Source organism: Corvus hawaiiensis, chromosome 8 (assembly GCF_020740725.1).
Source record: "Corvus hawaiiensis isolate bCorHaw1 chromosome 8, bCorHaw1.pri.cur, whole genome shotgun sequence".
Classification (NCBI taxonomy): Eukaryota; Metazoa; Chordata; class Aves; order Passeriformes; family Corvidae; genus Corvus; species Corvus hawaiiensis.
The window spans coordinates 33,281,009-33,341,956 of NC_063220.1; the positions used below are offsets into that span (position 1 = coordinate 33,281,009).

Consider the following 60,948-nt stretch of genomic DNA (forward strand, 5'->3'; position numbering starts at 1 on the left):
GCATCTTTTCTGAATTCCTTCTGAATGTTGCTGAGTTTCATAAAAAATCTAAAATATTTTTGCTGCCTTTTTCATCGCTCCACTCTAGTGGAGCTTTTTATATAAAAAAATTAAAATGCCTGTCAGCAGTGTTTGTTAAAGCTGAGTAGCATACTTTTGGGTGGGGGAGCACAGGCAAACCTAAGTGGTTTATGTGTAGTTATAAGTTTGGGTATAAACACATAATGTATCACTCCTTAGGCTGCTAAATTTGAATTTAGCTTGTGTTTAATCTGAAATGTCAACAGTTTAAATAACATAAGGTTTTCTCATGTTGATCTCAATTTGTGAAGGATGTTGATTCCTACATCCACCGTTCTGGACGCACGGGCCGAGCTGGCCGAACTGGTATCTGCATTTGTTTGTTTCAGAGAAGAGAAGAAGATCTTCTGAAACAAGTTGAGCACAAAGCGGTGAGTTGTACCTCAGGTCTCCGCTTAAGGAAATTATTCAGCTCTAAAAGCACCCTGCTACTCTTAGACTTTGTAATCATGGGCTGCTTGTAAGTCCAGAATGGGACTCTCCTGTCCCATAGACTAGTAGGCCTGAAGTGCTGATATTTGGTGTTTGTAGATGCTTTTGTATTGGCTTGTTCTTGTATTGCCTTAGTTTTCCCATGCTGGCAGTCCTCTGTGGATGTCAGCAGGCAGGCTGGGACAGGAATGCATGAGGCAGACCATGCCTTGCATCACAGTCTGCATGTACATTGGAGTCAAGTAGGTCCAAATTAACAAAGCTGGGAACTTAAAGGCTTTATTTTAGCTTTAGAAATAACTTAGTAAAGAGTATGTTGGTCTTGTAAACAGTAAGTAGAGGTCTCAGTAATGTGATGTAGGTACCATTGAATTGTATAGTGCCGAAAATGCCTTTAATGTGTTTTCTTGATTTCAGGGTATTACCTTTAAGCGTGTAGGCGTTCCTTCTGCTACAGATGTAATTAAAGCTTCAAGTAGTGATGCCAAAAAGTAAGTTTATTTGCCTATTTGCCTGTTCTTAAAAAAGGTTTAGAGATGATGTTGTTCTAGATGCTTAGAGCTTAATGCAAAGCTTTAAGGGATCACACCTCTATGTGAGCATGGCTTTGCCTATGTGGTATAAGTCACTGCTTTCTGTATGGACAACATAAGGTGGTATCAGTAAATCTCTGTGGGCTGAACATAGACCTTTTCAAAGAATATAATGTTCTCTAATCTTTTGCAAAAATTACCCTTTGTTTATAAAATCAGAAATCAGTGACAGATGAGGGAATTACTGTTGTGAGGGGAAACTGATTTTGTCTGTTCAGATGACATGGTGGAAGCAGTGTGCAAAAAGCAATACTTGGTATAATGAGGAGTTACTCTGCAGTAGTGAGGGTGTTTTAGCCCTGGCTTGTGTTTCTTTGTATTATTTCCAAGGGTTATGGCTTTTATTCCATGCAGCTCTGTTTACATTTGCTTCCCCAGTGGCGGAAATTGCCTTGAAGCAGATTATTATAATTAGCAAGGATTTGACCAGTGTAAAACAGATGATGGGCATGGTTTTGGGTTCACTGTATACTAAAAAATGATGGGGGGAGCTGTTGTACCAGAAATAGCATTACAGAAGTAGCTGTTCTTAGTTTCCTATCTCTTTTTTTTCCCCCTGCCTTTTTCAGAAATAACCAATTTGGGCTATGTCTTAAACATGGCTGCGCTTCACAGTGGCCTTTTCTTACCTGTTTAAACCTGTGTTGTAACTGTGTAGGTTGCTGGAGGCTGTTCCTCCGTCTGCGGTAGACTACTTCAGAAAATCAGCTGAAGAGCTGATAGATGAAAAGGGGGCGGTGGCTGCCCTGGCTGCAGCCCTGGCGCACATTTCCGGGGCAGCTCACATCCAGCAGCGCTCCCTGCTCAACTCAACAGCTGTAAGTAATGATGCACCTGTGATAACAAGGATGGATGCATGAATTGCTTGTGTCCAGGCCACATGTGGCATCTCCTTCCCAGCCTTTTTCAGCTGGGTTTCTGAATAGCTGTTACCCCCCAGGCTCCTGCTGTGTTGCTTGTTCCTTAGCTGAAATCAGCTCTTCCTGGGTGACACTTGAAATCAGTAAATTTTCTTGTGATGAGAGTTAAAAGAATTTCTCCAGAGACTGAAGTAACAGAAGACTTTGATGCTCTAAGAGAGTTTAGTGACATTTTACAAGCAAATAGATTGATTCATGCTATTGTAGTTTCCCCCTTATCAGAAATCTTTTACATTTCTGTCATATTGCAAGTACAGCATGGGATTACCTGATCTCAAAGAGATCCTAACTGAAGAAAAGTACAGCACTTCCTTTTTCTGATGGATTTAGGGAGAACGTGGCCCAGCTCATTGTGTGGTAACACAATTTTGGACATACTGTGTGATTGGACTGTGGTTCTTGTATCAGTTTGGGGGTTTTTTTATCTTTTCTAGCAGTAGGTTTGACCAAGTTTAGCCTTGTTATACATTTTTCTCTGTTTCTTGCAGGGTTTTGTGACCATGGTGTTGAAATGTTCGATAGAGATGCATACCATGGGCTATGCCTGGCGGGGGCTGAAGGAACAGCTTGGGGAGGAAGTCGACAACAAGGTGTCTGCAATGCGTTTCCTCAAGGGGAAGATGGTAAGATGGCCAGCCTTGGGAATGAAGGGATTTGGGGCTTTGTGTGTGTTCACATATAACCAGTTTGTGCAGTGATTGAGGCTGGAGTTCTGAAGTATTGGTACAAAATGTTGGTACCGCACTATCCCTACTCAATCTCTTTTCTCAGGAAATGGTAACCTATCACGAGTGTGCTGTTCATGCATACACTAATGAAAAAAAAAAAGCATTGATGTTACTTGAGTGCTTTAAAACTTTGAGAATTATTAGAGACATTACTCCTAAATGATAATGCAGGAATTGCCTCCTAAAAAAAAAAGCATCAGAAATACATATGTAGTGGGATTGGTTGTCGAGGCCTTTATTCTTTCGTTGTAAATTTGTGCCTCTTTTGTTTTGTTTGGTAGGGTGTGTGCTTTGATATCCCTGTTGATGAACTGAGTAACATACAGGTATGTTTGTGTAGCCAGAGCTGGCTTTAAAACCTGGTGATTTGAAAATTGGCAGCTGCCATAAAGGATTGAGTTATAGGGTGGTTTTGGAGGTTAAGGTTTGTGGTTTTAATAAGGATGTTGTGTTGGCAACAGAGTGACTAGAAGGAACACAGGAGAGTCATTAGAAAATACCCTGCCATGTCTCTTCTCATTTCTGTTCCCATATTACCCTATTTCATTAACGAAAATTCTGTGGTCTTTGGCTAGTCTGTTTTGGCCTCTCCAGTGTATTTGAGAGTTCACCAGTTTTCTGTCAACTTCGTTCCCTTTGTCCCTTGTGATTGTTTATCCTTTGTCACAGGACTGTGTTTCCCATGGGGGGATCTAATGGCCTATTTTGGCAGGGGTGGGATTTGTCTGGAAATGCCTTCGCATTCAGTGTTGCTTCTGATGCTACCTTGGACACCCCTGCAGGGACATAAAGTCTGGTTACATTGGTGTTGTTTCAGGAGCAGTGGAAGGACACACGGCGCTGGCAGTTGTCGGTGGCAAGTGAGTTGCCTGAGCTGGAAGAATATCCCCAGGAGGCGGGACGAGGGTTCTCCAAGTTCGGAAACAGCAGGCAAGGAGACTTCAAGAGAAAAAGCTGGTTCAAGAGTGGAAATCGGGGACTTTAACAGGACACTCAATTAACCTCTGCTACAGATACGGGACTGAGCTGAATTTTATCAGACAGTAAAAGCCTGTTAGATACTCCTCTTTGTCTTTATTCCTTGATAAACCAACCTGTCTTGGAGGATGGCTAAAAATCATGTTTGCTGAAGTGACCAGGTGTTTTGGGAGCTTTTTCTTTCTGCTCAGCAAAGTAGCTGCTGCCTGTTAGGGCATCTGTGACCCTGTGAGCGTGCTGGAAACTCGGCACTGTGAGGGAACAAAATTCATCCAAACACGGACAGTAACCATGCCTCGCTTCTTCAGCAGCGTTAAAAAATCGGGTTCTAAAATAAATTTTTTACAGAAAAACTGGACATTAAGTCCTCAGCACCCTTCCTCGAACGCTGCCCGCGGGTGCCAGCGCTGTGGTGTCCTTTGGGGCGCTCCCGTTTGCCGGCTCCCTCAGGGTACCGCCTGAGGGGGCGCGGCCATGGCGGCGGGGGCGGGGGCGGGGGCGGGGCCGGGCGCGGGCGCGTCAGGCGGCGCGGGGCGGGGCGGGCGCGCGGGAAGATGGCGGCGGCGGCGGGCGGAGGGTGGCCCGCGGTGTGCGGGAAGTTCCGCGCCGCCCGCACGCTCTCAGCCGTGGAGTCCCTCAAGGACCCCGAGACGGAGCCGTACCGCTCCAAGTACAGCGCCCGGGCGCTGCTGCAGGAGGTGAAGCAGCTGCTGAGCGCCGCCGAGGAGGGCGGCGAGGCGGTGCTGGCCGTGCGGCGGGCCGTGCTGGAGTACGAGCTGGGCGTCAACCACACCGACACCGAGGAGCTGTCGGCCGGTGAGGAGCACCTGCAGCGCTGCACGCAGCTCCTGGAGCCGCACCGCCTCTCCCCGGACTGCGTGTCCCTCTACATACAGGCCCAGGTGGGCAGGGGAGGCCGCAAGGGGTGTCCGTGGAGCGGGAGGCTCAGGCGGAGCAGGGCCTTGTGTCTGCGGGCTGTGCCGGGTGGTCTCTGCAGTGGGCTGCGAAGAGATCCAGGGCAATCCCGTGTCCTGACAGGTGCTGCTCGTTTAACCATAATCAACACAGCAGCCCTGGCGTTCAGTTCTTGTTGGAAGGAATCATTCACAGGTGGTGGCTGTTGGAGGGGTGTTCTTCTGTTTTAAGCCTCTTGCTGATGCCTCTGGGCGTGCAGAGCATCTAAAATGTGTTCTCCTAATTGAAACTGGGTGTTGACGGAACAGCGTGCTCTTCTGGACACACTGAGACAGAACTTGTAAGAACCGTGAAAGAATAAATTAGTAAAAGACCTCACTGCATCCAGAATTTATTTGTGATTCCTTAACTCAGTGGTTGTTAAAGTGAAGTTGGGAGGTGCTTTTATTGATGTGTTATCCTGAAATGATAATTCGTTTGCTTTTCAGCATTGTCTGTTATATTTTAAACTATTATATTTTGTCCCAGATGGGTAAATACAGTTTTGTTGGTGCTTGAAGTAATACTATTTTCTCTTTATTCAGAAGAATAGAATACTGTTATCAGTATTAGTTTTTGCTACACGAAGATTCACACAAGGGCCTTTACTTGATCACTCTGTCATGGTAGCTGGTGTATAGTTAGGTATCTTAGGTATCTGACGCTAGACTGTAAATGAAATTGAGCAGTTATTTAGATGTCTCTGTCAAAAATGGTTGCTCTAATTAGAAAAGGTTCCATAGTGCTTCCTCATCAAACTGTCAAGGAATTGTGGGCTGGTGTGGAAAGGTGCAAGTGAAAGGATGACTTGTCTTGCACTGGTTAAATTAGCTGAGTTGTCTGGAACAGTGAGGTTACATCTGCTCCTTGTCCTTCAGTGCGAGGGTATGGGTACACTGCTACAAATCTGTTACCCTTTGTAAGATAAGGAGGCTGCTCCAGCCGAAATAAGATAACATCTTTCCACATGTTCCTGGGGAGATGTGGCTCTTGTGGCTCAGCACCAGAGATTGCACTGCACTTCTGAATTGGTGTGCTGCAAAGCAGCTCTTCTCTCTATTAGACCAAAGTTTGCATGGACTTCACTGTTTCAGGGCCTTCAGGAAGCAGCAGGATAAAGTTTGTTATGCATATGAAGTGCTGTGGCCCAACACTGATGGGCCTGCTGTTGCCTGGCACTGTCCTAAGGTGTGCACAGTGCTGGGAAACGAGCCCTCAGCTCCCGGTCCCAAGGGCTGTAACAGGCTTCAGTACTTAATTTAAACAATTCCTGATTTTAAAGCAATGATTATCATCAGTGGCCATACTTCTCCACCTTCTGGGATGCCTGGGGTGTGTTGCCATGGCACTAACTGCTATTTTGAAGGAAGAGGCATTCTTTTTTCCTGCTGGGCCTCTTTCTTTAGCCCCACTTCTGATTTCTGAGCTTTTGCATAAGATTGTGTATCCCAGTCTGTCTGATGGAATCTGGTCTGTTCCACTGCTTGGCCTTGGGCAAAGTGTTTCAGTTCATAAACAACATGTGATGTGCTTTCTTAGAAAAACAGTAGAATGGAATTGAAAGGGACACAGGGCTGGCATACAGCTACACATTCTAATTATTTTGAAGGTTTTGGGGGGTTTTTTTTAGCCCTCTTGAATTTTGTAACAGCACTGCCTAGGATTTAAATTAGCACATCAGACATAGATTATTATTAACACCTTCATCTTATTAATAAAATTAGTGTCATTATTGTAAGAGTTGGGTTCGCAGATGCAGTGAGTTACTATGTACATTGCTTTAACTTAAATTTGAAGGCAATAATCTATAACTTTTGCATCTCAGAGGTGCTTTTCATCTCTTTCCATTGCTGAAAATATGCAAGCATTCATTCCTAGCATATTTTTTTCCTGTTAATTTTTTCTGTGGAGTCATGTTAACAAATTTCTGGTTTCTTGTCTCTTTTTATGATATTTGTATGTGATGTAAAAGCTGCATGAATTGGATGCAGAACATACTCTGTGGAAAAAGCTCATTATTTCAGCACACCGGTCCTTATCTAGCAGAGTAAACAGAGAAAGTTAGACTGTGAGGTGAATTTTTAATGTGAAATTTGCTGTGTGAGAACCCCCTCCTTTTGAGCAACCCACAATGAACTTTGTGGGCACAATTTCTGGTTTTTGAAATACTTTGTATTAGAAGACACACACATATATATATATGAATGAAGACTGATCAATTGTTTGGAAAAAAATGTGTGATGTGAATGGAACATGACTATTTTTTTTACCTTTTACCTTTAGAACAATCTGGGTATCCTGTGGTCTCAAAGGGATGAAATCGAAACTGCACAAACTTACTTGGAATCTGCAGAAGCCTTGTATAATCAATACATGAAAGAGGTACTGTGTTAATATCATGGCAGGTTTTACTTTCACATGCCACTTGCAGGTTAAGTAATCTTTGAAATAAACATGCAATGGAATTTGAGCTTCTGTGCTTTATACTGGCTGCTGTGATACTTTTGGCAAGTGATACGAGTTGCACTGCAGTATAGGACAAGGCAAACTAGAGTATTACTTGAGAATTTCAAAATAGAAAATGATTTTGCTCAAAAATAATGGTCCCTTTTGAAAGCTTTTTAATAATCCAGAGTTGATGCCAGGTAGAATTTGGGTTTTAATGATGACAGTTATTAAATCTTATCTTGGAAATGCAGTAAAAATGTCCTTTGCTTGCAGTAGGAAAAGGAAACAAAACTAATATTTGTTTGGTTTTCTCTGACTGTGCAGTGTTTTGCAGGGGCAAGTAGTTTAGTTCCACATCCAAGAGGACAGTCTCACAGACAGCTAACCCTCTTATGCATATTAAACAACCGTTTGAGCTGTGGATTCTGCTGTGTATCCTACAAAGACTCCCTTGTGCTATTTTTAAGCTCTTTGCAAAGCTATTTCTACACTGACTTGCTTCAGGGACTGTTCTGGAGTGAGCTAAAAACATTTGTGGTCTTCAAGAAGCAGTAGCTGTGTCTCAGGACAGCTGAATAGGTTGGACAGACCTTAGTTTCATGAAATTACAGGTTCGGTTCAGGTTTTACATGAAATTGGTTTAGAGTACCAATTATTCTTGCAGAGATTTTTAGAATAGGCAAGTATTTATTGGTTGGTTACTGCTGTCGTTCCACCCTTGCAGCCATGCTGGCCTACAGTGATAGAAGAGGTAATGGATCCAGAAGAAAGCCCCACTTGTGCTGAAGAGCTTGTCAGCTTATTTCCTGCTCTCTGGATCAGTTGGACTAACTAGAGATACTACACCTCTCTACAGATTCTCTCTCTAATTCCTGATGTTCAACTTTGATATTTATACCCAGCCCCACCTATCACATGACCTCCAAAAGCTTCTGGTACTTGCTCCAGTGATTATGAAATTAAACTGGTACTATGGTATAGTGGATTAAAGTGCTGCCAAGTACTTCACATTTTCACTGTAGACTTTTCTGAAGCTGTTAATTTTTGTTAGTAGTGGTTACTGAATATTTCTTCTGGGGCTTTGCTGCCTGACTGGGGTTATACATACGTGACGAGCCCATGTGAGATTGCTTACCACACCTTTTCCCCTAACAATATTTGCCACTTACAGTTCAAGGCATTATGCAGTCAAACATAACAATGCTTTAAGTCTTTTTTTTTAGAAGAAACTACAGATTTATACAGCATTTGTCTTTCAGAAATTATAAATATGTGAATATGCTTTTCTTAAAATTCCCCATTTTTAGGGTATCAGGAAGCCTTCTTATTAGGGAGTCTTTGGTAAACTGCTGATGATGGAGACATTTTGCTGAGCAGGTGGATTTAGTTGTTTACTGACTGGGTCTAATTAACTTACAAATTGGATAGGGTGGTTTCCCTCGCCTAAAGCCAAAACCAACGCAAGGAGCTTGGGCTAATGAAGTCTGCTTAGAAAGGAGAGTTGGAGAGCTCTTTCTGAGGATAAGTAAAGACATAAGGATTGATATCAGAGAGAGATCTGTAGATACAGGAAGGAGGCGAGAGTTTTGCGTACTATGTCATTTCAGTTGCTTTCTTTGCAGGAATAGCTCTAGTCTTGCCAGAATATGCTCCAAATCTTGTTAGAAGGTTTATATCTAAATAAAACAAGAGGAAGGGTTATAAATTCACATCTAAAAATGAATGAGGTGTAAACAAAACCGTACAGATTAAAAGATCATGTACAAAAATCTACATGCCTCTGGTAGGTTAAACACGCTTTAATTTATTTGTCACTATCTGTTTCAGGTACATTTGTTCATTTTTTAAGATGAGTAAAACACTTCTATTAAAAGCAAGTAAACAAGTCCATTCAGGGATTTTTAATGAGAAGCAGTACAAACATAGTGTGTTTTCTTCCCTGTAAAGTGAGTGTATTCTCTGCCCTTGTTCCTGTTCCTGCCTAAGTCTGTATTAACTTATGAAAAGTATTTATTGAAACTGATTTTTATTTGTTGCCTTACCTTCTCTTGGGCTAAGAAATAAATGGGGTTAGGAAAGGGCTAGACAAGCTGCCTACTAACCTGGGCTTTGTTGCTGGCAGACACATTGGACGCCCTCCATGATGCACTGTGTAGTGGGAGAAAAGTTGTCTTAAAAAGATGGTTTCATATGAAATGTTTTAGAATTGACATCTGAAGTTATTCACAATTGCAAAGGAAATGGGATAAGCACATAATAAAGCTCTGTCATGAGCGATGTTCATCTGTTGGGGTTGCTTGTGAGCTGTCTGATAACGTTATTGACAGTTGTCTTAAGGCAGACTTGGATACAGCAATGCCAAAAGGTGTATAGTTGTCCATGTAAGGATTCTGACAGAACTCATGGTTTAAAGAACAAAAAAGTGCTTCTAATGATGTGAGCTACCACATTTAATAACTTGCATGTAGGCTATGCCTGATAGGAAGATTTAGCAGCTTCATCCTCCAAAGACATTGCATGTTGTCTCATTTGTCTGTCTGAGTAAAAGATCTCGCCAGCTCGCAGATACTTGGGAGTCCCTTCACAGCAGTTAGTCTTCACAGCAGGTCTGCTGAGCACTCTGCACTTCATGTTCTCTGCAGTACTTCCTGCAGGATGTTTTCTTGCTACTGATCGGTGCAGCTGGGCAAACGAATATTTCACACTTGAAGGCGTGCTTGGTATTAAATTGATGCCTCAAAACCCAGTATGTTATTGTACAAAATAAAGGTGCCCAGTAGAGTCCTATAGAATCCAGGCTGAGTATCTCTGGTGCAGGCAGCATGCATTGCTTTAAAGTACATAAGCAGAAGTCTCCTGCAAGCTGTGAACCTTGTCATTCCTTGTGGAATTGTGACTTTCATTCTCTAAATCTCCTGAATGTTGTGGAATTACTCTGGAGATGTGTCACTGGGATGGGTTACGCAGAGCTTTGTTAAATTTGGGGTTGGCAAATGGTAAATGATGTGCAGCCAGAAGAGGGAGCACTGTGCCACAGAGTAAGAAATGTACTTCGCTGAATGTATCATGTACCCTGGCAGGATGGAAATCCTCCCCTGGATCCCAGTGAACATTTCATGGCAGAAGAAGAAAAACTCACAGACCAAGAAAGATCCAAAAGGTGGGTGCTAAGCAGCATAGTTAAATTATTATTACTTTTTTTTTTTTCCAAATTATGAGGGTGTATTTAGGGAGGAAAAAAAGAAAAAAATCTTAAGAGACTGTTGGGTTTTTTTCCAGATTTGAAAAAGCCTACACTCATACTCTGTATTACCTGGCACAAGTCTACCAGCACCTGGACATGATTGAGAAGGCTGCTCAGTATTGCCATACTACTCTGAAACGACAGCTTGAGTACTGTGGCTACTACCCAGTAGAATGGGCACGCAATGCTGCCACTTTGTCACAGTACTATCTCTCCAAGGTAATATACCCAATGTTTTTCTGCTGTAGTGATACCATTAATGTTACTGTCAACTAAAACAGTTGTCTTTGAGACAGGGCTCCAAGCTGAATTTAAAATGGGCACCTGTAAAACCACAAGTTGTCTTCTGACATGAAACATCTGTCAGTTTTTTCTGAAGAGGACATGGTGGCTTTCCTGTGGTGTTGCGATGGCAATGGGGAAGATGAACAGGGGTGTAAACAAGAGAAAAGCTCTATAGCTAATGAAATATTAGCAATAATGTGATGTCATGTTCATAAGTAAACTTTAACATTATAATAATTTAATTTAAAATTCTTTCTTATATTGTTCTCTTACAATAAAGTTTGAAAACAAAAAACATCTGAGAGCAAGGTATGGCTTACTGTTTTCTCTAAATTATTGTCCTTTGTACCTTAGCATATGCTCAAGAGTTGTTTGAACCTACATGAACATTAAATTGGATATGTGAGTTGGTAGCTGTTTGCTGTGTGTTGACTCTAAACAATCTACTGTTAGGACGTGCTTCAGCTTTATTTAGGAATTTCTATATTCCAGGCTATTTAGATTATTTTTTCTGATGTTTAAAAAGATTCCTGCCCTACCTAAGCCAGTTAATGCTAATTTCAGTAGTAACTCCTAATTTCCCTATCTTTTTGATGCATTGGTAGCACTAATTATTTAACAGTGCACTGCCAAATATGGGTAAAGGAATCTAGATCTGACTCACAATGTTGACTTGTATGTCCGGCTCGTTCCCACTAACACCCTGTGATAGTGTTTGCCACAAGGCATCACTTCCTTCACCTCAAGGCAGCTAGAGTAGCAGAGAGCAGAACATTCAGAATGTTCAGTGTGCAGCGTTAATATTAAAGTCAAGGCTTAGTGTTGTGGCTGTGGTACAGAAAAAACAATTGGTTAGAAAATACTGTATTCAGTAATAGGTGTGGAAAAATTGTATATTTTCTTCCAGTGCCCAGGGAATATGCTCCAGAGTCTCTCAGTTTTGTCATTTCCCTTGTGGTCATGCATGTTCACTCTCTGAGGTGAAGGGTTTGGCCAAGTGAGAGCAGTGCTTGGGCTGCCCACACCAGTGCTAAATGCTGCTCTGTTCCTGTTTCTCTTAGGAATGCTTTATGGAGGCTCGACACTGCCTAGCAGCAGCCAGTGTTATCTTTAGCCAAGCTGGACAGGTGCCATCTGCTGAAGATGGTAAGTTTATAAAAAAGTTTTGAATAAAATTTTTGTGAATTAAGCATCATTATGTGTTAATGTTTAAAACTGAAGTTTAAACATTAATAAATGTACAAAACTTACCCAGTGTTAATTTTCTAGAATATTTTTCAATAAAGTGAAAGGTTTCTGAAAAGTGACTGCTACTACAGCTCAAGATTGGCTACGGGTAGACCCTGTGAGAAAAACTCAAGTGCTTGTTGCTGGTGTTTCAGAAAGCATACCAGAGTAAAAGGGAAATTTAAAACAATATCCACTTCAACAGTGGCAATGTCTCTGTTCATCCATTTGGCTTTTTACATGTGCTAAAAATGCTGTTTGCCTCAGTGATCAGAGGGCAGTGATTCAGGAACCAAACCAGATGCTTCCTGGGAATAGCTTTAAAAGAGGGAGCAAAATTGCAGCTTTTAAAACCCCAGATCCAGAAGGTACTTGTATTATCTTTTGTTGCTGGATGCTGCAGCCTCATCAATGGCTGGTTTTGGAGTTGTAGCTGCCCTCCTTGTTGTTTGGGCATTGATGCAAAGGAACAACTTGGCAGTCCAGTGTGACTACCAGTAGAAGAAACTTTCAGAGTCTGAGTCTGAAGTTGGCTTTTTATTTCATGAACAGGAGTGCTGCCGTCCTGTAGGAATGTCCTCTCATTGTTCAGCTAACTCATTGTGTTCTGCATAGAGGCTGGGAAGTGAGTTTTCACTGAAATGTGTTTGGTTTATGAAAATGTTATCTTGAGACATCAGCAGTGCTGCTATTTATGATAGTGGAGAGACTTTGGGGAGAAAAACACAGAAGTTGTAGAGCTAATAAATCTTATGTTTGTACCAGGTAGCTTAAACTAAAGGCAGTTTCCCCTATTTTGTTCCCTTTTTTGGTAGCAAGCCTGGGGCCATTTGCAATACCAATGCCCTTATCTTCAGAAACAATTACGGGCAGGCAGCTGAATCTCAGAAAATGAATTATCCTGATTTCTTTCTCTTACTACAAAGAGACCCGGAAACCTTTTCCAGTAAAACACCTTGAAGATGAAAGGTCTTTTAAAAGATACATTATGATCTATTTATTTTCAGAATTCATAGATGATAAATCCACGTTAGTCTATACGGGTTTCTACCAGAAATGACAGTTTACAGAACTATTACATAAACTAACATGGAGAACATGTTTCTGTCTAACCATGAGGAAAAATTAAATACAAGTATGATATTCTTTGCATGTAACATTTGAGGGTCTTGCTGGACTTCTCTTAAAGTTTTTATGTCCATTCAGTAGATGAAACAGAGCCAGACCAACAGGACCTTCCAGAGAGGAAAGCTGAAATTGCAAGGTGTTGGATAAAGTATTGCCTGAATCTTCTGCAAAGCGCTCGAAAATTGCTTGAGGTAACAGAAAATCGGTTCTGTAGCTGTCATTGTCTAACAGCAAACTAAGTCTGCTTTGATGTTTGCAAGAGGAATCAATTTGCAGTGGGTAACAAGAAGTAAGCAATTGCCCAGTGAACAAAACAACAAATACTTGCAGTGTAGCAAGTATTTCATGGTATGCTTTGACTTAAATGCAGCACTTAAGAGTAAGCACAGATAGGAGATCAGCTCTGTAGAGTGATCAGTGCATTGCTTTTACAGCAACCTCACAAATTTTTCTCCTCTCTGCTGCATTTTCTTGCAGCTTGATTTGACAGATACCTTCTTATTTAACTGCTAGTAAGAACACTGTCTTAATATGCAACAGTCTTGTGTGCTGATGTTCTCATTCATTCAAGCATTTGATTAATTCAGATTTGATTCAGTTCATTGAATTCATTTAAGTATTTCTACAGATGTTTAAAACAGCATTTGCTGAAACGCTTTGTGGAGCAGAGGCTTTGGGCTTAACGTTTATTCCTTTGGCTGTTTTGTCACATAGGGTAGGGAGACTGAACCACCTTAATTTTGTCTTGTCAGAATTGACACTGTAATTTACATTATTCTTTTGTTAATATAAGGCCTAATATATCAATTATTTCTCTTTTGTCTTGTTGCTCACTAGTTCATATTTCAAAGGTGACTCAAAATGATTCAGTGTAAGTATCTCTTTATAAGCCAGATTTGTTTTTAATTAGCATGCTTTCTCATTTCAGGATAACATAGGAGAGCTGGATCCAGACAGGCAATTGGAACTTAAAGCCCAAAGGAAAAAAGAAGAGGATGAAAAAGAGAAGGGCAGGAAAAAAGCTGTTCTTTTTGGGACAAGTGATATATGTGACTCTGTCTTAGCCATGGAGGAGAAAGTAAGCAGTGTATATCCTTTAGATTTTCAAGAAGCCAGAGAAATCTTCCTGGTTGGCCAGAACTATGTTCAGGAAGCAAAAGAGTTCTTTCAGGTTGATGGTTATGTTACTGACCATATTGAAATTGTTCAGGATCACAGTGCTTTGTTTAAGGTACTTGCTTTCTTTGAAGAAGACTATGAGAGGCGCTGCAAAATGCACAAGCGTAGAATAGACATGCTGGAGCCAATCTATGCAGACCTGAACCCCCAGTACTACCTGTTGATTTGTAGGCAGCTTCAGTGTGAACTAGCTGACACCTATTATGAGATGATGGATTTAAAGGTAGCTATTGGTAACAGGTTAGAGAAATTAGACTCCCACACAGTTAAAAAAATTAATTCTCTGGCTCAGTTCGCAATCAAATATTATGAACTCTTTTTGGATTCTTTGAGGAACCCTGATAAGGTGTTTCCTGAAAAGCTCGAGGAAGATGTTCTTCGCCCTGCAATGGTGGCTAAATTTCATATTGCACGACTATATGGTAAGCTTATTACCTCAGATAGCAAAAAGCAACTGGAAAATATGCAGACATCATTGGAATATTACACATTTCTGGTAGACTATTGTGAGAAGTATCCAGATGCTGTCCCTGCCATTGAAACTGAACTAGAACTCAGTAAGGAGATGGTGAATCTTCTTCCAGCAAGCATGGAGAGGCTAAGAGCAAAGCTGTCTTCATTTGTATAAATACTTGCCTTGGAGGCAAATGGGCACTATCAGAACAGTTACCTGTCCGAGCCAGTGCTGTTGCACAGCTTCTGTACTGATTGATAGAACTAAGGTGTCTGCAGGGACATCCACCTAGAGCCTGCACTAGTGTAACCTTGTGAAAAACTCAGAGCTCTCCTGGTCCATAGCTCACCCACGCTAATGGTATAAACTCTAAATGTAAAGTATAAGTCCAGCTAATGCTTTGTACTGTGTGTCCTATATGTAAATATAAACCTTTTCTCCCTCACAGCTTTTTTTGGCGTATGATTCAGTTTTTAAGTGTAGTGCTGTATGAAAATAGTTTCTTTTAAGAGAATCTTCTTCTCTAAGAACTTTTTTTCTAATAAACCTGAGGCACATTCTTCCAACTAGAATACATTTTCTCTCTTCTAATGTTTGTCCCCAGAAAACTTTATGAATGTGAAGGCAATTTGTTTTTAGTATTTATTTTGTAAGTTGCTTGTTGTTCTTTTCCCTTGTTAATCAAAACCTACTTGATAGAGACTCAATAAATTGACTAGCTTGGCTAAATGTTTCTTCAGAGTCCTTGGAATTCTGTTTCCTGTGAACTAAGATACAATGTATATTTCAACTTAGGCCAAAGTAGAGAGTTGAGAAAGTGTTTCCATATGAGTGTCTTCAGTAAAAACACATGAGCAATTGTAGTGCCAGTAGCCAGAGCAAGAAAACAGCAAACCTTCTTTGTGGTGGGAGGAGATACCCTGCTCTTAATACGTGATAGAGGATTCACAGGTTACAGGTCCCATGCTCTAGTCCTCCAAACATTTGCCTAATACAGCTTAAAGCCCTGGGATGCCATGGATGGCTTCTTACTTTGTGTTGCTCAGGGAGCCCAGGTGCTGTTTTAGCAGGAGCTGTAATTGGGACCTGTCTGAAGTGGTTTTAGATGAAATAAAGGCAGAGCACATTGTCCAACTTTATAGTAAGAGATGATGGCCAGAGATGCCAGGGGACATGGGGCAAGTGAAGGGACAATGTGACTTTGTGCAGTAGTGCACCAGCAGTCTTATCACTGACATGGTGATAGGGTGGGAGGATGTTTACAACACTAGAGGGCATTGAAAGGGAACAGTCAAAACAACTGGATTCTTCTGGAAAATGGAGGGGGAGAAACATTACATTTGCTTAAAGGGTGTGATGGGAAAGCATGTGCAAAGCAAGAAAGCATGTACATCTGAAATGTGTAGCAAAAATCTCTTCTGCAGAGAATTCTGCAAGCTAGACTGCTAACCACAAACAAATAGGCCAACAAATGGGTGCTGGAAATGAGCGGCAGCAAAACTCAAAACTAGGCCAGCTACTTGTGTGCCTGTAGGAACAGAGAGAGAGTGAGTGCACGTGCCTGTGTTCTTTCTGTTTTACTAAATAATTGTCTAGTCAGCCTCTAGGAGTTTCATTTCTGCAGTCAGATCTTTAATTCAGATTTTCCTGTGGCCTGAAGGTAGGACAGCCCTAGTTTCTCACTGAAACATTTCTCAGCAGGCTGTATTGCACATTATTTTTGTCTGATTTCAGTTAAAGCTAGTGTGCACTTTTGCCACAAACTCAAAAGTTAGAATTTTCTACTAACTTTCAGTTTCACATTCAAGTGGAAGGTGGCAATACATGTTTTGGGTAGTTCTTTGGGATTTTTTTCCTTCCATACTTTTGCCTTTGATCAAATTTTGTAGACCATGGATTGCCTGCCTCATCAAACTTAGTTTTCTTGTAATTTGGAGGCGGATAGTTTGTGGGCTATCCTAGCATAAAAAAATCATCTTTTTTTTCCCCTTCAAATACTGGTCTGAAGTAAGAATGAAAAGTTACCTGCAGGTAACTGCAAAACTGAATGAAGTTCAGGGTCACGTATGCCTTTTAACTATCAGGTGTATCCCTTTTAATAATTAGATGTATCCCTTTTAACCAATTTAACCATCATGAGGTGTGCAGACAGACACCCTGAATCCACTGGAACCACAGTGAAAGCTCAGCAGACAGGTAAGAGTAGGTCCATAATTAAGAAGGCCTGATATAAGAGGGATCAGAGCTTTTTCAGCACAATCAGTGTGATTGGCACTGTGGTTTGGAGAGCTCTCTTTTCTGAAGATACCCAGAACACTTCAGCTTTCCAGCTTTTCTTAAAATACATTTCATATAAATGTATAGGGACTTACAGAAACCAATTATGCCAGTTCATCTCCTAGAGTAAATGTCCAAGGCTCCTGCCAGCTAATCATATTTTACTAGTGGAGACTACGTTGTGCCAGATGCTCAGCACAATGCACTGTGCTGTGTTTCTTTTAAGGCATGTCTTTTTAAGCAAACCCTTTGAATAATTCCTGTTTGTTCAATGATTTGAGAGAATGAACTTATGTAAGATTGTGTATTTAGTTAAAAAAAAAAGTAGGCGGGGAGCTTGTTGGATTAGGCAGCAAAGCTCCCTTCAGGAATGTTGAGTTTTAACTGTAAAGTATGTGTGAGGTCAGGCATTTATTTCAAAGATTAATTGAAGATTAGGTTCCTGTGAACTCTGTTTAACCTGCATTTCTATTCCTTTCTGTACAGCAAAAAAGTCTTACAACTGAAACCTCATTTTTGATGTTCTACTAGTTCTTTCTCCTTAGCCAGCATAAAGCAGCAAGATTTATGAGAAGTCCATGTTTGTGCAGAATTCCTTTCAAGTGTGGCATCTGACCTCAGAGCTATAACCTCAGAGTACTTCTTCAAATAGCGTGCAGCACTCATGAGAAGTGATTTGGTTTGACTAAAACCAGTTTTGGTTTAATTGAAGCGCTCTTAATTCTCATGCTGGCTAGAGATATGGTAGGTGTTCTAAAATGGAGTGATGGGGATGGTTGTGCTGTGCTTCAGTATTTTGTGAAAGAAAGAAACCAGTGCCTTGTTCTGCCTCCCTACAAGGTTGTCAGAGCAGGCTCTTTTTTTTTTCTCGAGGCGCCTGGACTGGAGAAGCATGGCGGGAGGTGACTGCTGTGTCCTCTGTTGCTCTTAAGACAGCTGAAGCACCAGGGGCAGTGGGCAGAAGTGAGCCCTCACTTCCCCTTTGCAGCAGGAAAGCAGGTCCCCTGTGTTGCAAGGGGAGATGCTGGTGCTGGTTGCTGCCTCTGTGTGGCAAAAGCTCCCTGGGCTGGTTCTCTTCATTTGTGCTCCTGAAAGCTCCTGGGTGGGGTGTTTTTGGTCCTGCCCTGGCACAGGCTCGGTGTGGATGGTTTCCTTCTCTGTGTGCACATGGAGACATGTCAGTGTAATGGTGCAGTGCTTGCACTGGGTGCGATTACTGCTGCGCTTCCACGTCCAGAATTACTGTGGGAGCCTGATTAGCCTTGACACCAGACAATGAGAAACACAACTGATCTTGTTAATGTGGCTTCACCTATCTCACTTTTGCTTGGTGTTCTCTTTTTACTCAGCACTGAGAGAGCAAAGATGACCTTTACTTGTGTGTTTCTATTAAAAGACTGAGATAGTTGGTGTTACCTAGATGTTTTCTGTGGAACTTTTTGTTATAAGATGCCCAGATGTAGTCCTGCGAAGGAGGACATAGCTGGTCTGGCAGCTCACGAGGCAGACCCTTCTGTAGTCTTGAAATTACAGAACTAAAGATTGTTACGTTAAAGCTAAGCGCATAAAGTTGTGGTGAGAAGCATTTGTCAACTTTCTTTCCTCTTTTCATAGATGTTTTGCAACATCTATGGCTATTTTAGAGCTTGCTACAAATGATTAATTTTTGGTTTGAAAAGTGCTTTTACGTACTTCTCAGGAACTCTGTCCAAAGTGCCTCCTAATGCTTTTGCAGTTTGGTGGTTTCTAGCTCTTCCTTGTCATGGGTAGGCGTAAAAACAGCCATTTCCCAATGAGAACTATTTGCCTGGCTGCCTTTTTTCCAAAACCATCATTTGCTGTGTCTTTACAGCTGAAGAGCCAGGCAGACTGTTGGGATACTAAACACAGTACCTTTGGGAAATGTGTTGCTTCCATTCAGAACAGAAAATGTCTGTGATACTGACTACTTGTCTAGGGAGAGGTGAAGGATAATGTGGTGCCTTTAACACCAAAGGTTTTAATAATTTGGGTGTTTATAGCAATGTTTTAAATATCTAGTGCTTGAATTTTTGGCATCGGGTGTGCACAAAATACAGCAAAATCTTTTTACATGCTCATTGCTGTGAAAGAGATTTACTAGTTGGCATTGGACCAAGATGCAAGGATTTCTTTGTGTGAGCTTTTTAATGCAATTTTCTGCAGAAACAAAGAGGAATTGGATGAGTGATCAGTGAAAGACTGGAATAGGCATGTGATGAGTGAGCTGGTGTTAGTCACTGAATACTGTAAGAGGAGTACAAAGTGCTTGTATCAGAGAGTTACCCTGAGATCCGTGGGTGAAATGCATGGGGCAAACAAAAAAAAGGAATGAACAAGATGATTTTCTGCATACTTAAGTGTCTTGGAGTTGAGCAAGAGCAAGAAATTCCCAGGCAGGGTCTCAAACCACTCTGAGTGTTGGCTGTGACGTTCCTGTTGGTTTCCTGGAGGCCATCTCTGGATAGGCAGTGGGTTCAGCTAACACCAGAGAAGTTTTCGCAGCCCATGAGAGAATGCAGTCAGGTGGGCCCAGAGCCTCCTTCCACCAGAATGCCAGGACCTTTTAAATAACAGTGATGCCCTAGAAGTGATTTCTAGTGCAGACAAGGAGACAGAAATGGTGATACTGCATCTGATTGCCAGCAGGTGGTCGGCAGACAAGGAGGGGACCATAAAGAACAGCCATAAAGAACAACATAATCCCCCATAATTTGAATTTGAATTCAAATATTTGCCAATGGCCTGTGCATGACACCTGATAAGTGTCAGACACTGCTATCCACCTTGCCTGTCCACATCTGGAACTTTTGGCAAATAGGTGCCAAATACTTTTTAATGTCTCCATGTGCTTTGCCTTAATGTTCTCTTATGGTGATGAGCTGCCATGTTACATAGGGTTCATGGAAAGACGTATTTTGCTTCTCACTGCAAAGGCACAAGGTACTGCAAGTGCAAGGGTCTTGTGACTCTCACCTCCCTGGCCTCTCTGCTGCCCTCTTTGCAGAAATGTTGGATGAGGTGAATCTTGCCTCAGGCTTTGGCTTACCCTGCTGACTGACCCGAGTCCTTGAAGTAAGAAAAGACAAAAAATCTTTTTTCCTAGTTAATACAAATTATGTTTTCAAAAGGGATGTGCTCGTCTTGAAAGGGGGCAGAGCAGCTTTGTCAGCACTACAGTTTCTGAGCCTGGGGGACAGCAGTTTGGAGCCTGTTGCTTCATGCTGCAGCAGCACCCAGCCAGAGAGCACAGAGCAGATCCTTCAGAAGGGCTTGGAGGCCTGGGAACTGCCGGTCCTGCTTGGGAGAGGCTCCTGTGGCAGATCTGATTTTCATACTTTTCCTCGTTTTTCTCTTCTGTCACATTTCAAAACAAAAGGATGCTTCTACTAAATCAAATGTGCTTAAAGCTAGCTAAGAAATGCCCAGCTCCTTTGCTTGATAGGAAACAAAAAAAACCCCCACCCTGTTCTCTTTTAATGTAAACATAAATTCACCTCTTTCCCCAACAGCTTGGTGAAGATCACAAAATTACAACTCCAGGCTGTTTAACTGGGGCCTGAACACCAGCTCTGCTCCACTTTACACATAGGATGAGAGAAGCAGGCCTGGTTCATGGGGACACCTCTGCAGGAGCATCCCTGCTTACTGTTCCTCTTCATCTTCCCAAATTTACTGATGTCCTTTCTCCCCACACATGGTGTGAAGTTTGTCTGTGTCACCAATGGTGCTCGTACACAGAAATAAGTTTGCATTCGTGCAGGCAATGGAGGCAAGGTGAGCTGCTTGGGGTGGATCTATGGGCAAGAGCCCAAGGCTGACAAAAAGCATCTAAAAGATCTGAGTAGCTCACTCATGTGAGGTTGTCCTGTGCTGGAGAAACCATCTGATGGAAAACTAGCTGTGTCTAATTCCTGGGTAGTTGAGCTTGAACCAGTAACATATGCAGCAATGCCAACTGGTTTGCAGTGAAAACACATTCCCCAAGAAGCAGTGGAGGAACAGGGCACCAGGCTTTGCTTTGAAAACACCTTTGCTCCACCATCCTTCTCTCCCTTGTTAATTCCTTATGGGTTTAGGGGCATTTTCCCAATAAGTGCTGCATGACCCCTTGCTCCACCGTGCAGGTCCTGCTTGCATTGCGGGGCTGGTACTGCTCTGGGATGGAGTTTTAAAGGACAGTCAGCTGCTGAAATTGCCTCCCTAATCAGTAACCAGAGCTTGGCTGCTGTGTCATGTCTTAACAAGTTGTTGCTTTTAAACTGTTGTCCTGAATTTGCCAGCCAAAACCTCCTGCTGCACTGTGCTTCAGCAGGTACAAGCAGAAAGCATCAGCACTCCCAGCAGCAAGGAAATTGCTTTTTCCACCTGAAGGATAGGCCTGTTGCTTGGTTAGCGTTTCTGGGAGAGAGGGGAGATTGCTGATGGGGAAAGGTCGTTGGCAGCTTCCTGTCTGCCAGCAGCTGTGCTTGATCTTGATGCAGCTGTGGCTTTGCAGCAACGATTTCCCCCTGCACTTGTTGACCTTCACCATGGGAAGAAAGAAGGAGTTGCTCTTCTGTGAGATCTATATGGTAACAAGTGTCTGATTTCTACATGATAAATGTCAGTGCTTTCTTACAAGATCTGAATCTTATCTGCATGGACCAGGCCCTGATGCTGCCCTCAGAGGAGAGAGGTGGTGGCACAAGAGGCCGAGGGATGCCATGGGCTGCCTGGGCCATGATGCTCTGGGTGCAGGGGTGAACACGGGTCAAATGCTGAGCTCAGATGTGACCCAGGTTAAGAATTACTCTTTACTCAGGGCTGGATTTAGAAATCCCCCCATCTGGACCCAAACCTCTCTCTCTGGCTTGCCAGCTCTTTGCTATTTTGAAGCAGGAGAGGTTTTTGCTTTCAGTCACCAAAGGTTGGTTGACTGGTTGGTTGGTTGGTTGGTTGAACAGGAACTGTTGGCAAAAGGCATCCTTAAATTTAGCTGGAATGCCTGCCTGGAGGGGAGTTCACTTCTGAGGGCATCAGGGTGATTTTGGGCATTTAAGAGTGCAGCTCATGAGTACCCCCTGAGATGCACCAGTGTGCTCAGGACCCATTGGATGTCCAGGTCTCATGAATCTCATCCCAATTCAGCAGTGAGTGTCAGGGAAGAAAACTGTTCTGCCTTCCCAAAAGCCAAGATGGGCAAAACAAATGCTCCTTGTGTTGAACCCAGCTGCCATTCAGACACTCTCCCCTGTGCTCTGTCTGTCCTCTATTTTTTTTTCTGTTGCCATCATTCTCTCTTCACTCTTGTATCCAGCTCTGCTTGTAATAGATGTAGCCTTTTCTGTACCGGCTGCTCCCCGGTGTACAAAATATGTATTCCTACTTTCTCAGCAAAGTAAATAAAGAGCTGAGAATCACAGGCAGGACCCAGTGCTTCAGGATCCCCAGCTGCTCCAGCTGTCTGCTGGCTTTGCTGCTCCATGGGGATGAGTGTTTGAGGTGTGCAGGGGTCGGCCTGGATTCCCATGTGTCCTGGGTTGCAGTATATTCTATTACCATCCTCAGGAGCTGTTGAAACCAGGTGGGGCAGTGTTTCCTTGCCTCCTCCCCCCAGACTATCTTTCTGTTAATGGCCCATCATTGTCCTGCCGCCTGACTCAGAGATAACTCCCTCTGGACTATCTTCTGTTAATGAGCCTAATCAACACTTTGCCTCATGACTCATTACCCCATTGTGAGATGCTCCACCCAGAGGGAGGAACCAAGCATCCCATCGTGGATATAATCTGGGACTCTGACCACCAGCGAAAACCCTTCCCACTGGATTTCCAGAGGACAGGAGCTACACAGCCACCATTGGACTTCCTGAGGAAGAGCAGACTCTTTTACTACAAGATCACTGCTTCAGAGGACTGCAGCCACCATTCTACCAGACTGCTACCACCACCCTGCCTAACAGGGTGTCAGGTTGTACCTTGACTCTGTCAGTTTGAACCAGTGTTTTCTTTAATTTCCATTAAATTGTTATTCTGACTTGGTGCCTCCCGCTGGTTTGTTTTCAAACTAGTACACCATGGAAGCCAGAGTTGAGCTCCCATCAGCTCGGGCAGGGGAAAACTTGACCCTGAGAGCAGAGTGACCCCACAGCAGTTAAGGTTTATCTGATTTCTGAGCAGTTGTCAATGAGAAAACTCTTTATCAGGACCCTGCCTGGACAGATAGTGCCTTGCCTGCGAGCCTTGCTGATAAGCACCAGGACTGTGGGTGCCCCTGCACCCATGGGAGTCCATCTGTCTATCTGGCTGCTTGTCAGGAACACAGACTGCAAAGTAAACCTGTGCTGCCTGCTGAGGAAAAGCAACAGAGAGATTGGCCTGGCACTGCTATGCCAGACCACTCCTCTGGACCAATCTGCACCATCAGCATTTACCTGGGCTAGAGCAGAGAAGGGGTTGATGTCCAAAGAATTGGCTGAAACACCCCCGTGATGCCCCTGTGGGTTACTGCTGGGATTTTCTTTTGCCTGATATTCTGCCCTCATCAGCAGAGTGGATGTCCTTATGCCAGGCACTCCTGCAGTGTGGTCCACATTTAGTGATGTTACTAAATTAGTCATTACTCCTGAGGCCAGTAGGGAGATACAACAGCTCTGAAAGTTAAGACTAAGGAGCAGTTAAACACTTTAGATTTTAAAGTGTTTATTGTAGTTTAAGACTACTTCCAGATTGTTCAGGCACATAATGGAAAGTCCTGGGTGTCTGCTCAGGGGTCTGGGTGCATAGTGCCGAGGCAGCCTTCTCCCTCCACCTGTTCCCTTCTCCCCCAAATTAATGCCTTACAAAAATGCAAAGCAAGAGCTTTGCAGATTAAGAAACCTGCTTTGCATGTGATTTGAAAATAATGGCAGCACTTCAGTGCAGTAGCTGTAAGCAAGGCTCCAGGAGCAAGCTGTGTTCTCAAATACCTGTTCCTCATTTATTTGCTTCTTTTTGTAGGCCTATTATGTTGGGCTATTTAATCTTTCAGTTTACATACACAGGAAGAATATTATCCTACAAATCTTCCTCACAGTTTATGGAAGGTAAATTTGAGGTAGCTGACATTGGTATGGTGACTGTGCTCTCCTCTGCAGATTTAAAATATTTAACTTAAAATCCTGTTTCTCTTAAAGTCTGATAGTCATACCACGGCATGTTAGTGTTCCAATATAGGTTAGCTCTTTAAAAAAAGAAAAAATTTGTTAACTTTCAGCAGTTGTGGCCTCTAGCCCAAGATGAGATTTTTTTTTTAATTAGAGCTGATTATTTTCACTGTATGTCTTGAGTGGTTTACAGATGGTGTTCCTTGGGCATCCCGTGACACTCCATAAAGGGCATGCTTTACTTTTAAGACCTGCATGTCCCAGTCTGCTTAAGATCTAGGTCTCCAGTGACTTCCATGTTTGTAGGAAGGTGGAAAACTCTTTACTTGCTAAGTGCAGTGGGGTGTGGGCACTGGCAGAGCACAGCAAGGCAGGAGATGGGCACAGGCTAACCCTACCTGCAGGCTTCAGGGCCCTGTTACACAGATGTATGTGAGATAGGGGTGAAACATTTGCTTTGGACTTCCCACAGCTACCGATTGTAAAGTGATCTCATTTCCTGAGGCATGCTGTGGACACAAAAAAAAAAAACACCAAAACTGTGTCGCAAAACTGCCAGTGCTACAAGTTCCCCCATCAGCTGATGGTACAAGACAGATAACTTGGCTCTGCGAGATCCCCCTCCAGATACAGGGAATTTGCAGCTCCCCTACCCACAGCAGCTCCCCCAGCTCCTGCAGAATCCCCAGTTCCCCATGACCGTGCCCACTGGTGGGTATTGCTCTGGCTGCATCTCACGGGGCTTCCAATGCCATAGTGGAAAATGCCCTGGGCTAGTGGGCAAAACTAGCCAGTAGAGTTTTTGCTTTCTCACATGGAGATTGTTTGTGCACAGTGGAGGGGTGAGGAACGGATCAGTGTGTACCCATGATCAGTGGAAAGTGAGAGGTGTTATTGCAGGGACGGTTTCCGCAGCCTTCAGCAAGTGGAGGCTGATCATCTCCCTCACGTGTTTGCCCAGCTTCCTATTGATGCTGAACACTGCCTTAAACAAAAAGAAAAAAAGAGTTGATGCTAAAAATACAATGTACAAATGAGGGTGGTAAGAATAACCACTGCACGAGTCCTTCCACACCTGCTCCTATTTTTCCTGTGCCAGAGAAAAACCCCATGTGCAGAGGCTCATAATAAACCACATCAAGGCTGAACATGCAACTTGATCCCTCAATCTGGTGGTAAATCCCAGCATGGAGAGGGGAGGGAGCTGCTGGAATCTTTTCTGCTGCTTCATGGGGTTTTGGTGGAACACCGTGCCCTGGGGAAAGTCACTGCTCAGCCCAGATCCCCACTGGGGGCCTCTGTGGACTTTCCACCACATAAAAATAGATTTACCACAGACAACTTGCACTGTCAGCCCCAGTACCGACAAGGTGTTGCAGCATGTCAGGCCCACATGTCGGTGCCCCAGTTAATCCAGCAGCTCTCAGTACGACTGAGAAAAACCTTCACTCCTTTGGTAACCTTGTTGTTTGTAATTTATTCTTAAGTGAACTCAAGCCTGAGTTTAATCACAGCCAAAAGGCAAGTAAAAGGTACGAGCCAGCTGAAAGGCAGCTTCTATTTATCTGTCTCTATAAGAGCTTTCATGGCTTCTCAGATGTGTTCCTTGTGGAGCCACGTGTGATCCAAAGGGGCATTTGTACCACACAATGATGATCTGGCCAAGCAAATTGACTTTGCCCTTCCAGAAAGGAGCTGATGTGTTTCTACCAGAATATATTCTTTAACTTAATACATTTTTTTTCACTTCTACTGTGAATATCTATGATTCTGCTTTCAAAAAAACCCAAAAACCCCCAAGCCTGGCATGAAATTACAGAGATAATTTACTTCTGTGGAAAAAGATGATTCCCCAGATGGTGAAACATGTACCTACTGCGAGTAGCTGGCTTCTAACCATCTTGGCGGACTGGTGTGGGCTTGAGGCAGGGAAAGGCAGTGCCAGTGCCAATGCACAAATGCAGTTGACCGAAAATTAGGGAACATGAAGCACTGCTTTTTCACTCTGGAGGCCTCTCAGCATTGGGCAGACGCTGGGTGGGATGTGTGCCTTGACCACAAGCTGCTGGCAGCACCACCTTCAGTCCAGCTGATGGGTCCTAGGTTTGCTTTTCTCCTCGGGCAAAACAGGAGATGAAGGCAGAGGAACTTTCAATTTGGATTGATGAAGGCAGGAAGGCCACAGTGCTGAGCTTTTCTGTTCATGTCTCACTCCTGTCAGTCAGGAAGTGGTGACGCAGGTTATGGGTTGGGTTTGAGGTTTTGGAACCTTTTCTAAAAGTTGATCTCCTCGCTCCGTCTTATTTCTGAAGTGTGAAGCTGTGGTGAAGGCTGGTTGCGAGCAGAGGGATGCCAGCCAAAATGCAGCTCCTTATCAGATGTAACGGGAGGATTTTCCTGGCTATTTGTTTAATCCTCTTTGTGGGATACACAGCACAAGGTAAAACGGGTTGTTGTTCTCTCGGTAATCCTCTTTCTGAGCTATGCAGTGTAGGCAGCCTCTGAATTTCACAAACTGGCCTTCTTCTGGGGGTAATGAGATCTATTCAGAAAGTCTGTTTTGCTAAAGTTTCCTTTTCTGGAGAGGGAACAGCAAGAAAATGTGCTTTTTGCAATTGGAGCATTTCAATTTTTGAAAAAAGCTTAATGAAAAGTTTGTTGTATGTGTGTATGTTTTCAGTCTACGTATTTCAATATATATTTTTCTAAATGTCCCTTTCATAGTGGTCTGGTTACTGCTGTTACTCACTTAGGGAGTTACAGACATAGTATGTAACAGTTCCCATGTCATAACTCCTACGGTCTGCTTTCTGGGGTGAGCAGGAAAGGAAACTAGCTGTAAGTATGAGGAAACTAAACGGTTTATTTGGTAAAATATTGCAACATACAGCACTAAAACAACGAAAAGGAAATACTGATTCATGATGCCATGCCCCATGGATTTGTTTCTTGTGAGAGAAAAACTCCTCTTCAAGCATGTAGAGTGTAATTTGTCCACAAACCAAAGCTGTGATAGTGAAAGGCTCTCGTTATGCATTACCACTCTGAGGCTGATCTTTGAGGGACGACGGCCTGCTTGCTCTATGTTGCTTATTTGCAAATTTTTCAGCTACAGCTGTTTATTTTGTTGTGACTGTTATTATTAAAAACCTTTTTAATAATAGGCGAGGAGAAGAAAATAAGTATGATAAAGGAATATACTGTAGAAGCAGCAGGAAATTACACCCATGAGATCTTTTTTCTTTTACAGAAGAGTGTAGGAGGTACCTGAAAGTCATCCAGTACATTATGGAAATATATAGGGCAATAGAGAAGTGTAATTACAGAGAGATATTCCCAAGAAACTGAGAAAAAAAAGAGATAAAGTGCCAACAGGTTGAGAATGCACCAGGAGGTTTCTGAACAAATTAATTATATGAGACCAAGAGGAAGGATGAAATGCCACTGCTTTTATCTTCACTATGTGATCCTTATTTTGTCATTTTGGTATTTTTTGAAGACCCACATTTTCAGTGACAGCCCCAATCAGGCACCTGGGGAGCACCAGAACTGAAAACATGGGTTTACAAAACCTTGTTGTGTCTAGGAGACACCTGAACTGCCTCTCCTCTGGCGAGTGCTCTGAGAGCCTACATAAACCCCAAACCTGCTCCCATGGCATACCCTGAGTTTCTCACCTCCCCATCAAAACTCATCCCATTGAACTCGAAGGGGCAGAGCTGGAGCCAAGAGAGGAAGGAGAGCACAGGAGCCAGCTGTCTGCTGGATTCCTTGTCCCCAGAGATTTTCACATTATTTTCACATACCTCCACCTTCTCCCAAGGAGAGCTGCAGAGCACCCTCAGGTCCCCCACAGTTGCGCCATACTGTGAGCTGGGGATGAGCCTTGCTGTGACAGCAGTGGTTTCCCATGGACTTCCCGGTGCCGTGTGTGAAGGGGATTCCCAGGGATTTTTCATGGACTTCCTGGTGCCGTGTGGGAGATATGTCTGATGTCTCTGATGGCAAAGGAGTCACTTAGGATGTCAGTAGCCATTTTAAAAAAAGTTGTCAGGGTTACTTTAGTTTTCCAGAGGTTGAGCAATCAGGGCCGCACAAATTACTTCCATCCGCTCCTTTAAGCCTTATTGGGTGCTCATAAAGTTAATAGGACCTGGTGAGTAATGTCCTGGTCCTCATGGATAATGTGTGGCTGATTCCATCAGGTGCTCCGATGCAGAGGGCAAGGTACAAGAGAGTGAGGTGCCGGCCTGACGCCTGGTCTGCTAACTGCATTGAAGAGAAGGGGCCCTGGTTTTACATGCCCAGTGGTGGAGCCAACAGGATCCTTCCTCCCATGGCAGACCCGTCCTTGTAAGTTCATTTGCCACATGGTTGTCATTAATGCTAGCACCCCAGAATGTCTATTATTCCTGCCTTGACGGTCCTGTCACAGTGTGGCTCGCCCACGCTTAGATCTGTTCATCTAAGAGAGAAAAATGCCATTCTGCATTTCAGGATGAAGAGATACCAGGAGTTGGGTGATATATTCCCTCTCTCGGATGAGGATTCCGCCTCTGGGTCCGATACCATGGTGGAAGCAGAGCCAGCCTCTGGGTCGGGGCTTGGTGACAATGACAGCTTTTCTGAGGCGAAGCTGCCTGTCTTCCTGGAGAGCCTGCGAGGCACTGAGCTGAAGGAAAAGCTGTCGGAGGAGGATTTGCTCCTGTAGGGCTGGAGACGTTGTCCTCATGCGTCGCTCCCTCGCCTCTTCCCCAGAGCCTGACCCAACAGCCATGAAGCGGTTTTAAACCAGCATCAATAAAAATTTTGCCTTAAGATCCTTACTGCTTTCACTTACTAAAAAGGTTATTGTTCAGTCTGAACTGCCTTATGTGTGTATGTGCGGCAGCCATCCCAATGGGGGGAACAACAGTGATGGGTGGGCAGCCAGCTCTGTGGGGAAGTCATAGTACTCTGAGGGGATAAATTCCAACCCTTTGTGCGCTGGGAGCCGCCTGCACTTTTACAGCAGTCAGCCAACCGCGTATCCCGAAAACCAGCCCGAAATCCTGCGAAAAGAAAAGGTTTACTACCGCGGTTATTTCCTGAGGAGACCTCCCAAGCGCTGCCGCCTCCCGGCCGCCAGGCGGCGCCCTCCCGGGGTGGGCACGGGGCTGGAGGGGGCGGTCACGTGCAGCGGGGCGTGGTCCGCGCGCGGGGGGTGGGCGTGGCCTGGGGCCCCGTAAGGTCACATGACCAGGGGCGCGCGGCCGGGGGCGGCTGGTGCTGGTGCGCGCGGGGCTGGCGTCGGGCCGCGGAGGGGGCGCGTACCATGGTGAGTGCGGCGGGGGGGGGGGGGGGGGGGAAGTGGTTATGCGGGGTGTGCAGGAGGGGCGCGTACCATGGCGAGTGCGGGGCGGAGAGGAGGCAGCGCCGATCCGCCATCGCCTGAGGCGGCGGCCTGGGCAGGGCGGTGCCGCCTCTTCCCCTCCTTCCTTCGAAAAACAAGGGTTTGGGGGGGGTATTAATTTTATTTGCGGATTAAAAGTGCCCTCATGACCTCGGTAGGGCGGGGTTTGGTCGTGAAACTCGGGTTCCGTGTGCCCCGCACAGCTGCCGTCGGGGAAAGCTCGTGGACGGACCTGGGGTTATCGGTAGATCTTCCGGCAGTGCCGTGAGGCAGCGCTGGCAGCTGTGGGCTGTGTTCCTTAAGGATCACACCCTTCAGGAAACGGCGGCCGCTTTGTGCCTGGCAGGCTCGGCGAAGTGCTCGGTGTGCCCTGATGAAGAGGTTAAAAAATACGTGTCGTAAAGAGTCATCTGGATCGATGGCTTTGTGGTTCTGGGGTGTTCGGGGTCCGTAACACGTGTCTCTCTGTTGCGCGTGCAGAAGCTGCTCAGGGCTCCGTGTGAAGCTGAAGCTGGGCTTTCTGCACCCTCTGTCAGCCGCTGGCAGTCCCACAAGTCCTTCAGTGCAGCTGTTACACTTCAGGGCTGAACGCAGGTTGATTTGGGTCCTGATGTAGCAGAATCTCCAACGTTTGTCTTTTGCACAAAACCAAGAGCGTAGCCTGGCATTTGGCCAGTTTCTGGAAACCCCAGTTCTCTGTCTGCATTCTTTTAAACTGTAACATAATAAGCTCTATTATAGCTTCTTAAAATAATTCTTGTTTTGCATAGTTTCCCCGCAGTAGTATCTTCGATAGCAACTGGAGGAGATACCAGCTGTTGACTTCTTTATTTCATATGTTCTCGTTCTCTCTGGAGGACATCACAGCTAATCTCGAAGGGGTGCAGTTGAAATATTTACATGCAGTCTCCTGAGAAGTGATGTGTTACCAGTGTTTGGTCTGGTTGACCATTTAAATGGTCAGCTTCATAATTCAGAAGGTACTTTGAGAGCATCCGGTATAATTTGCCTAAAGGTAATGTGCTTCCTTGTTTAGTTAGAGGGGAGTATAAGACTAATCTGGAAAACAAGTACAGTTTCAAGGGAAAAAATGTGCCCATGCTCAAAAGTATCTTGTATTTAAAATAGCCTACAATTTGAAATTCTTGTTGAAACTTTCTTCTTCTTCTGTTGCCCTTCCCCAGAAGCCAAGAATCAGTAATGGTTCTAGTGTGCACTGTTTAAAAAAAATGATATTTTTTCAGCAGTCAGTACAAATCTGTGTTTGGCAGAGATGTGGAAGACATTTTGGTCTTTTGTTTGATGGCCTTGTTGGTCATCTGCTGCTGCTTTCCCCTCAGAATGTGTAGTAGATATAACAGGGTTTCAGTTAGACTCATAGATATCTTTGTGGATTGAACTAGGGCCAATTGCTGAATGTATACAAAGTCAGTTTAGTCGTGTGTGAATCACTGTCCTATAGCTCCAGCCTGGTCTATGTCCCCTCTTCACTAGGAGGGGTGAGCACGAAGTCACTCAGTGTTCCTACTGCTAAGCAGTAGCATTCAGATCAAATCTTCCCCTAGGCTCTTTGTTTTTTATGCTGCATTTCAAACTTCAGGTCCTCGGAATGTCTTGGAGAGTGTTCTTACTCCTTTTTTTTACGTTAAACTGGTGAAGTGAGAATGATTGTGTCGTTTAACCCCAGCTGGCAACAAAGCACCACCACAGACAGCTGTGCAGTCACCTCCCCACCCTGGTGGGCTGGAGAAGAGAAGCAAAAGTAAAACTTGCAGGTTGAGATAACAGTTTAATAATTAAAGCAAAGTAAAATATATTAATAATGGTAAATAATAACAATAATAATAAAAAGAAAAATAAACAGGTAATGCACAATTTCTGACTAATGTCAGAACCCTGTCAGCCCCTTCTAGGTTACTCCCCCAGTTTATACACTGGGCAGGACATTCTAAGGTGTGGAATATCCCTTTGGCTGGTTTGGGTCACCCGTCCAGGCCATGCTCCCAGCTCTTTCGTATACCTCTTCACTGGTAGAGCATGCAGCACAAGAAAGTCCTTGACTTAGGATGAACCCAACATAGCGACAACTAAAACATCAGTGTGTTATCAATGTTATTCTCAGACTGAATCAAAAAACCAGCACTGTGTCAGCTACTGAGAAGAAATCAACTCTAGGAGAAATTATTTCTGAAAGAAGTTAACTCCATCTGAAACCAGGACAGACTGTTTAATGTGTACCAAATTCATCTGGTTGAAGCAGATGTTCTCATGAAGAACATAAAAAACCCCACAAAAATCACACTGAATTAGTGAAGTGTCATCTGCTTTAGTACATCAAAGCAGATTAGTGCCTAAATCTTTGGAGGAAAATGTTGGCTTTTGTACTAATCTTGTTGAGTTTCCCATACAACTAACATGTTTTGCAGCTTCTTGTAAGAAGTGTTTGTGTAAGATCAAAGGATGATCTTCAGGTTCTCGTGTTTGGTGCTAGTCAAAATTTCGAGCACAGAGAATGCTGAGGAAAGGTGAGGACCGACATTGTGCCCAAAGCAGTGTTACAGGTAAACTTGTAACACCCACTCTCTCTGATGGCAGCGTTGTGCAGCTGAGGTGGGCTGTGTGAAGAACCGCTGCCTCTCAAAGCTGCTAGTGCTGTTTGCTAAGACAACTGTGGTGAGGAGGCAGAGGCAGCAAATAAGTAAAATCCCTATTCCCCTTGCCCAGCCGGGGGGATGCTTTGGGCTTTGCATTATATCCCCTGTTGTTTCTTTCCATTCTACTTTGCTCTAGTGGGTTTTTTTGGGTTGTGGTGTTTTTTTTTTTTTTTTTGGTTTTTTTTTTTTGGTTTTGTTTTTTTTTTTTTTGGTTTTTTTTTGGTTTTTTTAGTAGTAGTAATGGTAATTACACGGTATACTTTTTATAAGTGTTATATTTTTGTAAGAGCTTGTTACTGATCTGATTTCAGTTATTTCCTAGAGGAACAGTTGTCCTTTGTCATCACTGTTTCTTGGGTCTCTCATACATAATGGCTTTGTAACTTTGTGGAAGCACAAATGTTTTTTTCCCCAGTATATAGTGTACAGCTGCAAGTAAACACCACATTTAAAATGGAGTGTCCACTTATCCAATTCTTGTTATTCCAGAGTTTTCTTGGAAACCTTTTTGTTCCTGTTTGTGAGATTGATGTTGTACTTAATGACGCTGAAACACGAAAACCGGCAGAAATCAAAACAGAAGATGGTAAAGTAGAAAAGCATTTTCTCTTCTACGATGGAGAATCTGTTTCAGGAAAGGTAAATTTTTATTTAAAAGTGGCTATTAATTACTCATTCTGGCATGCAAATGCATATAGGTAGGTAAATGACAAACTATTGTAAGAGCTGCATTTTCAGCTTGTGTTGTTATTCAGAGAGAAAACTGCTTTGCTATGTATGGTCTTTTTAACCATTAAGTCGTTCAGGCAGCTGATAAAACTCAACATTTTTGAATAGTAGCTGTTTATTTATTTCCAGTCATCTCATATTTGTGAATAAGGTTTTTGTGCAATGATGTGCAATCCTACCATTACTTCTGATGAGAAAACTGTTCCGAACTGCATCCTCCTGCTTCCCCTTCCCTTTGAGCTCCAAAATCCACAATCCAACACACGTAACAGTAGTTTTTGGCTGGTGCAGTCAAAAATTTGCAAACCCTGAAGATAAGCCTTGCGTTCCATGCCCTGAAGTGGTTTCTGGATTGCATCAGAGAAGCAACATACCAAGTTCAGCTGACTGCTGAGTCCACAATAGTTTCTCTTACTGGAAAAAAGACAGTGAAGTTCAGATAGCCAGAGGGATTTCTCTACATTCAGTAAGTATTGCACCTAGGAACTCCTTGCTATCGCTCTGTTTTACTGGAGCCATTCTCTGAATGTTTCTGTTATGATTCACTTTTCCATCAAAAGACTTGAGTTATGAGATTGACTTCTAAATGCCTACTTTGATCTTGACTGATCTATTCCACTGGGCATCTTCCTGCTCTAGTGATACCTTTCTGTACAAAGGTCCTGCTTCTCCAGAAGGATCCTTCCAGGGATGTGAAGGGCCACAAGATGGGCCTCAAGTTCAGGAAGCTGAGGGAGAAGCTTATGATCACAGGCTGGAGCACTGCTCTCTTGTATCGGCTACGTCTGAGAGGTGCCTCATGAGTTCTGGCTAACACAAACGCAGTGGCATGAGGAGGTCTGGGAGACCAGTAATTTTTGGACAGCTTCCCTCTACCCTGTCCTTCTTTTCACCACAAAGATGGATTGTTTGAGTGGTTTACTTCCTACTCGGATATTGACAGTGTACTGGATTTTAAAGTACGAGAATTTCTCTGGTCATCACTGCTTTATGAGCAAACATTCTATATGCTTAATATTTACATATTTCAATACAAAGTAACTTTGTGGAATCCTTTCTTGTCTGTTTTTGAGAATCAGAGTCACAAATGAAACTCTTCATAGCAGGTTTCATTATCTGTTATTTTTCACTGACTTTGCCAATACCAATATTTAGCTATCTGCTAGGGAAGGGACTGAAGCTCACTTGACTTGAAAGGAATCAATCTCATGGCAGTTCATTTTTGAACTTCCAAATGTGACTGTCAGAAGATGCTTTGAAGCATCACGACTGGCTCTGCTTGAGCTCTGGCTTGGATACTTAATTTTGGGACTTGAAAGTTCCAATTTTAGTTATAAAATTCAGTGTCGTGGATGATTAGATTTTTCTTGAATGTTTTAGTGGTGCCTTGGAAATGCTTAATTTCATAATCAGCTGTTTGATTTGGCTGCCTTCAAGCTCAGGTAGGGCTGTTGAGAAGAGATGTTGGTTTTCATAGGCATGTACTAATATGTTTTCCTTTTGAGATTGTGTTAGAATGAAAATGGTGAAAAAATTTAACTTGTGTTTGTTTGTTTTTATTTTATCTTGGTAGGTGAATGTCTCCCTTAAGCATGGGAAGAGACTAGAGCACCAAGGAATTAGAATTGAATTTGTAGGACAAATTGGTGAGTTTAAGTTATAAAGGGGCTTTTAGGTGCTTGTGGTTTATGGAACTTGGCACTTGTGACTGTCAGCAGTTCAGCTCAAACAATGCAACCTGTTCTGATCAGTAGATGATAAGTGCCAGGGGAAAGTTTTATCTTCCTTACTTAAAGCAAGTGATGTACTAATTTGTGCTATTCAGAAAGTCATTGGGAAAAAGATATGTACATGTGAGGGAGAACCAGGTTGGTGAGTATTCAGTCTAAGACTAGCTAAAAGTTTGGTTAATAACCATTAGAGATTTAGGAAAAATAAACTTGTGGCCTTCTCTGAAAGAGAAGAGGCATAGAAAAGAGATTAAGAGGTAGCCTATAGCAAAATACATTCTATGGCAGTTGGTTTTATAAAACCTATTAGAAATGTCAATTTCTTATAACTACCCTAGTCGTCTTAGAGTTGAACTATGAGGAGTCTTTATTATATCTAACTTCTTACCAGTCCTGGTAATCTCTCTGCGCCCTTAGGCTTATGCTAGAATTCCTTCCTTCTCAGAGAGCTGTTTGCATTATTGTCCCTCTTGAAAGTAATTACTCAAGTTTCAGCCTCATACAATTGACTTTATATGGAATTTCACAAATTCCCTATTTCTGATCAGTCAGTAGGCTCCAGTAGTCTGTGTCTGAACTGTTGTCTAGCAGATATGGCTGAGACCCGGCACTTGCTGCTTTATGCTTTGAAGTTTTGATCAGTAAGGCTGTAAAATTAAACTTTCGGAATAAAGCAGCACTGTGGTGGGAGTGAGGCATATAGGCAACAGGGAAAAAAAGAGCTCATGTATGTCAGTTTCATTTAGTCTGTTGTCTTCTAATAGCTGTACAGTTTGTTTTTCATTTACTCTTGAATTACAAATTTTATTATTCAGATGAATTTAATTTGATGTAGTGTTTCTTGAAATTCATGCATTTCTGGGACTTTCTGTTACGCTACATTTAGAAGTCCACAGAGTTATGCAGAAATGGTTTAAACTACTGCTCTTTGTACTTGTCGGTATTTTCTTGCATCCTTCCAAGTTTTAGTGTAGAAATGCTGAAAGTATTCCAGTAGTGTGATCTCCCTGCACTATTTGGAGACTAACTCCTTCTCAAAGCTGTATTTTAAACCAACTCTTCAGAGTACAGCTTTTTTGACTGACTGGCACAAAAAGTATTTGATATGCAGCAGTAAATAAACTATGTATTAGATAAATGGTAGTCACAGCAAACTAAGTACATTTTTAGATAATTTGTGGTCATATCAGAAAATAGGAGTTACTAGTTAAGTGTCAGTTTCTACCAAATTGGCAGTGATGAACTGTGAAGTTGGTGTGTTTAGTTCATTTATTCTTTTCTGAAAAACTTCAGTCCGTGTAAAACCAACTACCAACGCTGATGTTCAGTTTTGAATGGTGGCAAAGCTTATTTTTAGATACTGAAGTGTTCGGGTTTTGATGTTTAAGGTAATTTTAGGTGAGAATTGCAGGACACAGATCTAGGCATGAATAACTGACGCTTCTCTGGGGACAGGAGATGCCGTTGCTGTGAAACTGCTTTTGTTTCCAAATGACTGACTTAAACCAGGGTTATAATAAGCCATTTGATTGTAGACTAGTAGTAATAATAAATTATTTGATAGATATTATTAATTTGCAGGAGACCATTTAGGATCGCTGGCCTGTCCTAAATAAGCCCATCTTGACATTGCTTAGGTTTTGTCCCTGCAGCAATAAATGCTGGAAGCCAAAACCAGGCAATGCTAATTACCGAGCATGCAAAGCAAGAAGTACTTATTAAAGCTAGCTAAACTGTCATTAAAAAACAATGCCCTGCTAGTGAAGCTTTAAACGTGTTCTCTTCATTCCAGTTAGTTCTTTAGGGATGCTAACTGTAGGCTGCTAGAACTGAAGGTAATTAAAAAGCCTGAGTAAAACATTTGGTCAAATACGTGTATTTTAAGTTAATTGCTTCTGTTGTACTCTCCCACCTGCTCCTGCCAAATTAGAGACAATTTTGTTAAATTTTGCTAAAAACAAGCACTGAAACATGTTTTCCTTTAACTTCCTAACTTTAGAACTCTTCAATGACAAAAGTAATACCCATGAATTTGTAAACTTAGTGAAAGAACTGGCCTTACCTGGAGAACTGACCCAAAGCAGAAACTATGATTTTGAATTCATGCAGGTTGAAAAGCCATATGAATCCTACATTGGTGCCAACGTCAGACTGAGGTTCGTAACTGCTAAATCTTTTATTTTTCCTCTCCTCCCCTGCAGAAAATTCATAATTTAACAATTATGCTGCCCCCTCTTCCTCCTTTTGGTTATTATATAGAACATGTAATAGCCAGTAGCTAGTGTGCCTTGATTGGAGTTGTTGAGGCTGTAACACATCTTTTCTACTTAATTTGGAATCGCTCAATGCTGTTTGTATAAATAAAATTCTTCGGTTCAATGAAGTGAAGACAGTCCATGTCTCTCCTTTAAAAAAAACCAACATATCCACAACTGAAGAAAACACTCCCACATGTGAGTGTTTTGTCTTGTGCTTTGGTGTCTTGCTCTTTTCTACTGAGTCTTACGAGATTGTATACTGGTCTTTCAAAGAATATCTGTACTTCAGAACACAAGGGCTCTTAGTAAATTTGAATAATTCTGGCTAACTCAGTGTCTTTCTTCCTAGGTATTTTCTAAAAGTGACTATCGTGAGACGACTGTCAGACTTGGTGAAAGAATATGATCTGATTGTTCACCAGCTCGCTACATACCCAGATGTAAACAACTCCATCAAAATGGAAGTAGGCATTGAAGACTGTCTCCATATAGAGTTTGAATACAATAAGTCAAAGTAAGTGTCAGAGCAAAATGCATTCAAGTAAATAACTTGGTATAAAAGGGTACAGTATGTAATACATTATGACCAACTGCGGGCTTAAAATGTAAAGTACTAATTACACAACGGTGTTTTTGAGAAATAGTTGGCTGTTCTCTCTTCAGTACTAACAGGAAGGTCACTAGCAAATATTTAAGGCTTAGTTTTTGCTTTTATGCCTTTTCAGTATGACTAACAGCACTTCTTTTACTGGTACTGATGGAATGATGAAATACTGTAGTTGATCCGGTCTGGCTGAGGTGCTTAGTTCAGTGGGGAAGTAAGCTCTAAGTAGTTACCAGGCAGATAAGATAACTGCTTGTGTGACTTGTATTCAAGAAGGTGTAAAACTTGTGTTTATTCTTTAACGAAACCCCCCATTTTGTTCTTTTAAAGGTATCACTTAAAGGATGTGATTGTTGGAAAAATTTATTTCCTCTTAGTGAGAATAAAAATTCAGCACATGGAGTTGCAGCTGATCAAAAAGGAGATTACTGGAATTGGTAAGAGAAACAAAGTCCAAAGGAAAGGGCAACTTGTGTGCCAGTTGAGCCTTATGCAGACCTGGAGAGTGAAGTCAGTAGTTTCAGCTCTCACTAAACTAGTGCTCCACCAGCTTCTTTCTCACTGGTGTTTGACTACCATTGGCATTTTTTGCCTTGGCAATAGTACTTTGTAGTCAACGTTGTCAGTCTGTTTAATTGTTCTGGCGTTGTGACTATTGTGACTCTTCACAAATGTGAACCCTTGTAAATGGAACTTGGGCATAAATACACAGTAGCTTAATCAACCTTAATAAGTAATGAACAAGGGAAGAGGTGTAAAATGCATCCTGAAGACCCCCTTGCCTCTACACGGATTAACTGGTTAAAGAGGCTTGGTAAACATAAGCATGAATCAGTAATGCTCTAGAAATGTGTCATTTTCTGTCATCCTAAAAAAATTGATGCGATGGAAATATCAAGCAGCTTCAAAGCAGAAACAACTTGTTACTGCAGATCAGGCTTGTACACGCCCGAGCAAGGAAGGCTGTAAGAGGCTGTGGCTCTTGACTTCATTCCCCAGTGGCTGGGGTTCTTTGGAGCTTCTTGTATGAAGAATGAGAAAGCTTCTAGTAGAGTAAGGGCAGAAAGCACTACTTTATTTCACTACTTTATTATCAGCCGGCTCTTGAGCTGGCTGATAACCCTTCAGGTTTCTAGTCTGAGCATGGCCTAGCAGTATCAGTTGCTAGCACTGCTCACCAAACAGAGCAATTTCAAGATTCCAGACCCTCTTGCTTGTCCCTTATTTAAAGCTTGCATATCCAGGGTTCCTTTGAAGCTCTGGCTACTTTCTCTTCAGTGTCAGCATGGCGGGGGGAAGAGTAAGAAAGAGATGTCCTGCCTGGGAGAGGGTTTTGCTTGCTTTAGCCATGTCTGACTTACATGCAAGATGAAGGCCAAAATGCAGTGCTGTGTTAATTTAAGTGCTGCAGAATGGGAATTGTTGTGATAAAGCTTTGTAAATGTTTAAAACCGAAGCGTGTGTTCTCACAGTGAAAACTTGTTTCACCAGGACCCAGTACCACAACAGAGACTGAAACCATTGCAAAGTACGAAATAATGGATGGTGCACCAGTTAAAGGTAAATAACTGTGATTGTTTTAAAGGGTGAGCATTTAGTGTTAAAATGCTATTTAAAAGATCTGGGGCAGAAGAGATGACTTAGACAATTTTTTTTTACCAGAGAAACCATACTTCTCCTTAGGTTGCTGAAATGATGGTGCATTTTCTATTCAGAGAAGACATTTTTATGGACTTAGGGCATTTCACTTGGGATCCTAGTAACTTTTACCCTTATTTACCGTCAGAAATTCTATGACTGATTCTTTCATCAAACTGACTCCATGGTGTAGACCAGCTCTAGAAAGTTAAAAATACAGATCCTTCTGGCTTTCCTGGCTACCATGATTGCACTGAGAAAGGGTTCTCACTGTTCATTTCATACTTGCCTCTGTGCTCAGTGTTATGGTTCTGATTTTTTGGGTGGATGTTTTTTTGTCTCATGTATGTTTGTTTTTTTTTTAACCAAGGAACAGGCACAGAGAGTGCTTGGGAAACTGCTTTCATTTTACATGTCTTCTGAAACTGTATTAATTATTCCAGTTTTAAGGAACTAATTTAAGCTTTCTTTTCTTTTTAAGGTGAATCAATTCCTATAAGACTGTTCTTAGCAGGCTACGACCCAACTCCGACAATGAGGGATGTAAACAAAAAATTCTCAGTGAGGTACTTCCTAAATCTGGTGCTTGTGGATGAAGAAGACAGACGATACTTCAAGCAGCAGGTATGGTCTATAGCAGTCCTGTTGCAGAATTATCTGGGCTTCTGTATGTGCTGCTTTGAACCTTCAGCAAGTTAGAAGCCACCTGTGCTTCAAGCGTGGCATAAGCATTTCTGTTGGCAAGTGTGTTGACAGGTCTGTGGATAATGTTAGCTTGCACAAAAGGAGCCAAGGGGGATGTTGGATGCTATTCCAGCAAGGACAGGATGCTCAGTACCATAGAACTTGCATTGGGAATACCCAGACAAAACACTGGGTGGGTAAAATGAGCTACTGATGCATTTGTTTGCTTTCTTACACTCCTGCAGAGAAATCTCCCCTCCGGCATTAGCCCAGGTTCAAAACGGCAAAGTCTTAATAAAGACTAAGACATTTGACTGAAAATGTTAGAAAAGATGAGGTGATGCTGAGGAAAGGTATAGCCAAAAGGGTCACTGGAAGAAGCCATGTGGATTAGATCAGAATCTTCCTACTACAAAGTAGACAAGACAGTATAATTAAATATGGAAAACAAGAAGTAGCTGGAGCATACAGTGGCTATGGTAGGCTTTGGATTTGGAGAAAAGGAGGAAGAAAAATTTCTTGAGCTCTTCAATACTATTAAAATTGAGGGTAGGATAGTTGAGGAAGAGGTGACTGCTCAAGATTGCAAGTATTCAAGCAGTAACTGAATATGTAAACTTAATGGTGCTGTCTGTTACTTTCATATGAACTGCACTGGTAGGCAGGGGGGATACATTTTTTTGTGGGCTCTTGTGTTTGTTTATCTTTTTTATTTTCCCAAAAGTCTTTGTTTATCAGGAACTTAAGATACTTGATGCTGTTGCCTTAATGGTAAATATTGTTTTCAAGAGTGTTTTCTTCCTCAAACAGGAAATAATTTTATGGAGAAAAGCTCCTGAGAAGCTGAGGAAACAACGGACAAACTTCCACCAGCGATTTGAATCTCCAGAGTCACAAGCATCTGCTGAGCAACCCGAAATGTGAACTGGTCTAAGGTGAAAAACTTTGCAATGCTTCAGCAGGTTAAAGATGGCAGCAGCCTGTGGGAAAAGAAGGCCAGAATTCCCATTACAACTGTCTTCCTTCATCTTGCAGTGCTGCGTTTACCATACTACTAAAGCGTTCTTCAGTTAAACATTCAAGTATGTATATACATTTAAAATAAAGTGCTTTCTCAAACACTGGAACTTTCTTAAGCTACTATTTTATACTGCACATTTACTTTTATTTGATAATGTTACATGCACTTGAGTATGCAAAAGCTTAAATCTAGTTATTTCCATGCATGGTAGGCTGGTATATTTGATTTTTGCTGCTCACCTCTACAGTGTAGACTAAAGCATTTCCCTTCTCTCATGTTGTTTATTGCATGTTTGTTTCCAATGTCGCGTATTTGCTTTGTTTTGTTTTGAAACTGCGTTAAGACACAATTGACTAAATCACACTAAAAATCAAGGTTTATGGTGCATCTGTCCTAAATCTCCTAATTACTACATTAGACAGGGTTTAACTGAAGCTGCATGTACGTGCACTATGACTGGTACCTGTGGAGCCTTCAGACACCTCACCAGCTGTTCTGGGAGGCTTTGCATCTGGCAGTAACAAAGAATATTGGGAAGCATCTTTGCCCTCTCTCCCCCAGTTCTCTGTCAAACTTCTCTAAGCCTTTCACATGAGTCGCTTCTAATTTTTGGGAGCTTGTTACCCAGTAATTAGCGACTGTAGAGATGTTGTCATGAGTCCACCTTCAGGTGGTGAATGGGTAAAGTATTCGAACGTAGTTATCTTATTGATGAAGTAAATGCTGGTAACATTGATTATTTTGCAAATACATGAAAACTGTGTTTCCTCCTGGCTTCATGATTCCACTGTCTTCACAGTTAGTCTCTGTAACTGTCCTGACAGGAAAGGTAAAATGTCCTCAAAGGACATCCTTCTGGGCCTGTTAGAGGGCAAACAAGATTTTTGTGGTCTTCTGCAAAGGTATTTGAAGCCAGGCAAGCCTTAAAACTTAGAAGCTTGTCTGGCATAGCAGACTGTTTGTCTTTATCATCATCTCATAGGCATTTAGTGTTTGAAGAAGTAGCTTAAAGGAGTTAGTGTTCATCTGTTCACCACAGAGCATGGAGTCTATCAGACCTGTGGCTTGGGCACAAATTGAAGCCTGCTGTGAGGAAGGCAACTTGCACTTGTAGTTAACTTGGCCTTTAAACCAAGGCTTCTCAACTCTGGTGCAAGTGTCATTGGTAACCTTACTTTATGAGTAAGTAAATAATCAAATTACATTTCTGTAAGAACTGTTTTATTACTGTGGCACTTTGATAAAGCAAAGACTCTGTGTACTTTATGCTAGAATACTCCTAATGCGGATATCTTCGGCTGAGAGCAAATCCAACTCCCTCATGTAAGTGCCTGTTCAGAAACTTAAAAGAATAAAGTTAAAAAAAAAAAAAAGCCAAATATTTTCATGGTCACTTGCATGTCGTAAACCTGGGAACGATGATTTTGAAAAACTTGATTGTACTTAACCAGCCTGATATTGTGCAACCATGTATAACGAGCGGGGGGGAAACATCCTGAGCTGCTATTTGAATTATTAAACCAGCTGTATTCTCACTAAACCCGGGTTGTCTGTCTTTCATGGGCGCTGCCGTCCCTGAGGGCGCCCGGGGGGGGGAGGGGTGACGGGGGCGGTGCCGCGCGCGCGCAGGTGCGCGGGTCGGGCGCGGGACGATGACGCGTCCGCCGCGCGCCGCCGCCCTTGTCCGCGGATGAGTCGCTGCGCGTGGCCGCTGCTGCGGCGGCTCTCGGCGCGCGCGGGGCTCGCGCTCCGACATGGCGGCGGCGCTCCCCGCGCGCGCCTCGCCGCCGCCTCAGCATCGTCCTCATCATCGGCCTCCTCCGGCGACGGCGGCGCCTCCCGCGCCCCCGACACCTCGCTCTTCGTGCCTGTGCCGCTGAAGCCCGGCCTCGGCGGCCCGGCCGAAGAAGATGTGGGCGCCGAGCTCACGCGACCCCTCGACAAGGGTGAGTGCGGGCTGGACCGTGAGGGGTCGGGTGGAGGGGTCCTCGGGCACCGGCCCTGAGGCCTCGCGCGCCAGCACCGGAGGCGGCTGCTGAGGCCGCGCCTCGAGCGCTGTGTCCAGCTCTGGGCCGCTCTATTCAGGAAGGACGTTGAGGAGCTCGAGCGAGTCCAGAGAAGGGCGATGGAGCTGGGGAAGGAGCTGGAACAAAAATCTGATGAGGAGCAGCTGGGGGGGCTCGGCCACACGGGACGCACGGGACACCTTCTCGCTCTCTCCAACTCCCTGACAGGCTGCAGCCAGATTGGGATCGGGCTCTGCTCCTAGGGAACAACAACGGGACAAGAGGAAACGGCCTCAGGCTGTGCCAGGGGAGGTTAAGGCTGGACATTGGGAGGAATTTCTTCACAGGACGAGTGATTAAACGTTGGAAGGGGCTGCCCAGCGAGGTGGTGGAGTTACCATCTCTTGAGGTGTTCTAAGGACAGACTGCATGTAACACTCAGTGCTCTGCTGTGGTGTACAAGGTGGTGTTCGGTCATAGGTTGGACTCGATGATCTTAGAGGTCTTTTCCAACTTAATTGATTCTGTGACCCTCCTGAGGGCTGAGGGAACTGGCTCCTGCTGCTCTTGGGTCCTTTCCTGGAGTCAGAAAGACCACCCCCCCTTAAGAGCAGGGAGTCCTTCCCTGCAGGTTCTCTGACTGGTGTAGCTGCTGGTGCCCGTGAAGGTGAAGTGGAATAAAGGCTGTTGGGTGAGATGACACTGGCATGTAGTAGCACTCGTGGGGCTGTGCTGTGCCGGGCCAGGAGTTGGACTTTGATGATCCGGGTGGGTGCCTTCCAGCTCAGAATATTCTGTGATTGACATGGGCCAGTAGGTGTGCCCTGTGTGGAGGAAACACTCTGCTGGCCTGGTTCCTCCATTCTCTGTTTTGGCGTGGTCAGGGTAAAGGTGCTTGGGTTGAGGCAGGTCCCACAGCCAAACTGCGATCTTGTGCCTTCCAGAACCTTAACTGTATCTGATCTTAAAAGGCATAATTTCCTCGAATATTGGTGTTACAGACAGAAGAGATTGTGTGTGAATGTGCCTAGATCAAAAGTGGGCAAAGTGATAGGACAAGGGGGAATGGCTTCAAATGGACAGAGGGTAGGTTTAGATTGGGTATTAGGAAGAAATTCTTCCCTGTGAGGGTGGTGAGGCAATGGCATGGGTTGCCCAGAGAAGCTGTGGCTGCACCACCCCTGGAAGTGTTCAAGGCCAGGTTGGATGGGGTTTGGAGCAGCCTGGTCCAGGAAAAGGTGTCCCTGCCCATGGCAGGAGATTGGAGCGAAATGGTCTTTTAAGGTCCCTTCCAACCCAAATAGTTCTGTGATCTTGTGACTCCATGGTCTTTAAAGATTTGGTAAATAAGAGAAGTTCTTGATTCTTTCTATGTTTGCTGATCCAAAAGCATTAAGCGTGCAAATGGAAATATTTTTCATATCTTCTCCTAATTAAGTGTTTTGATGGCATATTATTTATATTAACTCTGGAGAATAGGAAGCATGGGAAAATGATCTTAATTGTTCAGAACTGTGGAGAAAAGAATATTTGGTCTTGAAAGCTAAAAAAAACCTAGTTAGGGAGAAGAATCTTGAATAGCTGTAATGCAAAAATCTGTGTTGTCAGACTTGTCTTTTATATGACTAGTGCATTCCTCAGGTGCCAGTAAAGATGAATGATGGCTTATTTATACATTACCTGTTGTCTCATTTCTTAGAGGAGCAGTTATGTTGGATTTCTTCAAAGGTACAGCTAAAATGCTCTGGGAAAATAAATATAGATTCTCTTTGCTAAGTTGTTGAGAGAGAACAGATTGGCTAAGATTAGGTGTGCTCCCACAGGTGAAAATTAACTACCTCCAACAGCCTGAAGTTCTTCCATGTGAGACTGGCAAGGAATAGCAGCCAGGTGACCTGTGTGGTGCTCCCCTGGCTTGTTGGCCTTTAGTGCTCTCTTCGTTGCTGTCAGCAATATTTTGAAAAAACAAGAATGTATTTTAAAAGTACTGGTATTTTGAAACCAAATAATGTTACAGAAAACTGGACAAGACCTCCCTTAACATGTAGCCATTTTTAAAAAGTGAAATAAATAGTCTTCCTCTGCTTCCCCCCTTCAGGTTCTGACCACACACAGTACTATGCGTCTGGTTTTTTTTATATTTTAAACGAAGATGCTTTTTCAGAGTCTGCTGCCAAGTACTGAACTAGATTCAAAAAAGAAAGATGCGTATTTATGAGCTTTCCGGTTACAGCTTGTAAAGAAACTTTGTTAGTGAGTGTAATTCCAGTGTGAATCATCTTGTTAGCTTGTTACTTGCTCAAGTGAGAGTGATGATAGTTTTCATACTAGGCAAACACTGTTAGGAAATCTAAAGGTATTTTTAGAAGCTTACTTTTGTAAAGCCAGTTTTGTAAAAACTTCATAAGAAACCTGGACTGAATTCACTGCTCTGTTTTCCACGACTTCATAGGAAGTATATCCCTGTGAGTGCTGATGAATACTTTAAATTTTGGTGTATGTATGTTCTGTATCAGTTGTAATTGAATGTCAGTTCTGTGGCTTCAATTGTCAGACCGTGGGGCTGTGCTTACCTGTGGGAAGTGCAAGTCAGGAAGGACCAGTATTGGCAGCAATTCATGTAGCAGAAACAGGAGATGCCTCAACAGGGTCAGTTAGATGCCCAAGGTTGCTTGGACTGGACAATGGTAGTCTTAATAGCTGGGGAGGAATTCTCAAATAAAGCAGTTCAGCTGCCCCAGTGATAGTATACAGCCTGACTGCAGTGGATTACTGTTATCAGAGATACAGGGAAATGACTCAACAGCCTTCCTGCAAACAGGGTGAAACATCTAAATGAATCTGATACATTGGAGACTAACTGCATAATTCCTGAACTTCACTGCATTTGGGCTGTCTTTTGACAGCGAACCTTAAAAATGCTGCTGAGAAGTAAAAGTAATTGAGGAGTAAGAGCTAAAACACATCTCTAGAATGAGGAAATGGTAAACAAAGGGAAATCTCAAAACGAAAGTGAGTGGTAAAAAAGGTGGTGACTGAGACAGGACACAGATGTCCTCCTGAGTGTGTACCCCGATTGCTACCTGTATGTGTTGGATTAAGCTCACGTGGGCTGCAATGCCAGCTTCATTTTGTTTTGATTTACCTTACTGTTAAGGCAAGTGTTTATGCTTAGGAAGGATTGTGACCTTGGTTGTGGGGCTGCATGGTCCCAATGTCATGTTGCCTTGGATAGTAACATGTTTTGGCATTAACCTTTTATAGTAAGGCCAATGGGCTGTGAATTTAGCTGCGTGCTGATGATGTGTTAATTGCTAGAGCTTCTTAGGGAAGCTCTGAAGAGTATTCAGCTCTGTGCTTTCTTATACTGCCCTGTTTTCCAGTCTGTCTTTGATTTCGGGGCCCTCAATGATGGCTGTAGATGCCTTCCTAGGAAATGTAATCCTGCTGGCGGCCTTGCTTTGTTGCCTTTGGGAACATTTCAGATTGTGCGTTAATCCATTAAGAGACTCCTGTAGCTGTTCCTGGGGCTTGGGATGTGTATTTAAATTTGGCATATTCTTGTCAGCTGGTGATTTTCATTGTGCCAAGTGGACTGTCTCTTATAGCTTTTTAGAGAGGCACTCTTTCAATAATTTAAGATTGATCTCATGGGGAGGTTTCCATGTCATCTCAGACAGTTATGGCGTTAGTTGCAGAGAGCAGAGCTTGACAGTGTTGTGTCCAGTGACTTGTGCTGGCACCAGGGGTGTGCTACATTTATCACTCCTAGCATTTTACAATGCAGAGTTCATAGACTTTTCATAGAGTTTTAAGAATAATGTAAGCTCATGAATAGGTGTTCATGAAATTTGCTAGATTTTTTGTGAGTTTCTGATCTGTAGATGGAAAGGGGACACATCTTTTTGCACTGTCATTTAACGAGCTAAAAATCAGCGTGTACTTGAGTAAATACAGTTTTGTTGCAACACTGAACTTGCCTTTTATGGGAGGGAAAGCGTTTATTAATAAGTTTATAAGAGATTTTATTCAAACAAAGCTGAGTAACTTGTGATATATATGAAGAAACTCTGTTTTTTTCCTTCCCTCTTTTTATTTAACTTGAGAAAAGAAGGAATACTGTGTCTGGTTTACCTGATCTTTCCGAAGAGTCTGTCTTGGAAGCAGGATGGATGGAAGAACATACCTCAGGATGTTTATTAAAAGCTGTCACCACATAGTTCAAGCAGATTTGCTTTTCATATTAAAACCTCCTGATAGGTGCTGATAAAAAGCAAACAAAAACCCACCCCAAACCAGTAATTAGTTTGTTCCATGACTTGTTAGCTGCATGTTCCAAACTTTATGCTTTCCTATCAAGTACCGGGGGAGATGGTTGGCATCGTCTCCATGGCAGTTCTTACTCTGCTGCAGTTGAAGGTTGTCCTTCTTTGCAATAGTCCAAATCTCACTCATTGATTGTATTTGATGTAGGGAGAGTTCATTTGAGTCTGTTCAGCATGGAAAGATGCCCTCTCTCCAGAGTAAGGAGACTGTAACCAGGATCTTTGGGCCAGGAGAATGTGATTTAATTTTGAGGAAGCTAAAAAAAAGGTTATTCTTTTTCTACAGGTGAAGTTCTAAAGAACTTAAACAAGTTCTACAAAAGAAAAGAAATTCAAAGACTAGGAGCAGAAAATGGACTAGATGGTAAGAAAATGTTTTAAGTATATATTATTTTAGAGTGAAATCTGTTTTAATTTAGATATGGTATTAGATCTTTTTGTATGGGATCTTGTCATCACAACACTGCTTTTTTTACGTTGTCTCTGCTACTTGGTTCAAATAACCTTTATATTTACTTCTAATAGCCTTTATTAAGGTATAGGTTTTTAATGAACTGCATCAGTGTTTTATTGAGTGTTTACAAGTAGAGTTTTCTGATCCTGGCCACATTAATTTTGTTCCTTTTTTTTTTTTTTTTCTTTACTGCAGCTCGCCTCTTTCACCAAGCATTTATAAGCTTTAGGAAGTATATAATGGAATCCAGTTCTGTGAGTGCTGATTTGCATATTATTCTCAATGATATATGCTGTGATGCAGGCAAGTATCTGGAGTGCTTGTAAAATAAAATGTGCATTTTTATTTGTTTTTGCCCTGTATACTTACCTACATACATGTGGACCCCCTACTATGCTGTCAGAAAGATTAAAAATCCCTCCTTCCGTATCAGAAACATTTGTGCCCATTCTAGGAGGGAATGTTCTGTTCTTAAATCTTCTGAAGTGGAAATGAAAGATGTGGAGGTGTTAGCAAGAAGCAGCTTGTTATTGTACAACATCTGTTCAGGGCTGAAATGAAAACAGTGCTGTTCTGTTTATTCCTCTCTTAAAAATCCAGTAGTCACTAGGGGGCACTTGGAGAGCTTTCTCCCGGCCAGGTGGCTTTAGGGACAGGTTTGTGACACTGCTCTGTTTCCCTGTGGCACTCACAGAGGTGTGTTTGCTTGCTTAGTGCATCCTGTGTTGTAATTAACAGCACTTAACTGAGAGGTGATGCCAGCTGGGAACAGCAGAATCAGCTTTCTTCCAGGGTTTGAGCTGCATAGTGTGTGTGTTTTAATGATGGGAATTTAAGGGTTACAGTGGCCATTAGTTTTGTCTTAAAATGTAAATGTGTAGATGTTGGCAATCTTAGGAAATTGTCTCATTATTTACATGTGCATAAAATGTTCCACAGGATTTTATTTCCACTCCTTTAGTTGTACGTGAGCATTATGCCTTAAAACTCATATACAGAAATACTGAAATTTTTTAATATGAGTTTTGCTTGTCTGAAGATGGTAATTAAATATATTACATTTAAAAAAAATTTCCACAATAATTTTTATTCATTGAATAATAATTCTCAATTTAAGCTCCCCCCTGAAATAGAACATTCCCCTCAAAATAAAAAAACTCCAACAAACCCCAAACTACTGCTTTTTCTTTTTGTGTGTGTATGTTTGATAATAGCTTTTTACATCAAGATAGTTCTTTGGAATTCTATGAGAGCTGAACAGTCAGAGTGTGACCTGAAATGAGACCTTTAAGGCCCACATGTCTACTCTGCAAACATTTAGAAGAATGAACCTGAATTTCTCTTCTGAGTTGATTTTAGTATTTTTATTTTCTCTCCTAGGGATTGGAAACTTAGAATTTGGAATCAGCATCCTAAGTCTCAGTATCTTAGAGAATCTGCAAATCTGTTTTTCTCTGTTTAGTCATAAAAGCTCTTTAAAAGCTTTATTTCAAGGCAATACATGAATTTAGAAAGAAAGGGCTAAAATCTTCTTAGGACAGAAAAGCTGGTTCTCATCCAGCTTTTCCACAGTTTCTCATTTTACTTAGAGGTTCTCTAGGCAAGTAGGCTGACAGAGTGAATATGCTGAAATGAGATGCATTTTTTCATATTATTGTGTTTGTATTCCACTGCTAAATGTGTCCATGCACTTGTGTTAGTTTCCTTTTCTGCCACTGAGATAAGTTATTGAACTTACTGAACTTTGAGTTCAATAATTCAAAGTTACTGAACTTTGTAGAGAGCCAGAAGTTGAAAGGATTACACAAGTGTGGGGTGGAAGTAGTAGAGAATTTTTTTTCAAAGTTTATTATGAAAGTATACACTCAAGCACACAAACTTTCTGAAAAGGATTTGTTCTGCTAGGTCACGTGGATGATCTGTTTCCATTTTTCCTGAGGCATGCAAAGCAGATCTTTCCAATGCTGGACTGCATGGATGATCTGCGCAAGATCAGCGATTTGAGGCTGCCGCCCAACTGGTCAGTGTGATGAAGTGGTTGCATTGTTTTCTTTTCTTAGTGTCATAGAACTTCATAGACTGTGGACTCAAGCGTAATTATGCTACATTTGCAGATCCATTTCTCTGTTTTTACAATAATATGTGTCAGGAACTCCTACATTTTTTACAAGATACATCACAGTGAATTAAGAAGAAAATAAGATTATATCAAGTATGAAAGTCACTGAGTTGGTGTGGCTTTTCCAGGAGGATGTTTTCTGACAATATGTTTGGGAAGTAGCACATCAAAATGTTGAAATATTGATAAGCTCAAGGAGAGAGAATTGGATGAGTAGTGAGAATTATTTTGAACGCAGTGTGTGAATTTCACTTGGAATCTTTGAAAGCATTGTATGACTTAGAAGATCAGTATGTAAGACATAGTAACCTCTTTATACTGTCTCTAAGAACTTGGTATTTCTGCTTTCAACACACATTAAAATCTATTAATAAATAAATGCTTAAGCCAGTTTCTAGTTTCTCCTGAATCAGTATCCAGATAGATGTTCAACAGATCTGCTTTTTTTTTTTGCCTTTGCTTTAGGTATCCAGATGCCAGGGCTATTCAGAGAAAGATAATATTCCATGCTGGTCCTACAAACAGTGGAAAAACTTACCATGCTATCCAGAGATTTTTGTCAGCCAAATCTGGAATATACTGTGGTCCACTAAAACTTCTGGCTCATGAGATCTTCCAAAAGAGTAATGATGCTGTCAGTATGTCATATTACTTATCAACATCCTTAGTACTGGAACAGTCTCATGAATGCGTGTCTGTGAAGCCCCAGGTGGTCCCTGGAGCCCTGTGCTTGAACAGGTGCCTTTGCTTTGCAGTGGTGTCAGCTCACATGAAAACAGTTACGCATTTCTGCATTAGGAGCAGAATGGAACTTTGTTTCCCCCAGTGGAACAGTGCTGTCCCCAAAGCATGTGCTGTGCAATCATCCCTGTAACCTGCCTCTGTTCTGTAATTTGTTGTTCCCTGGGTTAGGTAGGTTCTGCTATTAGGGTTTTCAGCATAGGGACCGTGACTTCTTTTGCCTATTACCTTTACTATAGCTTACGCACAAAAAATTACCCTTACTTAATTCCCCTTAGCCTTCTGCTTCAATGTTTAAATATATTTCACTTCACCACCCTTGAAAAATTCTGCAGATTGAGATGTGTTGAGTTGAATAACAGTGCTGTATATCAGGTCCTTAGAGGAAATTTTCATTAGTGTTTTATATTGCTTCTGGCATATTTTTTGAAGGCTCCTCACCAGTGTGTTTCCAGCTGCAGGGAACCAGACCAGTTCTGAAGCATTATAACCACATATCATATGTTAATACAGCACAGTTTAATACTGTGTGTGTGTACAGTAGTGATGTTGTGATTTCTCTTTTGTTGATGTAGAATGAGTAACTCCTATTATCAGTCTATCTGAGCAACACATAAGAAAGACTGGCTTGGCCTAGGAGATACCTGTGATGTACCACGTGTGTTCACATCGTGACAGTGGGTACAATGCAGTGGTGTTCCTTGGTAGTGGTTACTGAACTTTTCTCCCACGTGTTTACTGTGTGTGAGAACTTTTCAGTTGGTGTCTCCTGGATCATGTTTAGGCCCTTGGGGCTTAAACAGGGCTTCCATGAGGGCTCTGCAGGTGGCTGTAAGTTTGGATGGAGCAGCCACCAGCATGAAGGAGTGTAGGGCTGGCAGGGTGGTGGCCTCAGCTGTCTCTCACAGCTGATCCTCGTGAGCTCTTGCTCTGTGAGTATAAGGCAGCAGATGAGGCTGGCAGCAGGTCAATTGTCAAAGGAGCTGGAGCTTGCAAGGCTCTTTCACTGCTGGGCCTTGCTTTATGAGCCCTTTGTACTTTTCTAGCAGTTCTTTTGTGGCAGGGGTGACAGCTCTGAAATGCTCAGGGGAATATGTAACCTCCTGCAGGAGTAGGGGAAGGCATCTAATTACAGACACCACCTCTTCATTAAACCTCCACTCTGATAGGACTTAAATACAAGGCACAAGTCTCTCAAGGCTGAGTAGTTACTTCCTGAATAGCTTCTCTTATACTGTCCTAGAAACTACTGTAAGAACTGATTTTGTCCCCTTTGGAATGGGATTCTTTTATATTAAAGAAACTTAACCTGAGATTTCTGAATGCCTTTAGAATGTGCCATGTGACCTGGTGACAGGAGAAGAGCGTGTGTATGCCAATGAAGATGCCAGACAGGCTCCTCATGTTGCTTGTACCATTGAAATGTGCAGCACTAATACACCTTGTAAGTACACATAATTGTTTCAGTCCCATCTGGGGGATCGTTATGTGTGTTATTGCTTGGAGTCAAAAGTCTTTTTTTTCACTCTTACTTGAACAATTTCTGAACTATGATAGAGCAGTTGAAGAAACCTGGATCATCTCAGAATAGCTCTTTGGTGATAGAGGATTAGCTTTGTCTGAGCAAGCTTTTTTAGGAAACCCGTGAGTTCCTTCGTGTCTTGTGCTGCTGTTCTAGATGCTCTTCCTTGGTGCATCATATATTTCTTTTTTGTTTTAAGATGAAGTTGCTGTGATTGATGAAATTCAGATGATCAGAGATCCTGCCAGAGGCTGGGCTTGGACGAGAGCCCTTCTAGGTAAACTTGTTTGTGTTGGCAATGAATTAGCTTAATGGCACATGAAATTCAAGCTTAGCAGTCAGTATAGTCATCAGTGGTTATAATATGTGATGCAAAATAAAAGGTTTTTTTTTTTTTCATGTCTTCTCGCACCAAGTTAGAGAGATACCTGCCTCCAAGGATTTGTCTGCATGACAGGCTACCTGTTGTGTTTTACTTAACAAATGGGGTTTTAAAATTTTATTCAGGCGCCTTTTATTTTTCCTTCCTTGGATGATACGGAGTCTTTACTAAGTTGTGCTGTCCTTTTACGTTGACTATTTCCAAGAAGTATGCTTTTCTGTTCAATGAAAACAACACAAGTTTTCAAGAGACTGCCTTATGTAGAGATACTGCTTAAAAATGGCAATTTAAAATATTTTATAGTGTTAATTGCAAATGGCTCATTTATAGAGCTGCATGAATCTGTTAACATTCGTAGAAGAATGCTTATTTTGATAATTTTAGAATTTTTTAAGAGGAATTTTGGAAGCATTTTTCCTCATATTTGGAACAGAAGTTTGGAATCTGATTCCTCCTTGCCCTTCCTTTCGTTGCTTTTGATTCTAAGTTCAGCAGATTTGTCATACTTCCTTTACTTCCTATTTTTCCCTTTTCTGTTCTGACTGAATTAGAGGCAAATTCATGCAGAAAACAAAACTTCTCAGTTCTGCTATAGTTTGGGAGTTAGTAAAACATGAGTAGTAAATGAAACATACTCAAAGCTTTGCTCCATTTGTTCAGTGGCTAAGGGCACCTCTTGTTTTGGCTGAGAGGGTGCAATGAGGTGTTGGCTGCTCTGATTGTCACACTAATGAATTATCATCTGCTGGTAAGAGAACAAGAGCAGCTCTGAGGAAATACTGTATTCTGGGAGAGGCTTTAGGTGCTGGTTTGGGTCGTTGAAGGAGGTGAAATACTGTCCTCATTGTGTTTAGCAACCAAAATACAATTTTTGGATACTTCAAGAGCTAGCTAAAGCTACTGTTGTATATAAACAAGTAACATTTTGCTTTTTATTTCACTGGACCTTGTTCAGGCCTCTGTGCAGAAGAAATCCATGTTTGTGGAGAACCTGCTGCTATTGACTTAGTGACAGAGCTCATGTACACTACAGGGGAGGAAGTTGAAGTAAGTACTTCTGGGAAACTATGAACAGAGCATCAGGTTCTGCTGTAAAACAGGGAAAAAATGTAGGGTCTTTTGAGTGTATCACTGCTCAAAGTTATCCTGCAGGAGGTCTTGTTACAATGTTTCTTAATTTCTGTAAAGCAAAGGTGTTGCAAAGTTCTTTCTTTCTCAAATAGTGGTACTGTTTTACAGAAAGAAAATAAGTGGTTTGATGAGCTCCCTTCAGGGGATGCTGCAGCTGCTACAGCTGTTTAGGGACTTTCTTTACAGTTCTGATCTTCCAGGAGGGCACGGTTCTCTCAAGTTTGCTGACTTTACAGGATGTATTGATAGTTATTCTCTATATGATGGAATTTGAGTTTAGAAAAATACAATCTTTGACAACTTTGATTCTAGGTCCGAAACTACAAGAGACTGACTCCTCTGACTGTGCTGGATTATGCCTTAGAGTCCTTGGATAACCTCCGTCCTGGGGACTGCATTGTCTGTTTCAGTAAGAATGACATTTACTCCGTCAGCCGACAGATTGAAGCCAGAGGATTAGAATGTGCCGTCATATATGGCAGTCTGCCACCAGGTAAAGCATTCCTGCTTTTATAGTTAAGAGTGTGTTCTGTTTCTTGCTGCTTTTCTTAGGAAAAAACCCATTGTATTGCTTGCTTTATTTTAAAATAAAGCAGTGCAAGTTTCCTAGTTTTGCTTCTCTGTATAGCTAGAGAAAGTAATCAGCTTTCATTGGTTGGTGTTTTAATCTTGGGATTAGACCTTTATTATGTACTTAATTTTGATCTTCAGATAGATATAATTAAATGAGATCTATCCACAGCTCTGGGAATGATTTAAATCCCTCCTGCCCTCTCCCCCCAACAGCACCCAAATACCAATAACATACCAATTTATTTGTTTTTTTCCTCAGCCTATTATAATGACATTGGACTTAGTGGCACGTTGTCTTTATTTTGTATGAAGTTTGCTATGCAAAGTGTTCTGTCGTTCTGTTTTAGGAACAAAGCTTGAACAGGCAAAGAAATTCAATGATCCTGATGATCCATGCAAAATTTTAGTTGCTACAGATGCAATTGGAATGGGTCTCAATTTGTAAGTACTTGCAGCAGATTATGGTACTTTTATTTTCCTTTGGATGTGATGGCCACATTAATTTCCTTGCTTTTTATCTCCCCAGTCTGATTAACTCATATAAATATCTGCTGTGTCTTGATAACTCAGTACATACATTTCAATTTTGAAGTAGCGATCAATTTGGTTAGGCAGAACCAAGCTTTAATTTTAAAACTGATTCCAAGAACTAAATGACTCCCTTGGACTAATTCAGTGTGATAATTGGCAGTGGATGACAGGGCCTACTGGATCAACTGGAGTCAAATATGCTAGGTTGTCAGAGTTATCACTCTCTAGTATTTCTGAAATACAGAGCAAGTTCAGCCCAGTTTCAGATGTATTTCATTGGTGACGGACATGCAATCACATTGCTACAAACTACTGAGGCGGGTGTTGGTGAATGGATTGGGACCCTAATAGGACATGATTGATGTGTGCAGGAGTGATGATTCTCCTGCATCTACCCAGCAGCCTTATCCTGTCCTTTAGAATATGCTGTGTCCATAAGCAGTATCTATGACGCTCTAATTTATAGAGGAGAAGAAAGCCTATAAAAAAGCAAAAGCTTTAATTCTTTGTATTGGAAGTAATTTGCAAAAAAACGATTCCTTTTTGTTTTTGTTGAAATATTTCAGGTGTATAAGAAGAATAATTTTTAACTCCATAGTAAAGCCGACTGTCAACGAGAAGGGAGAGAAGGAAATAGACTCCATTACCACCTCCCAGGCTCTCCAGATCGCAGGCAGGGCTGGGCGTTTTGGCTCCTCCTTCAAGCAGGGAGAAGTCACCACAATGCATCGTGATGACCTCGTGCAGCTGAAGGAAATTCTGAGTGAGGCTGTGCCCCCTGTGAAGGTGAGAGCTGCAGTATCCAGTTTGTACAGACGTGCTCTGGGGCTGGCTTATGATATTCTGATCCCAAATTATCTTTCCTTTTGTCTGTTTCCAATTTAGTGATAAAAGTGGGTTGTGTTGTGCCAGAGTGACTTTGGGTGTATGTCCCACTTGGAGACTTCAGTGTTGCTTTTATATTGAATCTGCTCTTTTAAGAATTGAAAGCTCAAGCACAAAAGTTCTTAAGTTTCAGTTAAGTGTGCTAAATAAACTGGACTCTGCAGGGTGCTTTGGTTTCTTGCATTTTGTCTTTCAATATGTTGTTTCTGGTGCATTAACTTTAAAACAATATTGAGAATTAATGGAAGTTTTTTTCTTTATTTTCCATTTAGGCAGCTGGCCTACATCCTACTCCTGAGCAGATAGAAATGTTTGCTTATCATCTTCCTGATGCCACTTTGTCCAACTTAATTGTAAGAATGATCAAAATATTAGCTTCTGCTTTAAAAATGGAGCATTACTAACAGTTGCTGCTTTTGTACAAACTTGCCCTTGGGAGACCTGACAGACAGCCGTGCGTGTATTTTTTTATCAGTTGGATTCTTCTCTCTACTGCACAGTGACTGCAGATAGGTTTAGAATGTTTAACTTTTCTGTGTTGCAATAAACTTGAAAGCTGTTGAAACGTGTCAGTCATTTTTACACTTGTTTAAGACTGCAGCAGCTTTTTCATTCCAGCTTTTCTGAATTTTAGATGTAGACATTTTGGTCTGAGGCTGAAGATATTAGAGATCAAAATTTAGATAAATTATTTGAAAATCCCTGGGAAACTAGGCTGGTCGTGCCAGATTTCCACATATCTGAGAGCGACCTGATATTTTTTTTTTCCTGCTTCTGTGGATTTTGTGGTAAAACAGTATGTTTGTAACTTTCAGAAAACAGGTTTTGTGGGATCAGTTTGATCTCCTCTTTAGATAGATACTAGTTCTTTTGGATGTACCTAAACATTTTAAATAGAAATTAAGGGTTCTAATACTGTATTTAAAGAATAGTATCACAGCTTTTAGTACATGGAGAAATTCTTGGCAGCTTTCATCGTTTTAAATGTGCGTTTTTGTTCTCTGCTGATGTGCTGTTACCTAGCAAAATGTATATTTCTAACCTTGAACTAAAAGATTGTACCTGGAGATCTCCTGGAAGACTTAGGCTGGTAGGGTAACAGCACATGATTAAAATTTTAAAATTAGCAGTTTCTGGGCTAGCATAGAAATATTAAGATACAAACCTTGTGTTGTTTTTGATCTTTTGAATACTAATTTTTAAAAATTAAATAGCTCAGCATTTCTTTAAAGATGTTTTTAAAAAATCCTTCAAAGATGTACACTAGAGAAATAATTTCGGGGGCCCATAAAATTCCCCCTGCAGGGTGCACTGCATCTTCTGTTTCTTCAAACCTTGAGTATGTCTCATATTTTCTCTGAACTCCTCTGTTGGAATACTGTATTTAGCTTGCGTTTTCTTTCTTCCTAAAATAGATCTGATCCTGACATTGAGCTAAAAATAGCTCAATTATTGAATTTCATGCTGTAAGGTTAGCTTTTTGGGTCATGCTAAGTGACAAAACTGGAGAAATTTCTAAACATAGTGGTAACTGGTTCCTGTGATGGTGTTCTTTGTAACTAAAATGTACCCTTCCAGAACTTTGTTATTTAGGAGACTAACTGAAAGTGTTTAAATAAAGTGTAGAGTGTTACGTCTTCTCCTCTGATCCTGTGTTGGAGAATTTAATGCAAATTCTGCTAAAAGAGCAGGGGGAACTCCCCTGGACACTTTTTTATTACTGTGGTCAAATTTGATGGTTTTTAACTGTTCTTTCAGTATAACTAGCCTTTTAAACTCTAAATAATTTTTTGGTTTGGTAATAAAAAGTTTAGCAACCCTCTCCTATAATAACATTCTTACATTTGGTTTTATTTTCACAGGATATTTTTGTGAGCCTCTCACAAGTCGATGGGATGTACTTTGTCTGCAATATTGACGACTTTAAATTTCTAGCAGATATGATTCAGCACATTCCACTAAATCTGCGATCACGATATGTCTTCTGCACTGCACCCTTGAACAGAAAAGAGCCTTTTGTGTGTACCACTTTGTTGAAGGTCAGCTATTTTTTTTCCCCTCAAAAAGCCATGGTGTTTATTTTGGACCAAGCATGTCTTGGTGCACTGAGACTGTATCTAGTTGCTATATTTGTTGTGGGTTTTGCCATCAGATCATTTGAGAGCATTCTTAAAGTGCTCACAGGTAGTGTAAGATATATAAAATAGCTGGACATGTATTTTTTTCCTAATTGAATTCTTCACTATTTTTGTTGACCAAAGCTTTTAACTTCTGAGAACTGGTTCTAATGATGTAAATTAAAGTTTGGATAGCTCCTCTGCTGTTTGCCTCAGGAAATCCTCCTGCTTGTCCTTGTATGTGAGCTCTGAACTGCTCGGAGAGATGAGAGTTGTGTTCCCTAGTCACTTGTGCACTGCTAAGCTTTGCAGTACAGTGTTCCGGAAAGCAGTTATTAAAAACCAAGTTACTGCTCCTTCGAGCTGTTAGCTTGTCAACAAAAGAAGAGAATGTGGGGATTAAGGGTGATTGCTGATGCTATAATACAGTTACATAGAATTTAAACCTCAGAAAACACAGAGTTGTAAGTTGCTCTCAGAATTATGTCACTTTACTTTTCAGGCCTGGATGAATTTTTTTTTTGCTGTGCCCCCAGAGTGATTATTTTGAGGAATTTGTATTCACCTGATGTTTCAGTTTTTCAGGGTTAATAATAATGTCACTTGGGACTGTTACTTTGTTAGACAGTATTGCCATTGTTCCCTTTTTAAAGACTGCATTAAACTTTTTTAATGAAATAGTATAAAAATGAAACTGATGTGGTGCCCTCATGTCACAAATCTTAGAACCCTGCTTTTCAAAAATGGCTAATAATCTTTAAAAAATGAGTGATTGATTGAAGAGTTGAAAAAAGTGCCTCATTAGGAAAATGCTGAGCATTTGGATTCCAAGTAGTGAAGATGCAGAGGGGCATTGTGTGGTGTTAGAGGGAGGTAGGCTGTTGTGAATGCTTGTGTGAATTTAAGCCCCATTCCTTGCCCAAAAAAACCCACTTTAGTATCAGCCAGTTAGGAAGCAGTTATTCCAAGTCATCAGTACTCTTGAAAATTTTAGATTTAAATCTTATTTGATTTGTTTTTCTGTTAGTTAAGGAGCTGAGGTGTCTGGGTTTCAGAAGGGCGGATTTCTAGTGCAGATTAATCTGTTTGGGTTGTGGGTAGTGTGTTTCCTAAGCCAGGGAATACATTTAATATTTTAAACCCTGGCAACCCTGAAACAAGATAATTAACCAAATAGGAGGAGGAGGATTAAAAAAGGACACAAAGTCCATCTGCTTTGCTAAATGAAATCAAATGCCTTCAGTGTTAACTTTTCTGGATAGCTCTGTGCTTTTGTTGCTTAACTCTGTGCATGGTCCATGGACAAATTGTGTTAATGAGGCCCTGGAAAGGCGAGGTGACTCCTGCATTGAGTAATTAAGTAAAAGAATGTGTGGCATTTGGGTTGTGTAAAACAAAGCAGGTATTTTCTGGAGTATTCTTTGTATGCAGACTCTGGGGAGTTTAACTCTTTGGGGATTTCTTCTTTCCTGACTAATTGACAGACTTGACTGAATTTGCTTGTTTTTCAGTTTGCACGGCAGTTCAGTAGAAATGAGCCTCTGACGTTTGACTGGCTCTGCCGGCACACCAAGTGGCCCTTAGCTGCTCCAAAAAACATCAAAGAACTTGTACACCTTGAAGCTGTGCATGATGTTTTTGACCTCTATCTGTGGTTAAGGTATTGTCTTTGTGCTTGAAAGCTGTTTTTTGGTGTTTTCCTACTGTTTATGACTTACAGTCCTTAGAAGCACAGTATCTTCAAGCCCGTGTGTATGTGGTGCAGGATGGGCTCCTTTGGCCCTTTAGAGGATCTTGACAAATGCAAGTGTAGCAATGTTGAGGGAGTGAGTTCTGCAGAGAGCAGTTTGTGACTGACAGAAAGAGAAAGGTAGAAATAAGGTGATCCTGGATTGGAGCAGCTGAAATGCAAATTAAAATACAGTGACCTTCCCATGCAACATGTAATAAACGTTTTTGGTTTTTTTACTTAGTATGTATCCCATTTTTGTCCCAGTGAGAAGGTTTAATTGTGTGTTCTTTTGCCTCTCTTCAGTTACCGCTTCATGGATATGTTCCCTGATGCTGTCCTTGTAAGGGATATTCAGAAAAAACTAGACGACATTATACAGATTGGTGTCTGCAACATCACAAAGCTGATCCGAGCATCCCAGTCTGCAGCTGCTCCTGGCACAGCTGAAGTTGTGTCGGAAGACTTTCCTCTCTCAAGGACTAAGAAGGATGCCAGGGTAGTTTCAGACCGTCACGGTGCAGCCTCCACAGAGGCACTGTCCATTGCAGTGGAGGCTGCAGGACTGAGAAGAGCAAAGAACTTGAGACCCTCTCGGCTTGGTAGCAGGCAGGAGGATCTGAAAAGCTATGGACGTGGATCTCTTGCCAACAGATTGCTGCGGGAGGGACTTCTGACACAGGAAATGCTGAGACAGCTGGAGAGTGAGTGGCAGGATCAGCACAGGAATGGTAGATACGGCTTTGGTTCAAAAAGAGATGATCAGCATCGTTCAAAGGAAACAGGGAAAAAGAGAAAATAGAACCATGTCCTAATTCTGTTTAGTTTTTATTCATAAAATAAAATCCTATTTTAATAACTTCTTTGGCATTTCATGTTTACACTGGTGCAGCTCCTTGATAATTTTACTTCTCCTGTGACCAGTAATGTGAAGCACTCAGAGAAATGGACTCTTAAAAGCTCAGAGGCCGCAAGTTTGCTTTTACCGCTCAGCTGTACACTCTTTCAATCATGGTGCTCAGCATAAGTGTATAATCTACTGCTATGTGAAAATTTGAATGTGGTGTCTTCCTGCAAGATATCCTCTCATCATCAATAAATGTCAGATATTTCACTAGCAATGAATTAGCTACTCCTTCCACCCCTTCCCAAAGGTCAGAGTTTAACAAACCACAAACAAGTAAAGAACAGCTTGGAACAAAATTGGCTCAGAATGGTGATAGGAATCATGTGCCTCTAACCTTTGTGTCCCGTGAAAATGTGGAAGGAGGTGAAAAGCATTTGTGGTAATATGTCGGGAATGATGGAATTCTGGCTACAAGAATTTTTGAGTAAATTTCAGTTCTGTAATCTAAGTGGTAATTACTGATGCTGTGTGATTTGGTTTTCATGTGAGCAGCTTTAAGGTGTACTTTTGAGCTCCCAGTATGGATACTGGAGAGTAGAAGGAATCAGATGCTGAAACTGCCGTGTGTTTTCAGAAATGGATTTCAGTACTGGGACATGTTGCTGGGCTGCCTGATGAGAATAATGCTACATTAACCATATATCTGGGGTTGGCTGTGTACAAGAGCACAGATCCTGCTTGTGTTAATGTTGGGAAACCTTTAAAATCCAGGTTGAGTTTCACTATCAAATACCTGACTTTCTG

General features: G+C 42.1%; 5 protein-coding genes across 8 annotated transcripts in view; all 5 read left to right on the forward strand.

Moving 5' to 3' along the window:
* Positions 1 to 3,889, forward strand: part of LOC125329778 (nucleolar RNA helicase 2-like) — a 12,153-nt gene extending 8,264 nt beyond the window's left edge. The window contains exons 11-16 of the mRNA XM_048312143.1: positions 333 to 452; positions 931 to 1,004; positions 1,765 to 1,924; positions 2,515 to 2,649; positions 3,036 to 3,080; positions 3,572 to 3,889. Coding sequence (XP_048168100.1) covers positions 333 to 452; positions 931 to 1,004; positions 1,765 to 1,924; positions 2,515 to 2,649; positions 3,036 to 3,080; positions 3,572 to 3,739 — 702 coding nt within the window. The 3' untranslated portion in view covers positions 3,740 to 3,889. The remainder of the gene's footprint in view (positions 1 to 332; positions 453 to 930; positions 1,005 to 1,764; positions 1,925 to 2,514; positions 2,650 to 3,035; positions 3,081 to 3,571) is intronic.
* Positions 3,890 to 4,263: 374 nt separating this feature from the next.
* Positions 4,264 to 15,384, forward strand: LOC125329476 (kinesin family binding protein). The gene is made up of 7 exons (XM_048311552.1): positions 4,264 to 4,634; positions 6,970 to 7,068; positions 10,215 to 10,294; positions 10,414 to 10,597; positions 11,725 to 11,809; positions 13,097 to 13,209; positions 13,947 to 15,384. The coding sequence occupies exons 1-7, from the start codon at positions 4,287 to 4,289 to the stop codon at positions 14,823 to 14,825; spliced, it is 1,788 nt and encodes a 595-aa protein (XP_048167509.1). The 5' UTR covers positions 4,264 to 4,286; the 3' UTR covers positions 14,826 to 15,384.
* A 10,969-nt stretch (positions 15,385 to 26,353) lies between these two features.
* SRGN (serglycin) lies at positions 26,354 to 28,890 on the forward strand. Its single transcript, XM_048312064.1, has 3 exons — positions 26,354 to 26,512; positions 28,278 to 28,425; positions 28,570 to 28,890. Exons 1-3 carry the CDS (start codon positions 26,422 to 26,424, stop codon positions 28,781 to 28,783), a joined length of 453 nt encoding a protein of 150 aa, XP_048168021.1. The 5' UTR covers positions 26,354 to 26,421; the 3' UTR covers positions 28,784 to 28,890.
* A 403-nt stretch (positions 28,891 to 29,293) lies between these two features.
* On the forward strand, positions 29,294 to 42,322 carry VPS26A (VPS26, retromer complex component A). 2 transcript variants are annotated; one of them, XM_048311553.1, is made up of 9 exons: positions 29,294 to 29,389; positions 32,608 to 32,757; positions 34,421 to 34,493; positions 36,577 to 36,733; positions 37,185 to 37,349; positions 37,770 to 37,876; positions 38,931 to 38,999; positions 39,559 to 39,701; positions 40,572 to 42,322. In XM_048311553.1, the coding sequence occupies exons 1-9, from the start codon at positions 29,387 to 29,389 to the stop codon at positions 40,683 to 40,685; spliced, it is 981 nt and encodes a 326-aa protein (XP_048167510.1). In that variant the 5' UTR covers positions 29,294 to 29,386; the 3' UTR covers positions 40,686 to 42,322. The 2 variants fall into 2 exon arrangements, with proteins under 2 accessions (XP_048167510.1, XP_048167511.1); XM_048311554.1 differs by lacking the exons at positions 29,294 to 29,389; positions 34,421 to 34,493 and having other exon boundaries at positions 32,683 to 32,757.
* Positions 42,323 to 42,522: 200 nt separating this feature from the next.
* On the forward strand, positions 42,523 to 60,414 carry SUPV3L1 (Suv3 like RNA helicase). 3 transcript variants are annotated; one of them, XM_048310783.1, is made up of 15 exons: positions 42,523 to 42,728; positions 47,400 to 47,477; positions 47,763 to 47,870; positions 49,473 to 49,587; positions 50,152 to 50,320; positions 51,760 to 51,871; positions 52,149 to 52,226; positions 53,287 to 53,378; positions 53,775 to 53,955; positions 54,383 to 54,476; positions 55,133 to 55,352; positions 55,724 to 55,804; positions 57,314 to 57,490; positions 59,080 to 59,228; positions 59,604 to 60,414. In XM_048310783.1, the coding sequence occupies exons 3-15, from the start codon at positions 47,807 to 47,809 to the stop codon at positions 60,097 to 60,099; spliced, it is 2,028 nt and encodes a 675-aa protein (XP_048166740.1). In that variant the 5' UTR covers positions 42,523 to 42,728; positions 47,400 to 47,477; positions 47,763 to 47,806; the 3' UTR covers positions 60,100 to 60,414. The 3 variants fall into 3 exon arrangements, with proteins under 3 accessions (XP_048166740.1, XP_048166741.1, XP_048166742.1); XM_048310784.1 differs by lacking the exons at positions 42,523 to 42,728; positions 47,400 to 47,477; positions 47,763 to 47,870; positions 49,473 to 49,587 and having other exon boundaries at positions 50,194 to 50,324; XM_048310785.1 differs by lacking the exons at positions 42,523 to 42,728; positions 47,400 to 47,477; positions 47,763 to 47,870; positions 49,473 to 49,587 and having other exon boundaries at positions 50,194 to 50,309.
* The last annotated feature ends 534 nt before the right edge of the window (positions 60,415 to 60,948 follow it).

Coding starts and splice junctions, on each gene's coding strand:
- LOC125329476 (XM_048311552.1), top strand. CDS start 4,287: ATGGCGGCGGCGGCGGGCGGAGGGTGGCCCGCGGTGTGCGGGAAGTTC. Junction 4,635..6,969: donor CCCTCTACATACAGGCCCAG/GTGGGCAGGGGA, acceptor TTTTACCTTTAG/AACAATCTGGGTATCCTGTG. Junction 11,810..13,096: donor GGTGCCATCTGCTGAAGATG/GTAAGTTTATAA, acceptor ATGTCCATTCAG/TAGATGAAACAGAGCCAGAC.
- SRGN (XM_048312064.1), top strand. CDS start 26,422: ATGCCAGCCAAAATGCAGCTCCTTATCAGATGTAACGGGAGGATTTTC. Junction 26,513..28,277: donor TGTGGGATACACAGCACAAG/GTAAAACGGGTT, acceptor TGATTCCATCAG/GTGCTCCGATGCAGAGGGCA. Junction 28,426..28,569: donor CCCATGGCAGACCCGTCCTT/GTAAGTTCATTT, acceptor TCTGCATTTCAG/GATGAAGAGATACCAGGAGT.
- SUPV3L1 (XM_048310783.1), top strand. CDS start 47,807: ATGGAATCCAGTTCTGTGAGTGCTGATTTGCATATTATTCTCAATGAT. Junction 57,491..59,079: donor TGTGTACCACTTTGTTGAAG/GTCAGCTATTTT, acceptor CTTGTTTTTCAG/TTTGCACGGCAGTTCAGTAG. Junction 59,229..59,603: donor GACCTCTATCTGTGGTTAAG/GTATTGTCTTTG, acceptor GCCTCTCTTCAG/TTACCGCTTCATGGATATGT.
- VPS26A (XM_048311553.1), top strand. Junction 37,877..38,930: donor AAAGGAGATTACTGGAATTG/GTAAGAGAAACA, acceptor TTGTTTCACCAG/GACCCAGTACCACAACAGAG. Junction 39,000..39,558: donor GGATGGTGCACCAGTTAAAG/GTAAATAACTGT, acceptor TTTCTTTTTAAG/GTGAATCAATTCCTATAAGA.